The sequence below is a fragment of the Arachis ipaensis genome, chromosome B8 (assembly GCF_059453495.1).
Source record: "Arachis ipaensis isolate K30076 ecotype BB chromosome B8, ASM5945349v1, whole genome shotgun sequence".
NCBI lineage: Eukaryota > Viridiplantae > Streptophyta > Magnoliopsida > Fabales > Fabaceae > Arachis > Arachis ipaensis.
In genome coordinates this window covers 93,298,735-93,370,823 of record NC_142443.1, presented here as the reverse complement: position 1 = coordinate 93,370,823, position 72,089 = coordinate 93,298,735, and the positions used below count along the sequence as shown (strand labels likewise).

The following is a 72,089-nucleotide window of genomic DNA, read 5'->3' as shown; positions in this document are numbered from 1 at the left end:
CCTTGAGGTGAAAGCTGCAAGAATCTCACTAGAGATGGCAGACAATTCAAGGAAACAGGCTTATGGACTTGTAGAGGATGTCTTGGTAAAGGTTGAAGGCCTTTACATCCTGCTAACTTCATAATCCTAGACACTGGGAAGAGTATGGATGAATCCATCATCCTTGGCAGACCCTTCCTAGCCACAGCAAAATCTGTGATTGATGTTGACAGAGGAGAACTGGTCATTCAGGTGAATGAGGCCTGCCTTGTGTTTAAGGCTTAAGGATCTCCTTATGCACACATGGAGAAGAAGCATAAAAAGCTTCTCTCAATGCAGAGTCAAACAGAGCCCCCACATTCAAACTCTAAGTTTGGTGTTGGGAGGCCATCATCATGCTCTGAGTATCTGTGAGGCTCCATGAGAGCCCACTGTCAAGCTATTGACATTAAAGAAGCGCTTATTGGGAGGCAACCCAATTTTTATCTATCTATGTTAAATTTCTATTTTCTTTTGTTATTTTATGTTTTCTTTAGGATGATGATCATGTGAAGTCACAAAAACAACTGAAAAAGCAAAAACAGAATAAAAAATAGCATCAAAAATAGCACACCCTGGAGGACGATCTTACTGGCTTTTAAACGCCAGTAAGGGTAGCAGAATGGGCGTTAAACGCCCAGTCTGGCACCATTCTGGGCGTTTAACGCCAGAAAAGGGCAACAAGTTGGCGTTTAAACGCCAGAAAGGGAAGAAAAGCTGGCGTTAAACGCCAGAAATGGGCAGCAACCTGGCATTTAACGCCAGGATTGGCACTCAAAGGGGTGTTTACATGCCAAAATGGTGCAAGGATGAGAAATCCTTGACACCTCAGGATCTGTGGACCCCACAGGATCCCCGCCAACCTCAACTCTCTCTCTCTTCTTCACACCTTCCCGTAACACCCTTCCCCAAATACCCCTCACCAATCACCTCCATTTCTCTTCCCTATCATCTCTGCACCAATCACCTCCACCACTCCTCCCCAAAAACCCCACCCACCTCACAATTCAAAACTCAAATCCTTTCCCTCCCAAACCCAACCCCTAATACACGAACCCTAGCTCTCTTTCCACTCCTATATAAACCCCTCTTCACTCCTTCATTTTCACACATCAGAAACACTACTTCTCCCTCTTGGCCGAACTACTAAACCCCCTCCATCTCCTCTATTTCTTCTTCTTCTACTCTCTTTCTTCTTTTTTTGCTCGAGGACGAACAAACCTTCTAAGTTTGGTGTGGTAAAAGCGTTGCTTTTTATTTTTCCATATCCATTTATGGCACCTAAGACCAGAGAAATCTCTCGAAAGAGGAAAGGGAAGGCAAAAGCTTTCACCTCTGAGTCATGGGAGATGGAGAGATTCATCTCAAAGGTCCATTAAGACCACTTCTATGAAGTTGTGACCAAGAAGAAGATGATCCCTGAGGTCCCTTTTAAGCTCAAAAAGAGTAAATACCCGGAGATCCGACATAAGATTCGAAGAAGAGGTTGGGAAATTCTCACCAACCCCATTCAACAAGTCGGGATATTAATGGTTCAAGAGTTTTATGCCAATGCATGGATCACCAAAAACTATGATCAAAGTATGAACCCGGACCCAAAGAATTGGGTTACAATGGTTTGGGGGAATACTTAGATTTTAGTCCGGAAAATGTAAGGTTGGCATTCAACTTTCCCATGATGTAAGGAGATGCACGCCCCTACACTAGAAGGGTCAACTTTGATCAAAGGTTGGACCAAGTCCTTATGGACATTTGTGTGGAAGGCGCTCAATGGAAGAGAGACACAAGAGGCAAGCCGGTTCAACTAAGAAGGCTTGACCTCAAGCCCGTGGCTAGAGGATGGTTGGAGTTCATCCAACACTCAATCATTCCCACTAGCAACCGGTCTGAAGTTACTATAGACCGGGCTATCATGATCCATAGCATCATGAATGGAGAGGAAGTAGAAGTTCATGAGGTTATATCCCTAGAACTCTACAAGGTGGCGAACAAGTCCTCTACTTTGGCAAGGTTAGCCTTCCCTCATCTCATTTGTCACCTCTGCAATTCAGCTGGAATTGATATAGAGGAAGATATCCTCATTGATGAGGACAAGCCCATCACTAAGAAAAGGATGGAGCAAGCAAGAGAGTCCACTCATGGACCTCAACAAGAGCATGAGGAAATTCTTCATCATGAAATCCCTGAGATGCCTCAAGGGATGCACTTCCCTCCACAAAATTATTGGGAGCAAATTAACACCTCCCCAGGTGAATTAAGTTCCAACATGGGACAACTAAGGGTGGAACACCAAGAGCATTCCATCCTCCTTCATGAAATTAGAGAAGACCAAAAAGTCATGAGGGAGGAGCAACAAAGGCAAGGAAGAGACATAGAGGAGCTCAAGCATTCCATTGGATCTTCAAGAGGAAGAACTAGCCGCCATCACTAAGGTGGACCCGTTCTTTAATTTTCTTGTTTTTATTTTTCTATTTTTCGAAAATTATGCTTTATGTTCTATCTATGTTTGTGTCTTTACTACATGATCATTAGTGTCTTAGTGTCTATGCCTTAAAGCTATAAATGTCCTATGAATCCATCACCTTTCTTAAATGAAAAATATTTTTAATTGCAAAAGAACAAGAAGTACATGAATTTCGAATTTTAAAGTAGTTTAATTATTTTGATGTGGTGGCAATACTTTTTGTTTTCTGAATGAATGCTTGAACAGTGCATATTTTTGAATTTGTTGTTTACGAATGTTAAAATTGTTGGCTCTTGAAAGAATGATGAAAAAGGAGAAATGTTATTTGATAATCTGAAAAATCATATAATTGATTCTTGAAGCAAGAAAAAGCAGTGAAAAGCTTGTGGAAAAAAATGGCAAAAAAAATTAAAATAAAAAGAAAGAAAAAGAAAAAGCAAGCAGAAAAAGCCAGTAACCCTTTAAACCAAAAGGCAAGGGTAAAGAGGATCCAAGACTTTGAGCATTAATGGATAGGAAGGCCTAAAGGAATAAAATCCTGGCCTAAGCGGCTAAACCAAGCTGTCCCTAACCATGTGCTTATGGCGTGAAGGTGTCAAGTGAAAACTTGAGACTGAGCGGTTAAAGTCGTGGTCCAAAGCAAAAAGAGTGTGCTTAAGAGCTCTAGACACCTCTAACTGGGGACTCTAGCAAAGCTGAGTCACAATCTGAAAAGGTTCACCCAGTTATGTGTCTGTGGCATTTATGTATCCGGTGGTAATACTGGAAAATAAAATGCTTAGGGTCACGGCCAAGACTCATAAAGTAACTGTGTTCAAGAATCAACATACTGGACTAGGAGAATCAATAACACTATCTGAATTCTGAGTTCCTATAGATGCCAATCATTCTGAACTTCAAAGGATAAAGTGAGATGCCAAAACTGTTCAGAAGCAAAAAGCTAATAGCCCCGCTCATCTAATTAAGACTGATCTTCATAGATGTTTTCGAAATTTATTGTATATTCTCTTCTTTTTATCATACTTTGTTTTTAGTTGCTTGGGGACAAGCAACAATTTAAGTTTGGTGTTGTGATGAGCGGATAATTTATACGCTTTTTGGCACTGTTTTTAGGTAGTTTTTAGTATGATTTAGTTAATTTTTATTATATTTTTATTAGTTTTTAAATAAAAATCACATTTCTGGACTTTACTAAGAGTTTGTGTGTTTTTCTGTGATTTCAGGTATTTTCTGGCTGAAATTGAGGGACCTGAGCAAAAATCTGATTCAGAGGCTGAAAAAGGACTGCAGATGCTGTTGGATTCTGATCTCCCTGCACTCGAAGTGGATTTTCTGGAGCTACAGAAGTCCAATTGGCGCGCTCTCAATTGCTTTGGAAAGTAGACATCCTGGGCTTTCTAGAAATATATAAGAGTCCATACTTTGCCCGAGTTTTGATAACGCAAACTGGCGTTTGAACGTAAACATTTTACCCTATTCTGGCGTGGCACCAAAATTGGCGTTTAACTCCAAGAAAAGTCTCTACATGTGAAAGCTTCAATGCTCAGCCCAAGCACACACCAAGTGGGCCCGGAAGTGGATTTCTGCATCATTTACTTATTTTTGTAAACCCTAGGTTACTAGTTCATTATAAATAGGACCTTTTACTATTGTATTTTGACCTTGGTTATTCTGGTTCCCCCTCTGGGGCCGAAGCCAATAACCACCATTATCACTTATGTATTTTCAACGGGGGAGTTTCTACACCACATAGATTAAGGTGTGGAGCTCTGCTGTTCTTCATGAATCAATGCAAAGTACTACTATTTTTCTATTCAATCCATGCTTATTCTTATTCTAAGATATTCATTTGCACACAAGAACATGATGAATGTGATGATTATGTGACACTTATCACCATTCTCACTTATGAACACGTGCCTGACAACCACTCCTGTTCTACATGAAAACAAGCTTGAATGTGTATCTCTTAGGTTTCTGATCTAAGATTAAAACCTTCGTGGTATAGGCTAGAATTATTGGTGGCTATTCCTGAGATTCGGAAAGTCTAAACCTTGTGTGTGGTATTCTGAGTAGGATTTGGGAAGGGATAACTGTGACGAGCTTCAAACTCGCGAGTGTTGGGCATAGTGACAGACGCAAAAGGATCAATGGATCCTATTCCAACATAAGTGAGAACCGACAGATGATTAGCCGTGCGGTGACAGCGTATTTGGACCATTTTCACTGAGAGGACGGATGGTAGCCATTGACAACGGTGATCCCCCCAACATACAGCTTGCCATGGAAAGGAGTATGAATGATTGGATGAAGGTAATAGGAAAGCAGAGGTTCAGAAGGAACAAAGCATCTTCATACGCTTATCTGAAATCCCACCAATGAATTACATAAGTACTCCTATCCTATTTTATATTTTATTTTTATTTTAATTATCAAAACTTCATAACTATTTGAATCCGCCTGACTGAGATTTACAAGATGACCATAGCTTGCTTCAAGCTGACAATCTCTGTGGGATCGACCCTTACTCACGTAAGGTATTACTTGGACGACCCAACGCACTTGCTGGTAAGCTGCACGGAGTTGTGATGAAGTGTGTGATCACGATTTCGTGTACCAAAGACCCAGGTGTGGCACGCCAACACTAGAGAAGGCCAAGCAAAGCTGGGCGTGCCACTTGAGGTCGAAGGCGTGGGACGCCAACTCTCATTATTCACCTGGGCGTGCCACTTGAATGCTGGTTATGGCACACCAGCTACTGGAGCAAGGAAGAATGCTGGGTGTGGCACGCCAGTTCTATTTTCCAGAGGAGTGAAGAAGGTTCTCCATGGGCGTGGCACACCAGTAGTAAATTCCAGAGAAGAAAGTGAAGCAACTACAATGGGTGTGGCACGCCAGGTCTTGGGCGTGCCACGCTAGTCAATTGTCCAAGGAAGAAGAACAAGAAGGGAGAGCCTGGCCGTGCCACTTGAGTTCTAGGCGTGGCACGCCAACAAAGAAACCAAGCACATACAAGGGGCGTGGCATGCCAGACCCTGGGCGTGCCATGCTAGTTCAATTCTCCAGAGAAGTAACCAAGCACATACAAGGGGCGTGGCACTCCAGACCCTGGGCGTGCCACGCTAGTTCAACTTTTCAAAGAGGAGAAGAAGAAGGAAAAGGCATGGGCATGCCACTTGGGCTCGAAGGCATTGCACGCCAGGCTAACCAAGGCTTAAAAAGACCCTGGACGTGCCACTTGGGTTCGAAGGCGTGGCATGCCAGGGAGTTTAATGCATGGAGCATGCCACTTGGGAGCTGGGCGTGGCGCACCAAGCCAAAATCAGTGGCTAGGCGTGGCACGCTACTCAAGTGCCAATCACATGCCAAGCCTGGAGAGTCACATTTTTTTGGAGTTTCTCTTTCCCTCCACTTGTAATTTTCTTTTCTCTTTTGTATTTTTTTTATTCTAGTGCTAGGAGTAGTATAAATAACCCCTGAAAGTACTGAGAAGGGTTGTTGAGTAGTAGTTTTGTTGAAGTATTGTTAGATTTACTTTTCACATCATCTCTTCCATCTCTTGTACTTTTCTCTTAAGCTATGAGTAGCTAAATTCCCTCTCATTGAGAGAGGGAGCTCTGTTGTACTTGATGGATTAATGATAGTGAATTTCTTCTTCTCTTCATCTTCTCTTTGATTTACTAGAAGGAATTTCATTTTAATGCTAGTGTTTAATCATCTTGGAAAAGAGGTTGAATGCAAAATGGGTTTCATGGGAACCTTGGAAAAGGAAACATGAAACCATGCTTGAAATCCCTTTTCACACTAGAGTAGATCTGGGTTTTGGTGATTGGATACGGTGACATATAATTCACCCTCTATTTGGATCTTTGAGGATGTGTGGTATAATCAGGGACCAAGCATATCTCTCTTCATGAGAAATTAGACCAAGGAATTGGCTGATTATCAAGATTTGAGAGATTGAGTCACCAAGGGATTGGGGCTCAATCAATCATGATTGCCAAGAGGTCAATGAGTTGCATGATTGAAGATGAGTGATAAACCTATATTTCATGAGTTATTTTGTGCTTAGTTTGAATGATTTATTCAATTCTTCACCCACTTATTCATATTAATTGCATGGTTTTACTTTTCCTTCCTTATTATGTGATGTACGTGAAAAATATGTTTCCTAAGCTTTAAAATTAATTATTTTAATTACCTTTATTTCCATTCGATGCCGTGATTAGTGTGTTGAGTAGTTTCAGATTTTCTAAGACAGAATGACTTAAAGGATGGAAATGGAAACGTACAAAAATGGAAGGAAAGTGCGAAATGGAGTTTTGAAGAAACTGGCATCCACGCGATCGCATGGACGACGCGATCGCGTGCCAGGAGCGCAGAAGCAGCGATGCGGCCGCTTGACTGACGCGGCCGCGCAACTTGAGCATAGCGCATTCGATGCGGACGCGTGACCGACGTGACCGCGCCACAAGGAAAACTCCAGATGACGTGACCGCGTGACCCACGCGGACGCGTGACAGAGGCCACGTATCAGAATTTACAGAATACGCCCCCAGCGATTTCTGAAGCCCTTTTGGCCCAGATCCAGGTACAGAACACACAGACTAGAGGCTATAAAGTGGGGGAATACATCCATTCAAAGGAGAGCTCGCATTTTTATTACTTTCCATGATTTAGATTTAGTTTTGAGAGGGAGATTCTCTCCTCTCTCTTAGGATTAGGATTTAGGACTTCTCTTAGTTTTTAAGAGTGACTCTTGATCCAGGTTTAGTATTTACTTTAATTTATGTTTCTATGCTACTTTTACTTTAATGCTTTTATTCGTATCTATAAATGTTGCCCAATTGGCTTATAAATTATTCCATGTTACAGATTATTATTTGAATTAATGATTATTTGAGGTATTTCAGTTTACTATTGTTCTCTTTAATTTAAGTTATTATTGCTTCCTATTTAAGGACATTTTTATTCCAACAATTTTACTTTTTTCCTTTTTGGTCTTGGTTAAGAAATTAGTAAGTCAACATTATTAAACTCAGCATAATTGATAATCGTTATCTTGCTAATTGAACTGAACTTCAATAATCCCAACTTTTTCTTAGGAAATAAATAGGATTCGAAGGTCAAACTAATTAGTCCCTTGAATTTCCTTTACTTTAGTAAAGGTTAACTAAGTGGAATTAAGATTCAACTTTCACTATTGATGAGAGGAATAACTAAGTTGGACTTCCAATTTCTCTTACCTTGCCAAAAGTTTGCTTTACAGTATTTATTTATTTTAATTGCCTTTTAAATTATTTGTCATATATACTCTTCACTCTCAACCCCGATTTTACAACCTCCATAACCAATAATAAGAACATACTTCCCTGCAGTTCCTTGAGAAGACGACCCGAGGTTTAAAATACTCGGTTATCAATTTTAAAGGGGTTTGTTACTTGTGACAACCAAAACATTTGCACGAAGGGATTTTTGTTGGTTTAGAGACTATATCTACAACGCGACTGTTTTTATGAACTTCTTTACTGACAAAAATCTTAACGTCAAAATGGCGCCGTTGCCGGGGAACTGCTAACGTGTGCCTTATTATTGGTTATTGTAAATATTTTTCTTTTGCTTGTTTCTTTATTTTTGTTTTTCCTTTTTATCTTTATTTGCTACCATGAACTCTCACCCCTCTCGCTTTGAGTTTGGTTCTAACTTTGTTGAAGGAAATAGAAGTTACAGCAGGAATATGCATCAAGGTCAGACCAATCAAGGATGGATGGAGCCAAGAGGATCTAATCAACCCTTTAGGCAGCAACACCCTCCGAGATATCCTGGACAAAGACCATTCTACCGTGCATACCCAGCTGAAAGATATGGTGGACAACCTTGTAACTACCAACAAGCCCCACCCCGTGCATATAAACCATCCTTTCAACATAACCTCGAACCACCACACTCACAAGCTTCTCTTCACCATTCGCCACCATATGATCCTTTCTTACCCCAGTACCAATCCAATCACTCCCAATCACCGCCATTTTCCTATGTATCATGTCCAAATCTGGCAACCCGAGAAGTAGAGGTTCGCCTAAAGGAAACAGTAAATAAACTTCAAACAACCATTCGACAACTGGAGCAAGCAATAATTCAATGGGTTTCTAGGCGATCAAATACACAAGGATCGGCCACAGCCCCATGTGAACAGTCTAACGAAGAGCGTAGCATGAAGGAGATACCAGAAACTCCAGTGGACAAGACAGAGCATGAATTCGTACTAGAACAAGTAGAAGAAGCTGTCATTGTTCAAGAAGAAGAGTTGGTTGAAGATCTAGGAGACGCTGAACCTCCATGGGAATCCAGAACTGAGGAGAACTCCGTCAAGGACGCTACAGTTAATGCTAAGGAGGATATTGTACAATCTCCAAGGCAAGTTGTTTATGAAGAATCAGACGGAATAACCCAGGACACAAATTCCCTTGATGATGATAGTCACAAGTCAAATTCTCTTAGTAATGAACTGGCATCCGCAAGTGAATTCTCTGAGGTCGAAGAATCTTTCCCAAGTGAATATGAAGACGATGCGGAGGTAGATTTCTCTCAACCTCCAATCTATGACTCAAGTGATGAGGAAGACATAGAAGACTTTGACCAGGACACAGATACAATTGTAGAACCTTGCAAGGAAGTGGAGGAATTCACAGAAGAGCACAAGGGAGTAGAACTTACAGAACCACCGGAAACACCTATCCCAAGGCCATTACCACCTAATACAAGCTTTAAGTGGGTACAATCCTTAACCTATAACTTTACTTATTCACTTGAATATGGTTTGCTTGAAACAGATGGCCAGCTTAGAGCTCTTTGCGGCTTTAAGAGTAAGAGGGAAATGGCTTGTACTCAGAGTTGGTGCACAAGGTTCAATAAGGTTCCACGCTTCACCTCGAAGTACACGGATTGGTATCATGCTCAATTACATGGATCACAGAGAACGTTTGGTCACCATGGTGAGATTCTACTCTTTAAACCGCCTGGATAGAGACATGTAGATCAAGACGGAGGCGGATTTAAAAGCAAGGCTTGGGATCCTGGAGTTTATTCTGACGTTTGTCACCCCGGGAGCCTAACAATCTGTTTGAAGCTGTTCAGAAGCTTTGCATGCCTAGTTTGGGATCCCGGAGGCTATTGGCATTCCAAGCACTGGTGGAGATTTTTGGACGAATTTAAACATAAGCCGCCCTAGCAGGAAGCTCCTCCAATGTCCAACTTAAGGACTTTAACTAAAAGTTCTAGGTGGGAGACAACCCTCCATGGTACGGTCGCTTCTTTTTCAATTTAATTCTTGTTAATTGCTTTCATTTTTATTTTCTTTTCATTTTACTTTATTGAACCTGGAATCATGCTGATGCCAGGGCATCTTGGCCAGTTTCACTGACCTTTTCTTTACTGTTTTTAGGCTAGTTTCATGCATTTCTTTAGGAAATAAGCTAGTTTTGGGTAGATATTCACTTATGCCTTGATTCAAGCATACATTGTGCATTTTACATAATTTCATGAGGATTTTGCATATGTTTAGTGTCAAATATTATTTTGCATTACTCAAGACTTGGACTAGAGCTTTGATGCACTTTATTGCTTGATTTCAGGAACAAAAGGAAGCAAGAAAAGGAGAGGTAACTTGCAAGGTTAATGAGAAAAGTGATTGCCAATAACACTCTCAAAAAAGCCATCAATGCCCACGTTAGAGAGTCACGTTAAGTTAACGTGAACTCTAACGTGGAGAAGAGAAGTTGAGCCAACATTAATGACACTTAACATTGTCACTAACGTTGGCAATTACTCATAAGTGGCCACGTTAGAAGCCACGTTAACCTAGTTAACGTGGCCTCTAACGTTAAGGGGGGAAGAGAAGCCAACGTTAGTGACACTCAACATTGTCACTAACGTTGGCCTATGGTGCAAAGTACCATGTTAACTCCTATGTTAACTTGGTTAACGTGGGAACTAACGTAAGGGATGAAGAGTTGTCGACAACATTAGTGACACTCAACATTGTCACTAACGTTGAAGCAACCACACAACCCCCAAGAGTCACGTTAACTTCCACGTTAACTTGGTTAACGTGGAAGCTAACGATGAGGAATGAAGGATGAGCCAACGTTAGTGACACTCAACATTGTCACTAACGTTGAAGTAACCACACAACCCCCAAGAGTCACGTTAACTTCCACGTTAACTTGGTTAACATGGAAGCTAGCGATGAGGAATGAAGGATGAGCCAACGTTAGTGACACTCAACATTGTCACTAACGTTGGGATGGCTAAAGATGGCCACGTTAGAAGCCACGTTAACCTAGTTAATGTGGACTCTAACGTGAGACCTAGGCGCACATTGGAACGTTAGTGACAATGTTGAATGTCACTAACGTTCTCGAAGGATGGCAAGGGCCACGTTAGAAGCCACGTTAACCTAGTTAACGTGGGCTTTAACGTGAAGCAAGAAGGGGCACACTGGAACATTAGTGACAATGTTGAGTGTCACTAACGTTCTCGAAGGTTAACAAGGCAACGTTAAAAGCCACGTTAACCTAGTTAACATGGGTTTTAACGTGAGGCAAAGGGGTGCATTGGAACGTTAGTGACAATGTTAAGTGTCACTAACGTTCTCGAACTTATATTCTCACTAAATATTAACACCCCTAACGTCCTGAACTAAAGTTTCCGCCCACTTCGCACTTTCTCTCTGCAAGTAAAGCCAAGCCCAAATAAAGAAAGGAACTGCTTCAAACTCAAGATCCAAAGGCCCAAGACTTGAAGAATCACACTAGAAGCTGAGAAGAGTAGTATATATAGGAGTAGCGTTGAATTGAGAAGAAGTTTTGGAGGCTGGGAAAAAAGAGAACTACTCTCTGTATTTTACTTTCTTTGCAATTTCTAGTTTTATGATGTATTCTCCATCTTTGTTTTCATTTTCAAGAGCTATGAACAACTAAACCCCTTTCATTGGGTTAGGGAGCTCTGTTGTAATTTAATGGATCAATACTAATTTTCATTATTCTTCTTCTATCTTTCCTCTTGATTTTACTTGAAAGCTTTCGATCTTCATCCAATTGAGTAGTTATCTTGGAAGAGAAGCTATTCAAACTTGGATCTCTTTTGAACCTTGAAAGAGGAATGAAGAGATCAAGCTAGAAATGTTTTCTCATGTTGGACCAAATTAGGTTTGGATGGGTATGTGACTATAACCCTCTCAATACTTGATTTGGGAAATGCATGTGGTATAATCAGTGACCATACTTCATCTCTTCTCATGAGCAATTGACCAAGGAATTGGCTATTGATCAAGATTTGAGAGATTGAATTGCAAGAAATTGTAATTCAATCACTTAAGATTGCCAAGGAGATCAATGAGTGCATTGATTGAGGAAGAGATGAAAATGAACTTAATCTGGAGAATTGCAACATCTTCTAAGCCCAATGAACTCCCCATCTCTGATCTTACCCATTCTCTTTAATTTCTGCCATTTACTTTTATGAGCAAATCCCCTATTCCCATTTACAATTCTGCAATTTATTTTCAGTCATTTACTTCCAGTCCTTTAATTCTAGCATTTACTTTTCTGTTTTTTACATTCCCGCCATTTTATTCTCTGCAACTCTCAACCCAAATTCTGGATTCGCTCAACTAGAACATTCTTCTAATTAAAGTTGCTTGATCAATCAATCCCTGTGGGATTCGACCTCACTCTATTGTGAGTTTTTACTTGACGACAACTTCGGTACACTTGTCGAAGGGAGATTTGTTGAGAGACAAGTTTTCCGTGCATCAAGTTTATGGTGCCGTTGCCGGGGATTGATTGTGCATCAACAATGATTAAATTGGAAGATCACTAGATTGAGCATTTTTATTTTGTGAATTTCATTTTTCTGTTTGAGTGATTTACTTTTTGATTTAGTTAAACTTCTTCCCTTCCCCCTCTACTCTTTTATTTTTCTTTGTTATTTTCAATTCTGTTTGCTAACCCACTAACTGTTTGATATATTGCATCACCCACAACTAACAGCAATTCTGACACAAATACTGTCTGCACCTATTTTCTTTGCTTGTACTTGTTGGTTGTATGACAGGGAGAAGAAGCGGGGCTTCAACTTCCTTTGATTCTGAACCTGAGAGAACCTTCCTTAGACTAAGGAGGGAGGCAAAAGAAAAACATGTAGTTGGTGCTGAAGAAGAGGAGGAACACTTTGAGGAATACTTTGAACCTAACATGGAAGAAAACATGGAAAATCATCATGAAGAAGAGACTCACAACCATGCCAGAGGAGGTGGAGCAAATCATGCTGGGGAGGATAGAAGAGTTTTGGGCTCTTACATCAATCCAAACCCAGGCAATTGTGGAAGTAGCATCCAAAAGCCAACAATCCATGCCAACAACTTTGAACTTAAACCACAGCTCATCACCCTTGTTCAGAACAACTGTTCATTTGGAGGAGGTGGTCAAGAAGACCCCAATCAACATTTGACCACCTTCCTGAGAATATGTGACACAGTGAAATCTAATGGTGTTCATCCTGACGCCTATAGACTGCTCTTATTTCCCTTCTCACTCAGGGACAAGGCAGCCAAGTGGCTGGAATCCTTTCAAAGGGAGAGCTTGACAACTTGGGAGGATATGGTGAATAAATTCTTAGCAAGATTCTACCCTCCTCAACAAATCAATAGGCTGAGAGCTGAGGTTCAAACTTTTAGGCAACAAGATGGTGAGACTCTGTATGAAGCATGGGAGAGGTTCAAGGACTTAACAAGGAGGTGTCCACCTGACATGTTCAACGAATGGGTCCAGCTGCACATCTTCTATGAAGGGCTCTCTTATGAGTCAAAGAAGGCAGTAGACCATTCATCTGGAGGATCCTTGAACAAGAAGAAGACCATTGAGGAAGCCATAGATGTTATTGAAACAGTAGCAGAAAACGACTACTTCTATGCTTCCGAAAGAGGGAACACAAGAGGAGTGATGGAGCTAAACAATGTAGATGCTCTGTTGGCCCAAAACAAGCTCATTACCCAGCAGCTGGCTGACCTCACCAAGAAGATGGAGAGGAACCAAGTAGCAGCAATCTCATCTTCATCAACAATCCAAGAAGGAGTGAATGAAGAAGCAGAGGGGAGTCAGGAGCAAGCCAACTACATTGGGAATTCACCAAGGAAAAACTATGATTCATACTCCAAGACTTACAACCCTGGATGGAGAAACCACCGAAACTTTGGGTGGGGAAGTGAGCAAGATCAAAACCAAGACCAGAGACGTTACAACTCCAACAACAATGCAGCTCACCAGCAATTCACCCAGAGGACATCTCAACACCCCCACAACAACATGTCTCCACACACTTATCAAAACCAAAACAGCACATCTGCTCAGAATCACTCATCAATTGATGACAAGCTCTCTAAGATTGAAGCCTTACTTGAAGGAATATGCCAAGAGATTCAAGAAAACAAGGTGTTCAAAGAGGAGGTGCGAGCCAATATTAAGAACCAGGGAGAGACCATTAAGAAGCTGGAATTCCAGGTGGGATATTTAGCTGAGAAGATTCCCAAACCTACTGATAGCTTCCCAAGTGACACGGAGAAAAACCCCAAGGGAGAAGCAAAGAAAGTAAGATGGGAAGATTGCAAAATGGTCACTACAAGTGATCAAGAGATTGAAGACTAGCAAGGCAAAATGTGCAAACAACCTGAAGACAACTCAACAAAAGAGGAGGATAGAGATAACAAAGAACCAGAAATCTCACAACAAGAGCTGCTGAAGCTTTATGCACCATTCCCTCAACTGCTCAATGGTGCTGTGGGAAAAAGAATATACTCAAGGTTCCTAGACTTGTTTGCATCTCTGCATGTGAACATACCATTCATCAAGGCAATTCAACAAATGCCTGCATTCATCAAGTATATGAAGGAACTTCTTCCCAGGAAAAGCTCACTCAAGGGAGGGCAGACTATAGTGATGAACAAGGAATGTAGTGCCCTTATTCAACCTGAGTTGCCTACAAAAAGAAGAGACCCAGGAAGTTTTCATATCCCTTGTTCCATAGGTGAAAATATGTTCGACAGAGCACTATGTGATTTAGGGGCCAGCATCAACTTACTGCCCTTATCCCTGGTGAAGAGGCTGCAGATCAATGAGATAATGCCCACAGATGTCATTATCAGACTGGCAGACAAAACTCAAAAGCAAGCAATAGGAGTGGTGGAAAATGTGTTGCTAAAGGTTGGGAAATACTTTCTCCCAACAGACTTTGTCATCCTGGATATGGAAGAGAGTCACACTCATCCAATCATATTGGGAAGACCATTCCTAGCTACGGCCAGAGCACTTATCGATGTAGAGAAAGGGGAGCTAATATTGAGAATCCATGATGAACGACTCAGCTTCAATGTTTTCAAACTCTCACAAGAAACAGATCAAGAGGACAAAAAACTAAGCACAAATGATAATGAGACAATGAAGGAGGAAACAAGCACTGAAGCACAGCCAGTGCATTCTGAGATCCCCTTAATAGATAAACAAGGAAAACAGCAATTGCCACAGCTCAAGAAAAAGTTAGAAAAACCCAAACCTCTAGAGGCAGGTGAAGACAACATCACAACTCCTTGGAGAAAAGAGGTCACCAAGGGGAAGGCAACCTCAAAAGAAACAAAGAAGAAGGTACCAAGGAGATGGAGGAACAAGAAGATCGATAGGGAAGACTTCTCTCCAGGGGATAGAGTTGTCTCAGCTTACTTCCCAGATATTCCCCCTAATCTCCCTACTGTGCCATCTCAATTACCTAAGGTCTTCACTATCAACAGAGTTCTTTCCCTGGAACATGTGGAGATCATTGATCCAACCAATGGATACAAGTCCACAGCAAGAGGGGAGGACTTTAAGCATTACCAACCACCATGATGAAGGAAAAACGTCAAGCTAGTGACGCTAAAGAAGCGCTTCATGAGAGGCAACCCATGTTTTATATGCTTTCAGATGATAATGAATAAGTCAATCTTTATGAGCTTCAATCCAAACTTGACAAACAATTGGTGAAAATCTTCTTATGCAGAATATAGTGAGGATCAAGTTTGATGTTTAAAGCAAACCAAGACGCATGCTAGTCTTGGGAGCTTTAAACACAAAACCTTCATCACAGTGATCCAAACTAAGTTTGGTGTCACCTCATGGTGCCACCAAAATGCATATAATGACCCACCAATAGTTAGTTAGTTAGTTAGAATTCATAAATAAACAATCAAATCCTTTCTTTCATTTTATTCTAGCCATAGAGTTTAAATTTTTTTTATGATATTAATTTCCTTATTTCAAATCTTTATAAGAAAGGAAAAGAAGCATGAAAAGGGATTGATTGGACAATTAAATGGGGGAGATTTCGCCACTTAATGAAGAGCACTACACACATGTCTCAAGAGGGAATGCATGGGGAAATGCTGCCATGCAACATTGGAGAAAGAAGACCCTTGAAGACCGAACCAATCACTCTCATTAAGTGATGATCCTTGTCTTTCCTTCATAAACAACCCCATCCGTCCATCTAGTAAACATTCATGCAATCCACACCCTTCATTCACTCATGATTTTCTTAAATAAGTGAACCTTAGTGCATGCTCACTCCTCACATTCAAATCCCCACTCTCCACACTTCTATTGGCACACTAAACCCTTCATCACACATTGCTTTAACCAACCCACTCTTCATCTATCCGAAACCTCAAATCCCCTCAAACAACAACTCAAGTCATGGCATCATCAAGCTCAAAGAGGGAAAAGAAGAAGGAACCTATGGAGAGTGCTCCTTTTGATGACAAGAGATTCAAGACTGCCTTTCATGAGCATGAATTTGAGCGGATAAGGGCCAGAAAGATATTGCCAGAGTTAATCTTCCAAATCAATGCCAATGAATCACCACAGATTTGGAAAAAAATCGAACAGAGGGGGTGGCAATTGCTCACCAGTCCAGAGGGGAAGATCAATGAAAACCTCATCAAAGAATTCTATGCAAATGCAGTTAGAGAGGATAAGACCAAAGCCCCAACCTTCAAAAGCTATGTGAGAGGAAGGGAGGTGGACTTCAGCCCAAGTGCCATAACAAGAGATCTTCACTTGAAATCACCTCATTTTGATGAGGAGAGTTATCAGGCAAGGATAAGTAGAAGCCCCGATAAGGATGAGCTCTCAGAAATAGCATCAGATATCTGTGTCATAGCCGCTGACTGGGAGATGTACTCAGATGGGAGACCAAAATTCATAAAAAGGGGAGACCTTCACCCTGAAGCCAAAGGATGGTTTGAGCTTGTAAGGAGGTCCATCCTACCAGCTGTTAATAATTCAGAGGTCAACATCAATCGAGCCACTATGGTACAATACTTAGTACAAGGTGGGGAAATCAAAGTGCATGAGCTCATTGCCGAAGGGATTCAAGAGTCAGCTGAGAAAGCTGACTCAGGTGCCAGACTTTGGTACCCCAGCACCATTCTCCGCTTGTGCAACAAGGCCAAGGTAATATTTGAGGACAGCAGCCCAGACTGGGTGAACCCAGGGAGGCCAGTCACACTCGAGCGAATGGTCTATACCACACCGGCTCAGCAACTAAGAAGGCCACATATAGGAAGGCAAAGGGCCCAGGGAGAAGCTCATCAAGAGGAATATCATCAGGAAGAATATCAACAAGAAGAGCATCATGACCCAGCCAACTTGAATATGACTCACCTTCTAAGAGCCATTGAAGATTTGGGACAGAGACATATGGAAGGACAAGAGCAAATACTGAACCGGCTGAGCCAACAGGAAGCATGGCAAAAACAACAAATGGAGTAGCAGCAGGAACAATACTCCCAGCTCACTCAAGCCATCAACCAAGTAAATGAGAGACAAGAGATTCAAGAGAAGCACTTGCAAGAACTCAACCAGCGGTAGATAGCCCAAATGAAAACTTTCAATGAGTTCAGTGTACTCAATGAAGGAAGGCAACTACATAGGGAGGAGTTCTATGTAAACACTCAGGTCGAGTTGAACTACATGACCAGTAATATGCATCAGCTACACTATGCCATCCCTACATATGATGAGGTCCAAAAAGAATTTGTAGAACAAGAAGAGAGGAAAGTGAAACAGCAAAAGGAGACACTCAAGAAGAAGATGGAAGATAGTGGTTTCTGGAGGAAGCTGCTTGGAAAAGGCAAGGGAAGTGGAAGTACAAGCACTCAAGAGAGACACAATGAGGACAAACAAGGATGGGAGCATGGACATCCACATGAATGAAAGGTGGTGGAGTTCTTTTTAGTCCATTGTTTTCTATGCTTTAAATAAGGAAGATCTTGTATGAAATAGAACCTGCTTCCATGTTATGTTTAAACTTTTTAAAATTCTGTCTTTTAAGTTTTCCTTCTGAATAGGTCCATGATTTCTGGTTTAAATGTCACTGCATCATTCCCTTATTTACTTGTAAGCTTGTCCATTTTAAATCAAATTGAAGAAGAGAATGATTATATTTTTAAAAGACCAGAGTAGAGTTCATATTGTGGAAGTGCATTCATGAATCTTTGGGGTAGTCATAAGTTAGCTAAGTTGGTTCAACCACAAGGCTGGGATGACAATTATCTGGCCTGAATACTTTGCTTTGGATACACTCATGAGACTAAGTTAATAACAAGATCCTAAGAAGAGAAAAGGGAAAGAACAATGGAAGTGAAAAACAAAAGAAAAAGAGTAAGCAATAAGGCTAGGCATCAATGGTTTTAATCTTGAGGCAAGTGTCTGTGGTGCTCCTGTGTGAGGGATCTACTTGGATGAATAAGCTCTTAGGGGTGCCTTATCACTTGGTAACTTGGGTTAACTAACTCGGGATTATCAGCTGAAAGTCCACTATCAAGAGTAACCTTCACTACAGAACACTTAGTAACCCAAAGAGGTGCTGGACACCAAGGTCTCAAGAAAAGAAAATAAATAAACTAAATGCCTATAGTGTATATGTATGGGGGATAGGCTTGAGGGAGTAAGTCCTTAGGGGTGTCTCAACACCTAGCACCTTGAACCAACTGGTTCGGGAGTGTTGGCTGAAAGCTTATCTTAAAGAGTTGCCCCCTTACAGAGCACTTAGCCTAAATAACACAAACAACCCTTGAAATAACAATAAAAGGATCAATGAATAAAAGTCTCATGGGATATAAACAAAGTGGGTGTTTTAGGACATGATAAAGGTCTGAAAGCCAGTAATGGAATGAACCTAAATTGCTATGCATGAAACCACCATAAAATCAGTAACATAACTTCCACAAGAATGACTCATTTCTCTAGATATTCCATTCATCATTCTCTTGTTCCACTACTTTCTTAGGGACAAGCAAGCTTTAAGTTTGGTATTGTGATGCCAGGGCATCTTGGCCAGTTTCACTGACCTTTTCTTTACTGTTTTTAGGCTAGTTTCATGCATTTCTTTAGGAAATAAGCTAGTTTTGGGTAGATATTCACTTATGCCTTGATTCAAGCATACATTGTGCATTTTACATAATTTCATGAGGATTTTGCATAAGTTTAGTGACAAATATTATGTTGCATTACTCATGACTTGGACTAGAGCTTTGATGCACTTTATTGCTTGATTTCAGGACCAAAAGAAAGCAAGAAAAGGGGAGGTAACTTGCAAGGTTAATGAGAAAAGTGATTGCCAATAACACTCTCAAAAAAGCCATCAATGCCCACGTTAGAGAGTCACGTTAACTAAGTTAATGTGAACTCTAACGTGGAGAAGAGAAGTTGAGCCAACGTTAGTGACACTTAACATTGTCACTAACGTTGGCAATTACTCATAAGTGGCCACGTTAGAAGCCACGTTAACCTAGTTAACGTGGCCTCTAACGTTAAGAGGGGAAGAGAAGCCAACGTTAGTGACACTCAACATTGTCACTAACGTTGGCCTATGGTGCAAAGTACCACGTTAACTCCCACGTTAACTTGGTTAACGTGGGAACTAACGTAAGGGATGAAGAGTTGTCGACAACGTTAGTGACACTCAACATTGTCACTAACGTTGAAGCAACCACACAACCCCCAAGAATCACGTTAACTTCCACGTTAACTTGGTTAACGTGGAAGCTAACGATGAGGAATAAAGGGTGAGCCAATGTTAGTGACACTCAACATTGTCACTAACGTTGGGATGGCTAAAGATGGCCACGTTAGAAGCCACGTTAACCTAGTTAATGTGGACTCTAACATGAGACCTAGGGGCACATTGGAACGTTAGTGACAATGTTGAATGTCACTAACGTTCTCGAAGGATGGCAAGGGCCACGTTAGAAGCCACGTTAACCTAGTTAACGTGGGCTTTAACGTGAAGCAAGAAGGGGCACACTGGAACGTTAGTGACAATGTTGAGTGTCACTAACGTTCTCAAAGGTTAACAAGGCAACGTTAAAAGCCACGTTAACCTAGTTAACGTGGGTTTTAACGTGAGGCAAAGGGGTGCATTGGAACGTTAGTGAGAATGTTAAGTGTCACTAACATTCTCGAACTTATATTCTCACTAAATATTAACAACCCTAACGTCCTGAACTAAAGTCTCCGCCCACTTCGCACTTTCTCTCTGCAAGTAAAGCCAAGCCCAAAAAAAGAAAGGAATTGCTTCAAACTCAAGATCCAAAGGCCCAAGACTTGAAGAATCACACTAGAAGCTGAGAAGAGTAGTATATATAGGAGTAGCTTTGAATTGAGAAGAAGTTTTGGAGGCTGGGGAAAAAGAGAACTACTCTCTGTATTTTACTTTCTTTGCAATTTCTAGTTTTATGATGTATTCTCCATCTTTGTTTTCATTTTCAAGAGCTATGAACAACTAAACCCCTTTCATTGGGTTAGGGAGCTCTGTTGTAATTTGATGGATCAATACTAATTTTCATTATTCTTCTTCTATCTTTCCTCTTGATTTTACTTGAAAGCTTTCGATCTTCATCCAATTGAGTAGTTATCTTGGAAGAGAAGCTATTCAAACTTGGATCTCTTTTGAACTTTGAAAGAGGAATGAAGAGATCAAGCTAGAAATGCTTTCTCATGCTGGACCAAATTGGGTTTGGATGGGTATGTGACTATAACCCTCTCAATACTTGATTTGGGAAATGCATGTGGTATAATCAGTGACCATACTTCATCTCTTCTCATGAGCAATTGACCAAGAAATTGGCTATTGATCAAGATTTGAGAGATTGAATTGCAAGAAATTGTAATTCAATCACTTAAGATTGCCAAGGAGATCAATGAGTACATTGATTGAGGAAGAGATGAAAATGAACTTGATCCGGAGAATTACAACATCTCCTAAGCCCAATGAACTCCCTATCTCTGATCTTACCCATTCTCTTTAATTTCTGCCATTTACTTTTATGAGCAAATCCCCCATTCCCATTTACAATTCTGCAATTTATTTTCAGTCATTTACTTCCAGTCCTTTAATTCTAGCAATTACTTTTCTGTTATTTATATTCTCGCCATTTTATTCTCTGTAACTCTCAACCCAAATTCTGGATTCGCTCAACTAGAACATTCTTCTAATTAAAGTTGCTTGATCAATCAATCCCTGTGGGATTCGACCTCACTCTATTGTGAGTTTTTACTTGACGACAACTTCAGTACACTTGCCGAAGGGAGATTTGTTGAGAGACAAGTTTTCCGTGTATCACATGCATAGCATTCATATTAATCATTGCATTCTGCATCTATCTTACATATAAAAAAAAGGGGATGCACGACGCGACCGCATGCCCCATGCGATTGCGTCATATTGCGAAAACACTATCCACGCGACCGCGACACCCACGCGGCCGCGTGCCCTGGAGATCAGCGTCAAGATCCAATGTCCATGAAATTAGGCTGGAATCGTGCGGCCCTTGTGCATTTTGCACAAATTGGCCGACGCGATCGCATGCCCCATGCGATCGCGTCACTTGCACAAAAACAATACCACGCGACCGCGTGAGCGACGCGATCGCGTCACATGGATTGCACAACACACTAGAAGGAGGCAAAGAGTTGCACCGAAACGACGCTGGAGTCGTGCGTCTAGCATAAATTCCAGCAACGCGATCGCGCGACCCACGCGATCGCGTCATCCCCTCTCCTACCCCTCTCACGCGATCGCGCGACCTACGCGATCGCGTCACCCCCATTTTCACCCCCACCACGCGACCGCGTGCTTCACGCGGCCGCGTGGATTTCAAAATATAACCCCCCAGATCACGCGAACCCTATTATCGTGTCGCCCCCCTGAACCCTCTCTCTCTCTCTCTCTCTCTCCCCAACCCTCAACCACCACCACCTAGCCACCATTACTGCTGCCCCAACCACCGGCGGGAACCGCCGAACACCCACCGCCGCCGTTCGCCCCCAGCCGCAACCAACCCCCTCTTCTTTCTTCCTATTTCTTCTTCCTCCCTCCTCCCCCGCCACTGCCCCCCTCCGCACCACCACACGCCGCCGCCACCGTCCCACCACAACCCCCCTTCAACCAGCAACACCATCCCTTTTCCCCCTCCCTTTCCCTACCCCCATCACTTTCTCCTTCCCCCTGCCGCCACTGCCCCCCCTCCGTGCCCACCACCCCCAGCCACCGCGCCAACCACCGGACGCCACCATCACCACCACCCAACCACCTTCCTGCCTACTCTCCTTATTCTGCCTTCCAGGTTCCGCAACACGCAATCCCTTTTATCCGTTCGTAGTTCTTCTTATTTTTTTTCGTTTCTGTTCATAATTAGGATAGATAGTCTTGCATGTTGTAGTGGATTTTAGTTTGTTAGGTAGCCTAGGCTGTGGTTAGTGGCTCTAGGTCTGTTTATTTACACTGTTCTTGCTTCTGTTTTATCATATTTGTAAATCTGCTGTTGCTGTAATCTTGTTTGTATGCTGTATTTCTTGTATATTGCTGCTCTTTACATTGAATTTTCATGTTTATATTATATATATGTACCTGCAGCTTGACTTTTTAATTCATATGAACTGCTTTGATTGCTGTTTATTTTCCGGGATAATCCAATTTTAGCCGGAATGCTGCCCAAATTTCTATAAAAATGTTTTCATTCATATTTCGGTTTGGCAATTTGAACTCTGTTTTCCACTGCTTTAACCAAACCATTTCATAATTGCTAGGGCATGCTTTCTTATCCTTTTGATTTCCTAGTTTATAAACTGCAATTGTGATGTTTTGATTCCCAATTTTGCTTTCTTTATATCTATTTGAATCAGCATCTACTTGTTTTTCTTGTTTGGTTATGAGTCACTATAGTTCCTACCTGTGAATCCTTGTACATGGAATATTTTCTTTATGCCACTTACCTTAACCCACTTTTTACTGACTCACTAATTTTAATTTACTGACTTCTTTTTCAAATTCTCACCATACTAACCTTTTAAAATATCTTTTATGATTTTTCACTTTCCTCTAACTTTCTAACCATGGCATAATGACAATTTTTCCATTTAACTTGAATTCTGATACATTTTGGATTGTAACTTCTTCCTTTCAAACTTTTAAACTACTATACAATCCTTAATGCACATTTATTTAACTCGTTTACCTCATTCAAATTCTCCCATGCCACTTTGTGTTTTCTTTGCCTATATGCCTACTTGCTTTCCTATTTTTATATATCCTGGTTTTCCATTTTTCAGGATGTCTGCCTCACAGAGGAAAGGAAAGGGCAAAGCTACTGGCAAATGCAAAAGAGGAGATTCATCCCAGTCAATCATTGACCTAATACATGATTCCTCATGGCGGGAGAAGAACTTTACACAGCAGGAAAAAGCTGACCAGCTGCTCCCTGCAAATGATTCAATAAAATTTGCAAACCGATAATGCGAGTTGAAGTATCCGGCATTTGCAAACTCCAGGAATCTATACCTAGAGAGAACTCCGAAGATTCCAAAAGCACTCCAGCAGTACACCACTGAGCAAATCAAGCAAAGAGGTTGGTTCTTTCTGGAGAGAACACTGACAGAGGTCAATGCATCTTGGGTCAGGGAATTCTACTGCAACAACTACATCACCACCCTCGATGCAGTGAACTTGAGAGGAAAGCAGATTTTGGTTACTGAGGAGGCCATAGAGGACATTCTCCGGCTCCCAGCCAAGTCCGATCAGCCTGATAGTTATAAAAAGGCTGAGGAGGACATGCGCCTGATGAGGTTTGATTGGGATGCTGTGAAGGCACGGATAGCTCTCGACCCAACTGTTCCTTGGGAGATGGGTCAGGACACCACCATGCCTAGAGGGATCAAGAGGGCGTACTTAAATGATGAGGCTCGGTTATGGCACCAGTTCTTGAGCAACTATGTGATGCCGAGTACTCATGAGACGGAGATCCCAGCTGCTATGATCACCCTCCTATGGTGTGTGATGGAGGGTAAGGACCTTTATCTACTACGCTTTATCCGGCATTATATGGCCAGGGTCCACATCCGAGGCACCCTCCCTTTTCCGTATCTGGTTACACAGCTAGGCCATCGAGCTGACGTGCCATGGGAGGATGCCGATGAGAGACCACCAGCGGCGGACTGCAGGAAGATCATTCCTCACAGCAGGAACTTCCTAGCTTTGGGCTACAGACCACCACCCTTCACTGTTACTGATGAGACAGCCCCACCGTCTGCTGAACCCTCTTCATCCACGGCTGCCCCTGCTGCCCCTGCTGCCACCACTGCACCTCCACCTGCCTCTGAGCCCGTATACCGCCTCATGCACTGCCTATTCCGACAGCTTGATCAGATGGAGCGCCGTAACCGGTGCCGGTATGAGAGATTGGAGCGTCGCAGCCAGTGACGCTATTCGCATCTGAAGCTGATGATCCGACAGGGTGGTGACATCCCCTCCGAGCCCGACACACCATCAGAGCCATCAGAGGAGGAGGAGGATGAGCCCTAGGAGGAGACCCATCCGTAGGTAGGCACAGAGCAGGCTGCACCACATCAGGAGGTTATGCATCAGATCGAGGCTGCAGATCCGGAGATCCCGATCCAGTCAGCACCGCCTCTACAGCAGCCAGACCCTCAGCCCACCACCACCACAGAGCCTCCAGCTACCATCCCCTACCAGTGATGACACCCCTTCTCACCCGGCTTGACTGAGCATCAGGGACGATGCTTCATTTTAAGTGTGGGGAGGTCGCCATCTCTGGCGTTTTATTTTGGTGAACCACTACATCTCTTTTTTCTTTTATTTTGGATATTTTTCTGTATTTTTCTTTTTACTATTATTTTCTGAGTACTTATACATTGCTGCTTTTATGTATTTTTACTCTATTTCTGCATTTTGCATTTTTAGTTCATATTTTTAGTTATTTAGTTTAGTTTGCAATTCTGACTTATTAGTGGATTAATTAGTATAGTTTACCCTTTTTAGCATAAGATAGCATAGTTAAATTGAGAAATATAAAAAGGAAGCAAGCTAGGAAATTGAACATAACAGATTTAAATCCATAAACCTTGTATATATAGCATTACATCATATAGTTAAGTTGACAACATTTCATCAAGGAGGAACATTAAAACTTTAAAGGCTACCCTAAATAATATTTTTATGAGAATAACGGGAATTTTAAACTAAACCTGCATAACATATATGAATGATATATGATGCTTGAGTTAGAGAACACACAGCCTGTGAGTCTTGAGCTTAATTGTATGGTTGCATTCAAACCATAATTTCATTCCTGTGTGTTTCGCTTCTTTTTATTCTGATGTTCTTTACTTTGCTTTAATCTATATGTCCAATTATAGAATATAGAATATAGAATATAGATACATACCAAAAGAATGATTGAGGCCATCATTTGATTTTAGCTCACTTACCCCAAAATAACCTACCTTTCACATCACCCTTGTTAGCCCCCCTTGAGCCTTTAAAATCCCTTTTATTCTATTTAACCACACTACTAGCCTTAAGCAGAAAAACAAAATAAAATCCCAAGTTGAATCATTGGTTAGCTTAAGATAGAAAGTAATGAATAGATTAAAATGTGGGGAACCTATTGGGAACATGGGTGATAGAAACAAAAGGTAGAAAAGTTAAAAGAAATAAAATAAAATTTGGGAAGCATACTCATGAGAAATCAAAGTGATTCAATTACCATGTGCAATAAAAAAAAGAAGTTATTTTTCAGCATTTAATAAAAGGGGATACAAAAGAATTCCCCAATGCAAAATAAAAGCAATGCACATGGGATAAAAATAAAATTGAAACATGAGCATGTAACAACAAGTGGGATAATATGGGAAAATTGGTAAAGAAGCTTGTTCTACTAAATATGTATGTTAGGTGAGATCTTAGTCTAATTAGGGATTCACTTATCAGCTCACTTGGCCTTATACATATATCCTTACCTTTACCTTGGCCCCATTACAACCTTAATTAAAGACCTCATGACTTTTGGTATGACTGTACTCTATAATTGTTGATTGGTTAGATGAAGAACAAAGTTATAGAAAGTAAGAATAAAAAGAAAAGTAGAGTAAATAAACCCAATAAACACTGAGTGACTAGAGGGTAAACACAAAATCCAGTGAGGGTTTAATAACTCATCAACATATACCTGTGCTTAATTTACTAATTATTTTGCAAGTTTGTACAATATTTTTATTTCCTATCTCATTTGCTAAAATGCTTTATTATTTAAGGGTTGGCTCTATATATATATGACTCCTTGAGAATGCGGATTAATTTGACTACATGTAAGCTTTATATATGAGTGGATAAATTGGAATTGCATGACTCATTTAGGTAGACGCATTTAGAATAGGTTGCATTGCATAACATTCCACCACTTTAACCTTACCTTATTCTTTACCTTGGATTTAGCATGAGGACATGCTATTGTTTAAATGTGGGGAGGTTGATAAACCCATATTTCATGAGTTATTTTGTGCTTAGTTTGAATGATTTATTCAATCCTTCACCCACTTATTCATATTAATTGCATGGTTTTACTTTTCCTTCCTTATTATGTGATGTACGTGAAAAATATGTTTCCTAAGGTTTAAAATTAATTATTTTAATTACCTTTATTTCCATTCGATGCCGTGATTAGTGTGTTGAGTAGTTTCAAATTTTCTAAGACAGAATGACTTAAAGGATGGAAAAGGAAACGTACAAAAATGGAAGGAAAGTGCGAAACGGAGTTTTGAAGAAACTAGCATCCACGCGATCGCATAAACGACGCGATCGCGTGCCAGGAGCGAAGAAGCAGCGATGCGGCCGCATGACTGACGCAGCTGCTTGACTTGAGCATAGCGCATTCGATGCGGACGCGTGACCGACGCGACCGCGCCACAAGGAAAACTCCAGATGACGTGACCGCGTGACCCACGCGGACGCGTGACAGAGGCCACGTATCAGAATTTACAGAATATGCCCCTAGCGATTTCTGAAGCCCTTTTGGCCCAGATCTAGGTACAGAACACACAGACTAGAGGCTATAAAGTGGGGGAATGCATCCATTCAAAGGAGAGCTCGCATTTTTATTACTTTCCATGATTTAGATTTAGTTTTGAGAGGGAGATTCTCTCCTCTCTCTCTTAGGATTAGGATTTAGGACTTCTCTTAGTTTTTAAGAGTGACTCTCGATCCAGGTTTAGTATTTACTTTAATTTATGTTTCTATGCTACTTTTACTTTAATGCTTTTATTCGTATCTATAAATGTTGCCCAATTGGCTTATGAATTATTCCATGTTATAGATTATTATTTGAATTAATGATTATTTGAGGTATTTCAGTTTACTATTGTTCTCTTTAATTTAAGTTATTAATGCTTCCCATCTAAGGACATTTTTATTCCAACAATTTTACTTTTTCCCGTTTTGGTCTTGGTTAAGAAATCAGTAACTCAACATTATTAAACTCAGCATAATTGATAATCGTTATCTTGCTAATTGAACTGAACTTCAATAATCCCAACTTTTTCTTAGGAAATAAATAGGATTCGAAGGTCAAACTAATTAGTCCCTTGACTTTCCTTTACTTTAGTAAATGTTAACTAAGTGGAATTAAGATTCAACATTCACTATTGATGAGAGGAATAACTAAGTTGGACTTCCAATTTCTCTTACCTTGCCAAAAGTTTGCTTTACAGTATTTATTTATTTTAATTGCCATTTAAATTATTTGTCATATCTACTCTTCACTCACAACCCCGATTTTACAACCTCCATAACCAATAATAAGAACATACTTCCCTGCAGTTCCTTGAGAAGACGACCCAAGGTTTAAAATACTCGGTTATCAATTTTAAAAGGGGTTTGTTACTTGTGACAACCAAAACGTTTGCACGAAGGGATTTTTGTTGGTTTAGAGACTATATCTACAACGCGACTGTTATTATGAACTTCTTTACTGACAAAAATCTTAACGTCAATGAGATGAGCTGGATTTAATCCAAAGAGAACAACATCTCCTAATCTTAATGAATCCCCCCTATTCTTATCTCTCACATTCTTTATAGCTCTCTTTACATTCTGTTAATCCCCATTCCCATTTACAATTAATTCATTTATGTTTCTGCACTTTACATTCTTGCCATTTCCTTTTTTGCACTTTATTGCTTTTCTTTACTTTTGAGTCATTTACATTCCTACTTATTTACAATTCTGCAATCACACTCTATATTGCTCAGCTTGACTAATTCACCCATTGATTAAAATTTCTCAAATCTACTAATCTCTGTGGATACGATCCCACTCCTAGCGGGTTATTACTTGACGACAATTTTGGTGCGCTTGCCAAAAGAACAGATTCATCATTTTTATATGGGGAGTGAATTCCGGTCATCAAGTTTTATGGCGCCGTTGCCGGGGATTGGTTTGAATTTGACAATGACTAAATTGATGGGTAGCTAGATTAAACATTTTAATTACCTTGTTAATTCTTTTTCAGTTCTTTATTTTTTTCTCCTTTTCTATTTTATTTTATTTTTACTTTGACCATTTTAGCTATTCATTGTTCATATTTCTATTTTTCTTATTGCTCTATTAACTGTTTGATTAATTGCATCAACCAAACTAACTACTAATCTTAACAAGAGTGTTTCCTTCACTTGTCCTTTGCTTACTGTTGTTGAATGTATGACAGGTAGAAGGGGAGAGACTTCATCCTCTTTCGATAGTGAACCTAAGAGGACCCTCCTTAGATTAAGGAGGGAAGCAAGAGGCAAAGGCATAGTTGGAGAGGAAGTAGTGGAGGAAGATCTGAGAGCTACTATGGAGGAAGAGGTGCATAACCATGTTAGAGAGGATGCTGGCAATCATGTTGGGCAAGAGAGGAGAGTCTTAGGCTCCTATATCAACCCAAACCTAGAAAACTATGGCAGTAGCATTTTGAAGCCAACAATTCTTGCTAACAACTTTGAGTTGAAGCCTCAACTCATCACACTTGTCCAGAATACTTGTTCATATAGAGTGGGTGCCCAAGAGGACCCAAACCAACATCTCACTACATTCTTGAGGATTTGTGACACTGTAAAGTCTAATGGTGTACACCCTGACACCTACAAACTACTTTTGTTCCCTTTTTCTCTCAGAGATAAGGCAGCAAAGTGGTTGGAAGCATTTCCCAAGGAAAGCTTGACCACTTGGGATGATGTTGTGAACAAGTTTCTAGCAAGATTCTATCCTCCACAGAGAGTTAATAGATTGAGAGTAGAGGTACAAACCTTCAGACAGTAAGATGGTGAAACCCTTTATGAGGCCTCAGAGAGGTTCAAAGACTTGACAAGGAAATGCCCACCAGATATGTTTAATGAGTGGGTGCAATTGCACATCTTCTATGAGGGACTGCTATATGAGTCAAAGCAGGTAGTAGATCATTCTTCAGATGGCTCACTCAACAAGAAGAAGACCATTAAAGAAGCCATAGATGTCATAGAGATTGTGGCTGAGAATTAATTCTTCTATGCTTCAGATAGAACTCAAAAGAGAGGGGTGATGGAACTCAATTCTATGGATGCTTTGTTAGCCCAAAACAAAGTGATCACTGCACAACTAGCAGCCTTAACCAAGAAGGTGGAGAAGAATCAAGTCTTAGCTATTCAAGCCTAAGCCCCTCCACAAGAAGGAGATGCACCAGAAGTTAAATGTGAATGAGAGCAAGCTAACTATGTAAACAATCCATCTAGACCACCATATGATCTCAATGCCAAGACATACAACCCTGGTTGGAAGAACCACCCAAACTTTAGGGGGGAAAACCAACAAAGCCACAACCAAGATCACAGACCATAGCAATCCAACCAATACAACAACCATAACTCCAACCATCAATCAAGCAACAACAGACCCTTCCACAACTCACAAAATACATCATATCACCCCACCCAACAACCACACAACAACCACCTGCAAGATACATCATGCTGAACCATGCAACCATGTAAAACCAGCAGCAATTTTTCAAAATTGGAGGCTGCCATAGCACAATTGTCAGCACAACTGACAAGAACCATTTCCACTGTTCTTGAGAGACAAATATAGGCTGAAAGGAAGATAGATGCAAACCAAGAGGAGTTTAGATCCAACATAAGAAATCAAGAGGCAGCAATTTCAAAATTAGAAGCACAAGTGGAGAACTTGTCTAAAAAAATACCAATGCATACACATACATTTCCTAGTGACACCATGGCCAACCCAAGAGGGGAATGTAAGGCCATCACACTAAGAAGTGGAAAGGTTGTAGAGGGAGCATCCCCAAGTCAAAGCAATCAAGGAGAAGAATCTGCAAAGGAACCTAAAACCAATAAAGAAGAAGAGACCCCTGCACCATCCTCACCAAAGTAAGTCCTAAAACATTATGTGCCACAAGCACCCTATCCACAAAGGTTGAGGAAGGATGGGAAAGACAGCCAGTTCTCCAGATTCCTAGAAACCTTCAAGAAGCTCCAGATCAACATACCTTTTGCCGAGGCATTAGAGCAAATGCCACTCTATGCTAAGTTATTAAAGGAGCTCATGACAAGAAAGAGGAACTGGGGTGAAAAAGAAACCATAGTGCTAACTGAGGAATGTAGTGCTATCATACAAAAGAAGCTTCCTCAAAAGATGAAAGATCCTGGGAGCTTCCAAATTCCCTAGATCATAGGTGATTGATAAACCACTATTTTATGGTTTATCTTGTGCTAATTTGAGTGGTTTTTATCAATTCTCTGCTCACTTATTCATATGATTTGCATGAGTTTACATTTTTCTTCCTGATTTTGTGCTATGATTGAAAACATGCTTATTTGGCCTTAATTTTTCTATGTTTAATAATCTCTTATTATCATTCGATGCCTTAATATGTGTGTTAAGTTTTTTCAAGGTTTATAGGGTAGGAATGGCTTAAAAGATGGAAAGGAAGCATGCAAAAGTGGAAGGAATACAAGAAGTTGAAGGAATTGCTAAGCTGTCTAGCCTGACCTCTTTGTACTTAACTGACCATAACTTGAGCTACAGAGGTCCAAATGAGGCGGTTTTAGTTGCGTTGGAAAGCTAACATTCGGGGCTTTGAAGTGATATTTAATTTGCCTTAGTTTCCTTGAAGATAAGTGATGTGCACGCGTGAATCCATGCACACATGTCATTCTGCAGAAAATCCAGCGACCTATACCTATCAAAAATCGCCCCCAGCGATTTTTGGGCTATTTTTGGCCCAGTTCTTAGCCTAGAAAACACACATTAGAGGCTATAAAGTGGGGAAATCTATTCATTCATGCGAACAACTTTTATATTCATAATTTTAGGTTTTAGATGTAGTTTTCTAGAGAGAGACTCTCTCCTCTCTCTAGGTTTTAGGATTTAGGATTTCTCTTAGTTTTAGGTTTGATTCTTCTCAATTCCAGGTTCAATATTCCTTTAATTTAGTTTCTTCTTCTACTTTTATTTATTCTAGTACTGTGGTTTATCTATTTCTCTTTTTAATTACTTATGTTGCCAAATTGGTTTATGAACTTTCCATGTTAGATTTGATTTCTTTATTTAATGCAATTTGAGGTATTTTAGATTTATAATTTTAATTTAGCTTTTTACATTCTTAGCTTTGGTTGAGTAATTAGTGACACTTGAGTTATCAAACTCCTTTGTTGATTGAAAATTAGAATTTGCTGATTGATTTGGATCCTTCTAAAGCTAGTCTTTCCATAGGAGTTAACTAGGACTTGAGGAATCCCATTGATTAGTCCACTTGACTTTAAGTGGGGGGAGGTCAGTCAGTACCTGACTTCTGGAGGTAATTGCTTCTTCTTAACACCAACATTTTAGTTTTTTCTTTTGTTAGATAGAATAGATTGCATAATTGTTTGCATGTATGTTTGCTTGGTTTAAAGTACTAAAATTCTTTTCAAGACTCTATTTTATAATATTTCACTAATTTAAATTGAAAAAATTGTGTTAAACTTATTTGAAGACTGTAATTTGGAACATAAATTATAGCTAAGAACACACAACCCGTGAGAATTTGAGCTTAATTACATGGTTACATTATTTAGCCATAAATTTGTGTGTTTTCTTCCCTATGATTGCAATCTTTGCTTTGTTCCATTTTATATGTCCAATATTTAGTGTATTTACATGCTTGCATATGATTGAGGCCATCATTTGTTATTAGCTCACTTATCCTGAATAGCCTACCATTCTATTTACCTTTGTTAGCCACTTTGAGCCTTTTAATCCCCATTTGTTCTATATTTTACCACATTACTAGCCTTAAGTAGAAAAACAAATTAATTACCCAAATTGAATCTTTGGTTAGCTTAAAATAGAATGTTAACTAAGTGTGGGGAAACTGTGGGAACTTGGGTTAGTGAAAGTGTACAATGTTTAAATAATAAAATATTGAGAATTTGGGTACCTACTCATGTGAGACTAGAAAAATTAAAAATCCATGTGTATTGATAAATTATGTTTACTTTTATTTAAAAAAAAGAAAAAAAAGAGAAAGAAAAAAAAATATTCAATAAATAAATAAATAAGGGAACAAAATTACCCCAATGTTAAGTTAATAAAAAATCAATGCATATGTGATAAAATTAAAGAAAAGTTGATGCATGAGTATGAGATACAAAAATGGGAATTTTGGATAGCTAGGCATGATTTAAGAAGAATATAGAGTATGTATAGGTGAGAGCTTAGGTTAATCAAGGATTCAATTTATATCTCACTTAGCCATACATATATCCTCACCCTTACCTTAGCCCCATTACAACCCTGAAAAGACCTCATAATGTTTGCATTGGTATACTAAATATTTGTTGATTGGTTAGATGAAGAACAATGTTTAGAAAGCATGATTAGAGAAGAGTAGAGTGAATTAACCCTAGACTCTTGAGCGATTAGAGTGCATATACACTACCAGTGAGGGTTCAGTGCTTGATTTTATGTTCCCTGCTTTCATGAGCCACCTTCTTACAAGTTTACTTGTCTTTTATTGTATGATTTGAATTAGTGGAATATGATTTATGTTTGTCTTGAAGAACTTTTTTACTTTTAACCAAGTAGGTAGAAGTATTTTTACATTTAGTTGCATTCATATAGATAGGTTGCATTTCATAAGTTTCACAATTCCTCTTCACTCCTTTATAGCTTCTCTTGAGCTTAGCATGAGGACATGCTAGTGTTTAAGTGTGGGGAGATTGATAAACCACTATTTTATGGTTTATCTTGTGCTAATTTGAGTGGTTTTTATCAACGCTCTGCTCACTTATTCATATGATTTGTATGAGTTTACATTTTCCTTCATGATTTTGTGCTATGATTGAAAACATGCTTATTTGGCCTTAATTTTTCTATGTTTAATCCTCTCTTATTACCATTCAATGCCTTGATATATGTGTTAAGTGTTTTCAAGGTTTATAGGGTAGGAATGGCTTAAAACATGGAAAGGAAGCATGCAAAAGTGGAAGGAATACAAGAAGTTGAAGGAATTGCTAAGCTGTCCAGCCTGACCTCTTCGTACTTAAGTGACCATAACTTGAGCTACAGAAGTCCAAATGAGGCGGTTCTAGTTGCGTTGGAAAGCTAACATCCAGAACTTCGAAATGATATATAATTTATCCTAGTTTCCCTGAAGATAAGTGACACGCACGCATGAATCCATGAACACATGTATTATGCAGAAAATTCAGCGACCTGTACATATTTCTGGGCTGTTTTTGGCCCAGTTCTCAGCCCAGAAAACACAGATTAGAGGCTATAAAGTGGGGAAATCCATTAATTCATGGGAACAGCTTTCATGTTCATAATTTTAGGTTTTAGATGTAGTTTTCTAGAGAGAGAGACTCTCTCCTCTCTCTAGGTTTTAGGATTTAGGATTTCTCTTAGTTTTAGGATTGATTCTTCTCAATTCCAGGTTCAATGTTCCTTTAATTTAGTTTCTTCTTCTACTTTTATTTATTCTAGTACTATGGTTTATCTATTTCTTCTGTTAATTACTTATGTTGCCAAATTGGTTTATGAACTTTCCATGTTAAATTTGATTTCTTTATTTAATACAATTTGAGGTATTCCAGATTTATGATTTTAATTTAGCTTTTTACATTCTTAGCTTTGGTTGAGTAATTGGTGATACTTGAGTTATCAAACTCCTTTGTTGATTGAAAATTGGAATTTGCTGATTGATTTTGATCCTTCTAAAGCTAGTCTTTCCATAGGAGTTGACTAGGACTTGAGGAATCTCATTGATTAGTCTACTTGACTTTCCTTTATTCAGTAAGGGTTAACTAAGTGGGAGCAATAAACAATTCCCATCATAATTGATAAGGATAACTAGGACAGGATTTTCAATTCTCATACCTTGCAAGGGTTTTCATGATTATTAATTTACTTTCTTGCCAATTTATTTCCTTGTTCCCTATTTCACAAACCCAAAAATATATATTTCCATAACCAATAATAAATCATACTTTTCTGCAATTCCTTGAGAGATGACCCAAGGTTTAAATACTTCGGTTATCAATTTTATTGGGTTTGCTTTAGTGATAACCAAAATTTTTGTACGAAAGGATTCTCTGTTGGTTTAGAAACTATACTTTCAACGAGGCTTTATCTGTAAAATTCTTTACCAATAGAAAATCCATTCGTCAGTGATATCAACATTGAGAAAGCATTGTGCGATCTGAGGGCCAGCATCAACCTCATGTCCTTGGCAATGATGAAAAGGATGAGGATTGAGGAGGCCAAACCAACAAGAATGGCACTCCAATTGGCTGATAGAACATTCAAGTTTCCTCATGGGATAGTGGAAGATTTGTTGGTGAAAGTAGGAGAGTTTATCTTTTCAGCTGACTTTGTTGTGCTTGACATGTAGGAAGAAGCCAACACATCAATCATACTAGGAAGGCCATTCCTAGCTATTGCTGGAGCTATTATTGATGTTCAAAAAGGGGAGCTAGTCTTGAGATTACATGAGGAGAAGATGGTCTTCAATGTCTTCAAGGCCATGAGTTACCCTAAGAAACCCATTGGGGATTGTATGATGGTGGACACAATTGAAGATCTCGTTCAAGGAGTCCTAGAGGAAGAACAATGTGAAGTAACCAAAGAGCAAGAAACTTCATGTGGTGAACTACCACTAGATACAATGGAAGAACCAATCATGTTGGACAAGACAAGCAAAATAGAAGTGGAGGCACCAAAATTGGAACTAAAAGCTCTGCCTCCGAGATTGAAATATGCTTACTTGGGTGACAACGACACATATCCAGTGATCATCAATTCAAGTTTGAATGAACAACAAGAAGATAAGCTAATCCAAGTGCTAAAACAACACAAGGATGCTATAGGGTGGACACTTACAGACCTAAAGGGAATCAGCCCTTCAATATGCATGCACAAAATCTTACTTGAAGAAGGTGAAAAACCCTCAAGACAGCAATAGAGGAGGTTAAACCTAACAATGAATGAAGTAGTGTAAAAGGAGGTGTTGAAGTTGTGGCAAGCAGGGGTGATTTACCCAATCTCAGACAGCCCTTAGGTAAGCCCTATTCAAGTAGACCCCAAGAAAGGAGGGATCACTGTTGTACCAAATGAGAATAATGAGCTGATACCAACAAGAACAGTGACTGGCTGGCGCATGTGCATTGATTATAGGAAGCTTAATGAAGCTACCAGGAAGGATCACTTCCCCCTACCTTTCATGGACCAGATGCTAGAAAGACTTGCAGGACTTGAATATTATTGCTTCTTAGACGGTTATTCTGGTTATAACCAAATATTTGTAGACCCCAAGGAGCAGGAGAAAATCTCATTTACTTGTTCCTATAGTGTCTTTGCTTATAGGAGAATGCCTTTTGGATTGTACAATGCACCTGCAACATTCCAAAGGTGCATGCTCTCCATATTTTTAGACATGATTGAAAGATTCATTGAGGTATTTATGGATGACTTTTCTGTATTTGGTGATTCATATTCTAAATACTTACACTACTTGGCCTTGGTGCTAAAGAGATGCCAAGAAACCAACTTCATTTTGAATTGGGAGAAATGCCACTTTATGGTCACAGAGGGGGTGGTTCTTGGTCATAAGATCTCAAAAAGAGGTAAAGAGGTGGACAAGACTAAGGTGGAGGTGATTGAGAAGTTACCCCCACCTTGCAATGTTAAAGCAATTAGAAGTTTTCTAGGACATGCTGGCTTTTATAGAAGGTTCATTAGAGATTTTTCAAAAATTGCCAAACCTTTATGTAACTTGCTTGTCTCTAATGTACCTTTTATCTTTGATAGAGAATGCATGCTATCCTTTGATGAGCTCAAAAACAAACTTTCCTCAGTACCTATCATAGCACCACCCTGCTAGGATTTACCTTTTGAGTTGATGTGTGATGCATCAGATTTTGGCTGTTGGTGCTATTTTAGGACAGAGGAGAGATAAGTTGGTGCATGTTATTTACTATGCTAGCAAAATTCTCAATGAGAATCAAAAGAATTACACCACTACAGAGAAGGAACTTCTTGCCATAGTCTTTGCATTTGATAAATTTATCATGTAACGACCCAATTTTCAGTATGCCTAGGACATACCAGTAACTGAGTGCTACCAATTTGTCATCCTATATATTATCTATTATTTATTATATGAGCCTGATTCGTTGTTAAAAGTGTAGTTAGTTAGTGAGGTACTTTTTTTTTTGAAAACATTTGGATTAATAGACGGATTCATTCATAATCAACTCACAGCTGATAACAGATAAAACAGTTATAAGCAACCACACATAAATACATCACAAGTAGCTAGAAACATTCAGTTATCTAGCCTTTATTAGAGTATAGACCTTTAGTTAGAACACCCCTAGGTATAGCTAGATAATAACTATATACATATACATACATACAACATCCCAGGTCCTGACCTGTTCAAGAGGTCCCTAAGCTGGCACCTAGGATAGCCTAGACTCTATACTCACCTAGTCCCTCTAAACTACTAAAGCGAGGGAAAGTACGTTCTAAGTCTTCACAACTCAACTCAGGTGGAACGTCATCAAAAGATAAAACATCATCTGCTACTCCTCTGCACGATCAGACTTTTCCACAGGACGTCTCTCTGGTACCTCATGAAGTATCCACAAAATAGGAATCTCGTACACAGGATTTAGGTTAAAGTGTGCATACGAAGGGGTGCAGACGTTGGCTGGTCTCACAGTATTTACATATAATCAGAGAACGATATTCACCCTAGACTCAGAAGACTATCTAGAGCAGAATCCTCTTCTTGCGTCATCAGCGAACTATGGTAAGGTACTTTTACTTCCATCTGAAGGGGGAAGGCAGAGAGAAGGGGTAAGAACTGGGGAGTTCTTAGTAGGGTTGAGGTTATTAGTTACGTTCATTAATTCTATGTTGTTTAGCAGACTATTAGCAGAATACAAGGAAGCAATAATTAGAAAACACAGATAAGTAGAGAAGATAGAGAAAACAGATAGCAGAACACAAACAGAAGAATACAAGAAAATATCACAAGCGCAGAGAATGGAATATAAACAAGGAAAGCATACATTCATACCACAAACATAACAAAGGAAATGCGCAACCAAGTATGATGCATGTCTAGCCCTAGTGCAGGTAATGAGCTCATCTGTCGATTACTAACCCACTCCCGACGTTATCTAGCAACCTCTGTCTGGATAAGGCTTTCCTATTGGTTATACCCCTGTGTACAGGAAATAACCCCTCTGCCACCACAGAGTCCACTGCACGCAGGAAATAACACATCGCCACTGCAGGGATGTACGCCGACACACCTTCTGTATACAGGAAATAACCCTTCTGCCACTACAGAAATGGATCAGGTGGTCACGGTACTTCTGTAGCAGGAAATAACCCCTCTGCCTTACAGAAATAAAATATGGATCTGTACCGTAGGAAAGCGTTCTCAATGATCACACCATTATCTATCTGACTGCCTCACTGCAGCAGATGATCATACAAGTATATCTGGAGTTGCCTTAACGCAACAAATGAATAAACACATCTCTTGGGTTGCCTCAAGCAACAAATAAATATCTCTTGGGTTGCCTCAAGCAATAAATCATCACATAATCATTCTCATTATTCATCATCATTTTCACATTTTTATGCAGTACCTCTTTCTTTCTCTGTTCAATCACATTGTACAAACTTTACATCTTTCACTTTTACAACATCTTAATTCAAACCATTTCTCTTTATCACATTACTCTTTTCTCTTTGTCTTTTTACTTTGCTCTGATTACTCTTTTCTCTTTATCCCTTTATTCTGCTCTGGTTACTCTGTTCTCTGTGTTTCTTTACTCTGCTCTGATTTCTCTGTTTAACGTATGTATTTAAAGCTTATGTAAATTTCGGTATGAATAGTTAGTCTGTCCCAAGTATAGGTTCATTAAGTCTATACTGAAACAGTTTAACTTTTCATATAATACCTAACCCTAGTCGCAATTCCAGGACTAACTATGTTGCCCTAGTTCGTTCACTAGTCTCTGTCTATTTTTCTGTCATTAAAACTTTACAGACTTTTTCTTCGATTTTTATCTTTTCTTTAACTTTTTATCTTTTATTTATCTTTGCCTCACTAATATGTTTTTTACCACTCCCTAAGTGTTTTATCAAAGTAATTATGAGATTCTGTGCTTAAAGTTGTCTTTCTAAAGCTTTTACAGAAAACTGCCTTTTCTGTATTATTTTATTATTGTTTATTATTTTATCTTTAATTTTCGAAAATTAACTTACCTTTTACTTTTAACCTTTAAAATTCACTTTTTACCACCCGTAACTTTTAATATTTCTACTTTTACCACCCTAACTTTCAGAAATTACTAAATAACCCCCCAAACACCAAATTAATTACTTCCTTGCCCTTTTATGAATCAAAAAGGTGTTCTTCATTGTTCTTCACCACACTCAAAGTGTTCTTCATGTTCTTCATAAATTCTTCAGATTCCTTCTCTGTTTTTACCCATTTTTCAGTCTTTTCAGCAACCAATTTTTACTATAATTCATAATAAATTAGCAGCCACTAAAACCCCATCTTTTCTACATGATTTCAACACAAATTGAACCTCAATTTAAGCTTAGGGTTTCGTTTTTCCAGCTGCCCAAGAACATGAACTTTAAAGCTTGAATTTCATCAAATTTCATCAAAATTTCACCAAATTTTCACCAAGAGTCACTCATATAAATCATCAATTTCAAGCACAGCCAAACCATATCATAATCACACAACTCAAACACAATCAATCAAGATTAAATTCGTCAATCCCTACCTGGTTTTGCTACTCCTAATTCTGTTAAACTTTCAGGTGGTCTTTAAGCACTTTTTCCTCCTAAATCACATCAAGAACAACTTTAAATCCAAAAACTCTCAACTGACCAAATCTCACTCAGTATGTTAGGAAGAGATATCTCACCTTAGACTTGCTGAAAATTCACGTTTCTTGGCCCTCAAGTCAAGTTAAGCATGATTCCTAAGGAAGAACATCAAGAAAACACAAGTTTTGCATGGATTTCCTTGAAAACCGAATTGAAATGGGAGGGAGACAGCCATCTCACCTTATTTCCAGCCTTGATAAGTCACATGGTTATGTAGAGGAAGAAGAGAGGATTATTTTGGTGAAATCGGAGTTTTAATTTGAGGTTTGGTTCAGAAGAAATCAAGCTTTGAAGATTAAGTGTTCATGAAGTTTTCTCTCTTTTCTCTCTTGTTATTTTCGGCCAAAATGATGAAATGAGACAGCCTTGGAGGTCTTGGGGGTGTAAGGTGAGTTGTGATTGGTTTGCTTGGAGGTGGATTAAAATAATATTAAAATACCTCTGGTGTACAACTACTAAAACTAGGTGTATCGGAACACTCGTAAAAACATCTCTAAAAATTATTTTCTGAACTACTAGCATAAATGACACTAGTAACATATTTATTATGAGAATAGTACATGTATAATGAGGCCTTAGCATTGCTAAATTCATCAGAGAGTGTTGGTGCTAAGCTGCACCAGTAAACCGTAAACCCGGTTAAACCGATTTTCTGTTTTTAACTAAAACTGACCAGGTAACCTTATAATATTATTCAAGAAGCTTCTAATAATAATATAATGATAATATCATTATATTATCTCTCTTCTCTCATAAATCGAGTCCGGTTCGTTAAACTGAGACTATTTACAAAAAACCAAATCAAAACTTCTAACCGATACGGTTCAAAAACCAGGTTCTTCGTGACCGCGTTATCGAGCTTGTCTCGGAAAAGGTTCTAACTTAAAGATGACATAATGACAATGAGGATTGAGATTCTTGATGATATATCAAAGGTTTTCCCCTTAATGATCTTCCGGAGAAATCCGTACTTTCAGAAAAGATTTCGCGTTCTCGAAAACCGGGGTTGTTACATATCACATCTCATTGGATCTAAAGTTACTGTTTTCACTGATCATGCAACCCTTAAATATTTGCTGACCAAGCAAGAATCCAATCCTAGGTTGATAAAATGGGTCTTGCTACTTCAAGAGTTCAACATAGAGATAAAAGATAGAAGTGGAGTAGAGAACAAGGTGGCTGACCACCTATCAAGAATCCCACATGAAGAGGATGAAGCACATCAATTTGAAGTGAATGAAAGCTTCCCTGATGAGCAGTTGATGATGATTCAAGAAAGCCCTTGGTTTGCTGATATATCCAACTTCAAGGTTATTGGGGAGCTGCCCACCAACATCAACAAGTACATGAGGAGGAAGCTACTCAATGATGCTAAACACTACATCTGGGATGAGCCCTACTTGTTCAAAAAGGGTGTTGATGGAATCTTGAGGAGGTGTATTTCACAGGAGGAACGGCAAGAAGTGTTGTGGCAATGCCATGGATCCACATATGGAGGCCATTTTAGTGGAGAAAGAACTGCAGCCAAGGTGCTGCAATTTGGTTTCTTTTGGCCAACAATATTCAAAGATGCAAAGGAGTTGGTGTCAAGATGCAATGAATGCCAAAGGGCTGGCAATCTACCCAAGAAGAATGAGATGCCACAAAGGTTTATAATGGAATTGAAATTGTTTGACAAATGGGGAATTGATTTTATGGGACCATTCTCATCCTTCTACTCAAACAATTATATATTGGTGGCTGTAGATTATATGTCTAAGTGGGTAGAAGCCATAGCCACAGCAACAAATGATAACAAGGTTGTGATAAGCTTCTTGAGAAGAAACATCTTCAGCCGATTTGGAGTTCCTAGAGCCCTTATTAGTGATAGAGGGACACACTTCTGCAATAAACAATTTGAGACACTCCTACTCAAGTATGGAGTCAAGCACAAAGTGGCAACCCCATACCATCCACAGACCAATGGGCAAGCTGAGATCTCAAACAGAGAACTCAAAAGAATCCTTGAAAGGAATGTTAGTAATTCAAGAAAGGAATGGTCTAAAAAGCTAGATGATGCATTATGGGCCTATAGGACAGCTTTCAAGACACCTATTGGGATGTCTCCATACCAACTGTGTTTGGAAAGACTTGTCACTTACCAGTGGAGCTTGAACATAGAGCATTTTGGGCTCTAAAAATATTGAACTTTGATGATCAAGCTACTAGAGAAAGGAGGCTAATGCAACTCAATGGCCTGGAGGAATTCAAAAATCAAGCTTATGAGAATGCCAAGATTTACAAAGAAAACACAAATTAGTGGCATGATCATAAGATAGCAAGAAGAGAGTTTGTAGAAGGTCAAAAGGTGCTGCTGTACAACTCTAGGCTCAAGTTCTTCCCAGAGAAATTAAAGTCAAGGTGGTCTGGACCCTTCACCATCCTTAAGGTATCCCCCTATGGTCATGTAGAGCTCATGGAGGACAAAACACAAAGAACTTTCACTGTAAATGGCCATAGAATCAAGCATTACTTGGGAGACTCTTTGGAGGAGCAGAGAGTGAGCTACAACCTTCACTAAGAAGGAAGGAACGTCAAGCTAATGACGCTAAAGATGCGCTGGTTGGGAGGCACCCCAACACTCATATGCTTTTGATTTCTTGCTTTCTAGAAGTAGCTTAAGATTGTCGATTTAGGTAGTTTAAGTTCCATTTTAATCCTTTTTCTTTCCTTGCTTTCTAGAAGTAGTTGTAAGTGGTAGATTAGGTAGTTTAAATATCAGTTTTAAGTGTTTGATATTTAGTGAATCTTCAAGTTGTTTTTTTTCTCTGAAAGTGCAATTTGATGAATGCACTTACTGATGATGAGTGTTTGGGCTGAGAACTAGCTAAAAAGCTAAGTTTGGCGTGGCCATTAACCCACTTAATTTAGGCTTACAACAATTTGAATGAATTAATTTTGAAAGTAAGCCCAGAGATTAAGTTTGGTGTGGCCACCACCATATGAAAATCACATAGCAAGCCCGATATGATTCAAGTTTGAAAGCATTTAATAAATTGGTGGGTGCATAAAAGTTGGTTTTAATGTGTTCGGAAGGAATTAGACGGAAGGGATGTGAAAGGATTGAAATTATTTCACCCGTTTAAACACATCAAAATATAATGATGAACCCAATTTGTTAGATACAATGAGATTAAGTTTGGTGTCCCAAGGGACACTCATCAGTTGCAATTTAAATAACTCATAATATAGGGAATGTGAAAGATTTCTTTTGTCATTATTGATGGGGTTTTTGGATTTTATTTTCAGGAAAGAGGATGGGGCCCACATGATTGATAGCTCATCAAGCAAGGAGTCAAAGTGTACTTGCACTTTGGAATTCAATACATGCAGGAAGCCAAAACGGATAAGGATTGGCTCCTCTTCCCACGCTAGGCGCCACTCCCCAAGTGGAAAAACATTGAATTGCTTTCACTTCCCACCCTCCATACTACACTTCTCACCCCTATAAAAGCCACTAACTTTCCCACATTTCTTCACACTTCGAACCCCATCTTCATACATGAAAAGAACCTCCACACTCCCCCTCCTCTTTTCTTCTCGTTTTCTTTACCATTCTTTTCTTCTACTTGTTTAGGGACAATCAAGCCCAAAGTTTGGTGTTGTGGAGCAAACCCTTGCTTTTCTCTCTGTTCCTTACCTCTTCTTTAATTTTTTTCAACCTTTCAAACCTCTTTTATCACCCCAAAGGCACCACCAAGAGCCTCATCATCAAAGAAGAGAAAGACCAAGGAACCAACTTCAGGATCCTCAAGCCATAATGAATACAAGTTCCTCTTATCATTCAACCAAAACCAATTTTATGGTTGGGTGAGTGAGAGGGAAATTATTCCAGAGGTTGGCTTCCAACTTGGGGGGAATGAGCATCCGGTGATCAACAGGGAGATCAACAACAGAGGATGGGCACTCTTGTGCAACCCACCAAGAAAAGTGGTGGAAAGCTTGGTTAGAGAATTCTATGCCAATGCAGTGCCTCAACCTGGGCAACCTTATGGTTATCTTAGCTATGTGAGGGGGAAACCCATTGACTATAGCCCCTCCAACATAGATAGGATGTTGATAGTGAAGTAAACAAGCTCCACCCAGAGCTATGAAGAGAGGATAAAGCAACAAGACCCAGGATTTGATGAAATCCTCAATGAAATATGCGTGCTAAATGTGCAGTGGATTAATGACAAGGATGGAAGATCCAACCAGCTGAGGAGAAGAGATTTGAGCCCCCAAGCTAGAGGGTGGCTGGACTTTGTAAGAAGGTCTCTCAACCCAACATTTAACACCTCTGAGGTGACATTGGAGAGGGCTGTGCTCATATACAGCATCATGAAGGGAGAAAATGTGAATGTTGGGGAGATGATTGCCAGCAACATCATTAGGTTGCTGAAAAGTGTAACAAACCCGATTTTCGAGTACGCGAGATCTTTTCTGAAAGTACGAATTTCTCCGGAAGATCAGTAAGGGAAAAACCTTTGATATATCATCAAGAATCTCAATTCTCATTGTCATTATGTCATCTTTAAGTTAGAACCTTTTCCGAGACAAGCTAGATAACGCGGTCGCGAAGAACCTAGTTTTTGAACCGTTTCGGTTAGGAGTTTTGATTCGGTTTTTCGTAAATAGTCTCAGTTTGACAAACCGGACCCGATTTATGAGAGAAGAGAGATAATAGGATGATATTATCATTATATTAGTATTAGAAGCTTCTTGAATGATATTATAAGGTTACCTGATCAGTTTTAGTTAAAAATAGAAAAATCGGTTTAACTGGGTTCACAGTTCACAGTTCCGGGGAGGCTGATGATCTTTCAGCGGCTAACTTATGTGATACCAGCCCAACAACAAAGAAGACCTCACATAGGAAAGCCAAAACAAAAAGGAGTAGCTCATCAAGAGGAGCCTCATCAAGAAGAATATCAACAAGAAGAGCATCATGACCCAGCCAACTTGAATATGAATCACCTTCTAAGGGCCATTGAAGATTTGGGGATGAGACAGATGGAAGGACAAGAACAAATACTGCTGCTTCAATCCAAATGGATGAGCTAGCAAGAGGAGTGGCAGAAACAACAGATGGAGCAGTAACAGGAACAATATTCTCAACTCACTCAAGCCATCCACCAAGTTACTGCGAGGCAAGAACTTCAAGATAAGCATTTGCAAGAACTCAATCAGCGGCAACTAGCTCAGATGAGAGCATTCAATGAGTTCAGTGTGCTTAATGAAGGACGGCAACTACATAGGGAGGAGTTCAACGTAAACACTCAAGGCAAGTTGAACTACATGTCTAGTAATATGCATCATCTACACTATGCCATCCCCACATATGATGAGGTCCAAAAAGATTTTGTAGAACAAGAAGAGAGGAAGGTGAAACAGCAGAAGGAAACACTCAAGAAGAAGATGGAAGATGGTGGTTTCTGGAAGAAGCTGATTGGAAAAGGCAAAGGGAGTGGGAGTACAAGCAATCAAGAAGGACACAAGGAGGACAAGCAAGGAGGAGAGCATGGTCAACAACATGAGTAAAAGGTGGTGGAGTTCTTTCTTTGGTCCATTTTTCTTTATGCTTTAAATAAGGAAGATCTTGTATGAAATAGAACATGCTTCCATAGTAGTTTGAACCTTTTTCAATTCTGTCTTTTAAGTTTTTGTGTTAAAAAAGGGTCTATGTTTGTTAGTCCTCATGTCACTACATCCTTACTTTGATTATTTGTATGCTTATTCCTTTAAATCAAATGAAAAGAGAATGAGTGTTTTTAAAGACCAGAGAGGAGTTCATACTATGGAATAAGTTCATGAGTTTATGGTATAGTCATAAGTTAGCTAAGTTGGTTCAACCATAAGGTGGGAGGACAACTATCTGTCATGAATACTGTGCTTGAGACACACCCCATGAGACTAGCTAAATAAGAAGATCCTAATAAGAAAAAGGGAAAGAACAATACAGGTTAAAAAAAATATATAAAAGAAAAAGAGTAAGCAATAAGGCTAGGCACCAATGGTTTTAATCTTGAGGCATGTGTCTGTGGTGCTCCTGTATGAGGGATCTACTTGGATGAATAAGCTCTTAGGGGTGCCTTATCACTTGGTAACTTGGGTTAACTAACTCGGGATTATCAGCTGAAAGTCCACTATCAAGAGTAACCCTCACTACAGAGCAGTTAGTAACCCAAAGAGGCGCTGGACACCAAGGTCTCAAGAAAAGAAAATAAATAAACTATGTGCCTGTGGTGTGTATGTATGGGGGAGAGACTTGAGCAAGTAAGTCCTTAGGGGTGCTTCAACACCTAGCACCTTGAACCAACTGGTTCAGGACTGTTGGCTGAAAGCTTATTTTAAAGAGTTGCCCCCTTACAGAGCACTTAGCTTAAGAACAAAAATATGCCCTGAAATAACAACAAAATGATCAATGAATAAAAGTCTCATGGGATGCAATCACAGTAAGTATTCTAGGACATGATAAAGGTCTGAAAGCCAGGAATGAACCTAAGTTGCTATGCATGAAACCACCATAAAACCACCATAAAACCAGGGACATGACTTCCACAAGAATGACTCATTTCTCTTGGCATTCCATTCATCATTCTCTTGTTCCAGTACTTGCTTAGGGACAAGCCAGCTTTAAGTTTGGTGTTGTGATGCCAGGGCATTTTGGCCAGTTTCACTGACCTTTTCTTTACTGTTTTTAGGGTAGCTTCATGCATTTCCTTAGGAAATAAGTTAGTTTTGGGTAGATATTCACTTACATCTTGATTCAAGTATACATTATACACTTTATTGCTTTATTTCAGGACAAAGGAAGCAAAGAAGAACCACATCAGTGGCAACGTTAGTTGCACTAACGTTGACACTAACGTGGAATGGGAGTAACTTGCAAAGTTATTGAGAAAAGTAATTGCCAATAACGCTCTCGAAGCCATCGTTGCCCACGTTAAGAGTCACGTTAACTAAGTTAACGTGAACTCTAACGTGGAAGAAAGGAAAAGGAGCCAACGTTAGTGACACTTAACATTGTCACTAACGTTGGACCAAACTCATAAGTGGCCACGTTAGTTGCCACGTTAACTTAGTTAACGTGGCCTCTAACGTTAAGAAGAAAGGGGGGAGGCCAACGTTAGTGACATTCAACATTATCACTAACGTTGGCCAAGTCACATTAAGCCACGTTAATTCCCACGTTAACTAACTTGGGAGCTAACGTAAGGTGACAAAGTGATCGCCAACGTTAGTGACACCAAACATTGTCACTAACGTTGGAAGGAACCCACACAAGCCCAAATAAGCCACGTTAACTCCCACGTTAACTTAGTTAACGTGGAAGTTAACGTGAAGAAGGGAGGTGATCGTCAACGTTAGTGACACCCAACATTGTCACTAACGTTGGAAGTAGCCCACAAGCCACTTTGAGCCACGTTAACTCCTACGTTAACTTAGTTAACGTGGAAGCTAACGTGGATAAGGGAATGATAAGCCAACGTTAGTGACACTCAACTTTGTCACTAACGTTGGAGATGGATAGCATGGCCACGTTAGAGGCCACGTTAACCTAGTTAACGTGGACTCTAACGTGAGAAATAGGGGCACATTGGAACGTTAGTGACAATGGTAAGTGTCACTAATGTTCTCGAAGGTTGGCAAGCCTACGTTAAAAGAGCCACGTTAACTAAGTTAACGTGGACTCTAACGTAGGGAAGGGGGAGGCTTCTCAACGTTATTGGGAAAGTTGAGTCCCAATAACGTGCGCGAAGGACAAAGAGGCAGCGTTAGTGGCAACATTTGTGCCACTAACGTTGAGGTTAACGTGGCTCTTACTTGGGTGAGGAACGTTAGTGAAAAAGTTGAATGACACTAACATTCGCGAACTCATATTTTCACTGAACGTTAACGCCACTAACGTCCTGAGCTAAAGTCTCTACCCACTTCACACTTTCTCTCTGCAAGTAAAGCCAAGCCCAATGAAGAAGAGAACTGCTTCAAACTCAAGATCCAAAGGCCCATACCCAAGACTTGAAGAGCCAACTAAAAGAAGAGAAGAGTAGTATATATAAGAGTAGCTTTGAATTAAAAAGTGAGTTGGAAATTATAGGGAGCCTCTAGGCATAGAATTACTCTCTGTATTTACTTTCTCTGCACTTCTAGTTTCATTATGTATTCTCCATCTTTGTTTTCATTTTCCAGAGCTATGAACAACTAAACCCCTTTCATTGGGTTAGGGAGCTCTGTTGTAATTTGATGGATCAATACTAGTTTTCATTATTCTTCTTCTATCTTTTCTCTTGATTTTACTTGAAAGCTTTCGATCTTCATCCAATTGGGTAGTTATCCTGAAAAAGAAGCTATTCATACTTGGATCTCTTCTGAACCTTGAAAGAGGAATGAAGAGATCAAGCTAGAAATGCTTTCTCATGCTGGACCAAATTGGGTTTGGATGGATATGTGACTATAATCCTCTCAACACTTGATTTGGGAAATGCATGTGGTATAATCAGTGACCATACTTCATCTCTTCTCATGAACAATTGACCAAGGAATTGGCTATTGATCAAGATTTGAGAGATTGAATTACAAGAAATTGTAATTCAATCACTTAAGATTGTCAAGGAGATCAATGAGGGCATTGATTGAGGAACAGATGAAAATGAAATTGATCCGGAGAATGCAACATCTCCTAAGCCCAATGAACTCCCCATTTCTGATCTTACCCATTCTCTTTATTTTCTGCCATTTACATTTATGAGCAATACCCCATTCCCAATTACAATTCAGCAATTTACTTTCAGTCATTTAGTTTCAGTTCTTTAATTCTAGCATTTTAATTTTTTTGTCACTTCATTTTCGGCAATTCTCAACTCAAATTCTGGATTCGCTCAACTAAAATATTCCTCTAATTAAAGTTGCTTGATCAATCAATCCTTGTGGGATTTGACCTCACTCTATTGTGAGTTTTTACTTGACGACAAATTCGGTACACTTGCCGAAGGAAATTTGTTGCGAGACAATTTTTCCATGCATCAACCATCTCTCTTTTGATTCGGTTTCAAGGAAACTTGGTTAAATATGTGTTTTCTTGATGTGATTTAGGAGGAAAAAGTGCTTAAGGACCACCTGAAAGTTTAATTGAATTAGGAGCAGCAAAACCAGGTAGGGTGTCACGAAATTAATCTTGATTATTTGTGTTTGAGTTGTGTGAATGTTTTATAAATTGGCTGTGCTAAAAATTGGTTGCATATATGAATGATTCTTGGTGAAAATTTGGTGAAATTTTAATGAAATTTGATGAAATTCAAGCTTTAAAGTTCATGTTCTTGGGCAGCTGGAAAAACGAAACCGTAAGCTTAAATTGAGGTTCAATTTGTGTTAAAATCATCTAGAAAAGATGGGGTTTTAGTGGCTGCTAATTTATTATGAATTATAGTAAAAATCGGTTGCTGAAAAGACTGAAAAATGGGTAAAAACAGAGAAAGAATCTGAAGAATTTATGAAGAACCTGAAGAACACTTTGAGTGTGATGAAGAACAATGAAGAACAGGCCTTAGATCTTAAAAAGGGCAAGGAAGTAAAATTTTTGGTGTTTATGGGGTTGTTTGGTAATTTCTGAACGTTAGGGTGGTAAAAGTAGAAATATTAAAAGTTACGGGTGGTAAAAAGTGAATTTTAAAGGTTAAAAGTAAAAGTAAGTTAATTTTCGAAAATTTAATGATAAAATAATAAAAAAATAATTAAATATTAAATAATAATATTTAATTAAAAATAATATTTTAATAAAAATAATAAAATAATGCGAAAAAGGCAGTTTTCTGTAAAAGTTTTAGAAAGACAACTTTAAGCACAGAATCTCATAATTACTTTCATAAAACACTTAGGGAGTGGTAAAAACATATTAGTGAGGCAAAGATAAATAAAAGATAAAAAGTTAAAGAAAAGATAAAAATCGAAGAAAAAGTCTGTAAAGTTTTAATGACAGAAAAACAGACAGAGACTAGTGAACGAACTAAGGCAATATAGTTAGTCCTGGAATTGTGAATAGGATTAGGTATTATATGAAAAGTTAAACTGTTTCAGTATAGACTTAATGAACCTATACTTGGGATAGGCTAAGTATTCATACCAAAATTTACATAAGCTTAAAATACATATGTTAAGCAGAGCAATCAAAGCAGAGTAGAGAAACACAGAAAACAGAGTAACCAGAGTAAAGTAAAGAGATAGAGAGAAAAAGAGTAATATAGATACAGAATGGAAAGAGTAATCATAGAAGAGAAAAGAGATACAGAGAACAGAGTAATTAAAGTAGAGTAAAGAGATACATAGAAAAGAGAAACCAGAACAGGGTAAAGAGATATAAAGAGAAGAGTAGTATAATAAAGAATATATATATATATATATATATATATTAGTTTCTTGATGCAACCCAGAGCTATATTTATATATATATATATATATATATATATATTAGTTTCTTGATGCAACCCAGAGTTATATTTAATATATATTAGTTGCTTAATGCAACCCAGAGCTTCTGTAGGGAAACTAAGTTACCTACAGCTATTTTCTGCTTCCCCAGAGCAGAGCAGAGTATATATATATATTTTCCTGCAGTAAGCAGAGGCTGTCTCAAATGAGCGGCTATTATTATATGCGCATTTATTTAGGAACGGAAAATCATATCCGGGAAATCCGGATCACTCGTGACCGGATAAATGTCGGGATTGCGGGCAGCCAACCGACACATGAGTTCATGGCCTGTACTAGGGCTAGACATGCATCATTCTTGTTTACGCATCATTCTCTGTTGCATTCTTTCTTGTGTGTGATCTATTTCTTTATGTTTGTTTGTTCGAGTGCTATGTCTATGCATTATCTTCTTGTATTCTTCTGCTTGTGTTCTGTTCTTTGTTTTTCTATCTATTTTTAACCTCTGTTTACTACATTACTGTATTCTATTATCCATCTGCTAATCAAAAATGAATAAATGAACATAACTAACAATCCCGACCCTACAAAGAACTCCCCAGTTCTTACCCCTTCTCTCCCTTCCTCCCCTTCAGATGGAGACGGGCGTGATCTTCTATGAGTTCGTGGACCCTTACGTCTACGAGGATCCGGTACATCACAGTTACTTCATCATGGGATTGGAGCCTCATATTAGACGATATGCGTTACCTAATCGAGCTTTTCAACATCCTCTATCTATCCCGCATTTTGACCCTGATGCTCCTTACGACTTTCCCTTATCCTGGCTACATCCTGACGCACCTGGACATCCTATTTCTGATTATCCTGAGCACCCTATACCAGCTCAACCTTTGAATGAGGCGGTACCTGAGCCTATCATTCCTGATGAGCCTGAGTTAGCTAGTGACTACGTACCTGTGATACCACCAGAGTGGGATTTTCCCCCTGAGCCGATCCCCGACTTGCCACAGCTTGATGAGCCGGCACTACCAGACGGTGGAGTGGCTCCTATAAACGCGAACGGACCTGTGCTCGCGAATGGTTTTGTACATAGTGACAGCAGTATTTCTGGTGGATCTGAGGGTATAGCTGTAGCTGCGGATGATGATGAGGAGGAGGATCCTGAGATAGAGATAGAGCAGGATGAGGAGATGGACGAGCCTCACGGCGATTCTCCGAACGGCCACGTGTAGATATAGTTTGACTGCGGAAGGGACATTCTTTTGATGACACTCTAGTCTGACATTATCTGATATTTAGTCTCTCACTTGTGTTAGTACACCCAAGCGCTAGGAGCGATATAGTGGTTAGGCTAGCCTGGGCGCCAGCTTAGTGGCTTTTTGTATGGGCCAGGCCCTGCTGGAGTGTCGTGTAAATATTAGCTACGTAGGATGACGAGGATGTAAACAGACTTGATCTTGTGTAAACGCTACATGTTTTGTTATAGTGTACATGATGTATATTTTCAGCTGTATTTCTATGTTTCTTTATGCCGCTTTTCTATTACTCTCAATGTATGCTTGTTTATTTTACCTGAACATCCGCAACAACAAAAAAAGTTACTCGTAAAATTGGCATCGCTCTAACAAGGAACATGCTCATATATTAAATAATAAATAATAATTAGGAAGGATAAGTTAGTAACACTTAGCTTCTTGTATGACTATGGCATACTGGGAGTTGGGTCGTTACAAGTTGGTATCAGAGCAGTTCGTTCCCAATAGAGCCTGGGGAGTGGACTGACTATGCTTCATTGCATACTCTGTTGTGTGTCTCATGCTTATAGGATATCTATGTGATATGTGTTGCATGATTGTCTCTGTGTTTTCATTCTGGGAGTGTTCACACTTGACTTGAAGTGTTAAGACTGATCACCTTAATAATGATTGTTTGGTGTGAACAGGACCACGATGGGTTCACGGAGACGAGGCGTACGGGAAGGAATTCCTAATGTTAACTACGAGAGGGAACAAGAGACGTTTATGACTACCATGAACGCTGTGGCTGAGGCAGTGCGTGAGGCTGCAGTAGCAGCGGCTAGGGCTGTTGACCGTCTTGGAGTGAGAAACGGGAATGAGAATGAGCATGGGGAAGATAGTGGGAATGATGAAAATAACTTGGGGCATTTCGAAAGACCTATGACCCTTGCGACTTTTCTGAAGGTTAAACCGCCTAAGTTTAAAGGTACACTCATTGCGACTGATGCTGACAACTGGTTTCGAGCTATCGAACGATCACTGCGAGCGCAGCATGTTCCGGAAGGCCAACACGTGGAGTTTGCTACTTATATGTTGGAAGGAGAAGCTGAGCATTGGTGGCAGGGGATACAGCGACTGTTGCAACAAGATGAAGGCGATATTCCTTGGAATACTTTTAAGGATGAATTTTATAAGAAGTATTTTCTGAGGGTAGCTCGTGACGCTAAGGAGATGGAACTTATGCAGCTGAAACAGGGTAACACAACTGTTGCAGAATATGCTCGTAAGTTTGATGACTTGTGCCGTTTCTCCAAGATCTGCCAAGGGAATCCTGCTGACTTTGAAGAATGGAAGTGTTTGAAGTTCTAAGGGGGCCTTCGTGAGGATCTGATGAGTTCTGTAGTTCCATTGGAGATATGAAATTGTGCTGAGCTGGTTAATAAGTGTAAGTTAGTGGAAGAATGTGCTAAGAAGGTAAGTGCCTCTAAAGCAAATCGTCAAGGATTTCCACCAAGGAACTACAATAGTTATAATTGGCAACCACGAAGGACAAACTTCAAGACACCTGGTGTGCCACAGCGAAGAAACCCACAGGCTGGTAACATCCCTGCTCGCCCTATGGGTGGAAACGGAGGTAGACCGAGGCAGGATAATGGCAATCGACCTCAACAGGTGCAGGTGAATACTACATGCAAGCGATGTGGGAAGGATCATGGTATTAAGCCGTGTTTGTTTGGAACATTCAATTGTTATAGATGTGGAGGAACTGGACATATTGCTAAGGAATGCCCAAAGATATTCGCTCAGAATCCAGTACGAACCCAGCAACAAGGTCGAGTGTTTGCCATGACTGCTGATGATGCTATGCAATCAGACGCCCTGATCCAAGGTCAGTGTATTGTCAAAGATCGATTTCTAACTGTACTGTATGACTCGGGTGCATCGCATTCCTTTGTTTCTTTAACTGTTGCTCGTGAGTTGGGATTAGATTTTTCTGAGTTGAACTTTGATCTGATTGTCCATACACCTGCATCCCAAAATGCTTTGACTAGTTTAGTGTGCCTGCAAGTACCATTCACTATTAGGAACAGAACTTTTATACATGATCTAATATGTTTGCCTCTATGTGGTTTAGAAGTTATTCTAGGGTTAGATTGGTTATCTAAGTATCATGTTTTCCTTGATTGCTATGAAAGAACTGCTGTTATTCCGTCTGATAGTTTAGATTTTAAACCATTTTTGTCTCATACTTTATATCTGAATTCTGTAAGAGTTACATTAGACGGGAGTGATTGTGAGGGGTACGTTCTGTTAGCGGCTAGCTCGAGTGACAGTGAACTAAGCTTAGAACAAATTCGAGTGGTGAAGGAATTTCCTGATGTTTTTTCGGACGATATACCTGAGTTTCCTCCTTAGCGAGAGATAGAATTCAGCATTGAACTTGTACCTGGAACTGGACCAATTTCCATAGCACCGTACCGGATGTCACCACTGGAAATTGCAGAGTTGAAGAAGTAGTTGGATGAGCTACTTGGAAAAAAATTTATTCGTCCCAGTGCATCACCTTGGGGAGCTCCGGTATTGCTAGTAAAGAAGAAGGATGGTGGAATGAGACTTTGCGTAGATTACCGACAGTTAAATAAAGTCACTATCAAGAACAAGTATCCACTTCCACGAATAGATGATTTGATGGATCAGTTAAAAGGTGCAACTGTGTTTTCGAAGATTGACTTGCGATCGGGCTACCACCAGATTCGAGTGAAAGAGTTAGATATACCGAAGACTGCATTTAGAACTCGATATGGTCACTATGAGTATACGGTTATGTTGTTTGGACTAACTAATGCTCCTGCAATTTTCATGGATTACATGAATCGTATTTTCCGTCCATACCTTGATCAGTTCGTAGTAGTTTTCATAGACGATATTCTCATCTATTCGAAGACAGAAAGAGAGCATGAAGATCATCTAAGGACTATATTGCAGATACTAAGGACTCGGAAGTTATATGCTAAACTATCAAAGTGAAAGTTTTGGACAGAGAAGGTGGCATTTTTGGGACATGTTATATCACAGGGAGGAATTGCAGTGGATCCTTCAAAAATTGAAGCAGTAGTGCAATGGGAACCACCTACGACCGTTACAGAAGTTCGGAGTTTTCTCGGACTTGCTGGATATTACCGGAGGTTCATCAAAGGATTTTCACAGATAGCCTTACCTTTGACTTACCTTACACGAAAGGAAGTTCCGTTCGTTTAGACGGCTGAGTGTGATAGAAGTTTCAACATGCTTAAGGAGAAGTTAACAACTGCACCTGTATTAGTACTACCCGACCCGCAGAAACCTTTTGAAGTATACTGTGACGCCTCTCATAAAGGACTTGGATGTGTGCTGATGCAAGACAAAAATGTGGTGGCTTATGCTTCCCGGCAGCTGAGACCTCATGAACGAAATTATCCGACGCATGACTTGGAGTTGGCTGCAGTAGTATTTGCTCTGAAGATCTGGAGACACTATTTGTATGGCGCTCAACTAGAAGTTTTCTCTGACCACAAAAGTTTAAAGTATATCTTTGACTAGAAGGATCTTAATATGCGACAGCGAAGGTAGATGGAGTTCCTGAAGGACTATGATTTTAAGTTAAGTTATCACCCAGGAAAAGCGAACGTGGTGGTAGACGCTTTGAGCAGAAAGAATTTGAATATCTCTTGGATGATGATAAACGAAGAAAAATTAGTCGCGGAATTTAAGGACCTTAAGTTGGCTATGACTGAGACGTCAAGTGGAGTCCGTTTGGCCCAATTGCATATAACACCAGATTTTAAGATTAGGATTCAGCAAGCACAAGCACAGGATTCAGAAATGATGATGATGCTGAGACGGATGAAAGTAGAAGAACCAGAAGCTGTAAGACTAGATCGTAGCAGCTTCTGGAGATACAAGAACAGAATTTGTGTGCCTAGCTCTGGAGATTTGCGACAAAGGATCCTTGCAGAAGCTCATCAAAGTAGATTTTCTATGCATCCTGGAGTAACAAAGATGTATCAGGATTTGAAACAAATGTTCTGGTGGCCGGGCTTGAAGAAAGAGGTAGCTGATTATGTCTCAAAATGTTTAACCTGCTAGAAGGTGAAGGTGGAACACCAGAAACCGTCAAAAACCCTGCAACCCTTAGAAATACCACAATGGAAATGGGAGCAGATCACTATGGATTTTGTCACGGGATTGCCAAGGACCTCAACAGGACACGATGCCATTTGGGTAATTGTGGACAGGTTGACAAACTCAGCGCACTTCCTTCCGATTCGAGTTGACTATACATTAGAAAGGCTGGTACGGATATATATTCAAGAAATCGTACGATTGCACGGAATACCTTCGTCAATTGTCTCAGATCGAGATCCGAGGTTTACTTCCAGATTCTGGGGAGCTTTCCAGAAAGCATTGGGAATAGAATTGCATATGAGTATAGCATACCATCTTCAGACAGACGGACAATCAGAGCGGACAATCCAGACATTGGAAGACATGATAAGATCTTGTGTGATGGATAACCAAGGCAGTTGGGATAGGTATTTGCCATTGGTCGAGTTCGTCTACAACAGCAGTTACCAACAAAGTATCGGGATGGCACCATATGAAGCTCTCTATGGAAGGAGATGTCAGACACCATTTTGTTGGAATGACGACGGAGAAGCTAGTGTCTTAGGTCCAGACTTAGTGCAAGAAACTACTGAGAAGATAAAGGGGATCCGCCAGAAGATCCAGACAGCACAGAGCCGTCAAAAGAGCTATACCGATAACAGACGTAGACCCTTAGAGTTTAGTGAGGGAGACCATGTTTTTCTTAAAGTAACCCCGACTACTGGAATAGGTAGAGCCCTTAAGACTAAAAAGCTTAACCCTCGATACATAGGACCTTTCCAAATACTTAAAAGAGTCGGTCTAGTAGCTTATCAAGTACCCCTTCCTCCATATCTGTCAAACCTTCATGATGTTTTTCATGTCTCGCAACTTAAGAAATATATTCCCAACGAGAGTCACATTTTACAACCAGAGACAGTACAGTTATGAAACGATTTGACATATCAAGCATCACCAGTTCAGATCGTAGAAAGAAGTGGTAAGCAGCTGAGAGGCAAGACTGTTCGCTTAGTCAAAGTAGCTTGGGGACAAAGAGGAGAAGAAGAGCACACTTGGGAACTGGAAGATAAGATGAAGGCTGATTACCCGCATCTATTCTCAGGTAACTGAAATTTTGAGGGCAAAATTTTCTCTTAGGAGGGTAGAATGTAACAACCCCGATTTTCGAGTACGCGAGATCTTTTTTGAAAGTACGAATTTCTCCGGAAGATCAGTAAGGGGAAAACCTTTGATATATCATGAAGAATATCAATCCTCACGACGCGGACGCGTGACTGACGCGACCGCGTGGCAAGGAAAAGCTCCAGATGATGCAACCCCGTGACCCACGCGGACGCGTGACTGAGGCCACGTATCAGAATTTACAGAATACGCCTAAAGCAGATTCTGAAGCCTTTTTGGCCCAAATCCAAGTGCAGAACACATAGACTAGAGGCTATAAAGTGGGGGAATGCATCCATTCAAGGAGAGCTCGCCAATTTTTACTTTTCATGATTTAGATTTAGTTTGAGAGAGGTTCTCTCCTCTCTCCCTTAGGATTAGGATTAGGATTTAGGACTTCTCTTAGTTTGTAAGAGTGACTCTCGATCCAGGTTTAATATTTACTTTAATTTATGTTTCTATGCTACTTTTACTTTAATGCTTTTATTCGTATCTACAGATGTTGCCCAATTGGCTTATGAACCCTTTCCATGTTATGATTTGAATTAATGAGTATTTGAGGTATTTCAGTTATTGATTGCTTTCTCTTTAATTTAAGTTATTATTGCTTCCCATCTGAGGACATTTTTATTCCAACAATTTTACTTTTTCCCTTTTTGGTCTTGGTTAAGAAATAAGTAACTCAACATTATTAAACTTAGCATAATTGATAATCGTTATCTTGCTAATTGAACTGAACTTCAATAATCCCAACTTTTTCTTAGGAAATAAATAGGATTCGAAGGTCAAACTAATTAGTCCCTTGACTTTCCTTTACTTTAGTAAAGGTTAACTAAGTGGAATTTAGATTCAACTTTCATTATTGTTGAGGGAGATAACTAAGTTGGACTTCCAATTTCTCTTACCTTGCCAAAAGTTTGCTTTACAGTATTTATTTATTTTAATTGCCATTTAAATTACTTGTCATTTGAATCACTTGCTTTTCACCTTCTAAACCCCGATTACAACCTTTGTAGCCAATAATAAGAACATACTTCCTTGCAGTTCCTTGAGAAGACGACCCGAGGTTTGAATACTCAGTTAACAATTTTTAAAGGGGTTTGTTACTTGTGACACCCAAAACGTTTGTACGAAGGGATTTCTGTCGGTTTAGAGACTATATCTACAATGCGACTGTTTTTATGAACTTCTTTACTGGCAAAAATCACCAACGTCACGGGGCTTTTGGCTTTTTGCTTCTGAACAGTTTTGGCATCTCACTTTATCCCTTGAAGTTCAGAATGATTAGCATCTATAGGAACTCAGAATCCAGATAGTGTTATTGATTCTCCTAGTTAAGTATGTTTATTCTTGAACACAGCTACTTTATGAGTCTTGGCCGTGGCCCTAAGCACTTTGTTTTCCAGTATTACCACCGGATACATAAATGCCACAGACACATAACTGGGTGAACCTTTTCAGATTGTGACTCAGCTTTGCTAGAGTCCCCAATTAGAGGTGTCCAGAGCTCTTAAGCACACTCTTTTTGCTTTGGACCACGACTTTAACCGCTCAGTCTCAAGTTTTCACTTGACACCTTCACGCCACAAGCACATGGTTAGGGACAGCTTGGTTTAGCCGCTTAGGCCAGGATTTTATTCCTTTGGGCCTTCCTATCCACTGATGCTCAAAGCCTTGGATCCTTTTTATCACCCTTGCCTTTTGGTTTAAAGGGGTATTGGCTTTTTCTGCTTGCTTTTCTTTTTCTTTCTTCTTTTTTTTTGCATATATCCTTTTTCTGCAAGCTTTTCACTGCTTTTTCTTGCTTCAAGAATCAATTTTATTATTTCTCTGATTATCAAATAACATTTCTCCTTTTCCCATCATTCTTTCAAGAGCTAACAATTTTAACATTCAAAAACAATCAAATTCAAAAATATGCACTGTTCAAGCATTCATTCAGAAGAACAATAGTATTGCCACCACATCAAAATAATTAAACTGTTTTAAAATTTGAAATTCATGCACTTCTTTTTCTTTTTCAATTAAAAACATTTTTCATTTAAGAAAGGTGATGGATTCATTTTCATAGCTTTAAGGCATAGACACTTAGACACTAATGATCATGTAATAAAGACACAAACATAAATAACATAAGCATAAAAATTGAAAAAAATAGAAAATAAAGAACAAGGAAATTAAAGAACGGGTCCACCTTAGTGATGGCGGCTTGTTCTTCCTCTTGAAGATCTTATGGAGTGTTTGAGCTCCTCAATGTCTCTTCCTTGCCTTTGTTGTTCCTCTCTCATGGTTCTTTGGTCTTCTCTAATTTCATGGAGGAGGATGAAATGCTCTTGGTGCTCCACCCTTAGTTGCTCCCAATAGTTTTGTGGAGGAAAATGCATTCCTTGAGGCATCTCAGGGATTTCATGATGAGGAGTTTCCTCATGCTCTTGGTGAGGTTCTCTCACTTGCTCCATCCTTTTCTAAGTGATGGGCTTGTCCTCATCAATGAGGATGTCTTCCTCTATGTCAATTCCAGCTGAATTACAGAGGTGACAAATGAGATGAGGGAAGGCTAACCTTGCCACAGTGGAGGACTTGTCCGCCACCTTGTAGAGTTCTTGGGATATAACCTCATGAACTTCTACTTCCTCTCTAATCATGATGCTATGAATCATGATAGCCCGGTCTATAGTAACTTCAGATCGGTTGCTAGTAGGAATGATTGAGCGTTGGATGAACTCCAACCATCCCCTAGCCACGGGCTTGAGGTCATGCCTTCTTAGTTGAACCGGCTTTCCTCTTGAATCACTCTTCCATTGAGCACCCTCTTCACAGATGTCCATGAGGACTTAGTCCAACCTTTGATCAAAGTTGACCCTTCTAGTGTATGGGTGTGCATCTCCTTGCATCATAGGCAAATTGAATGCCAATCTTACATTTTCCGGACTAAAGTCTAAGTATTTCTCTCGGACCATTGTAAGCCAATTCTTGGGGTCCGGGTTCACACTTTGATCATGGTTCTTGGTGATCCATCCATTGGCATAGAACTCTTGAACCATTAAGATTCCAATTTGTTGAATGGGGTTGGTGAGAACTTCCCAACCTCTTCTTCGGATCTCATGTCGGATCTCCGGATATTCGCCCTTTTTGAGCTTAAAAGGGACCTCGGGGATCACATTCTTCTTGGCCACAACTTCATAGAAGTGGTCTTGATGCACCCTTGAGAGGAATCTCTCCATCTCCCATAACTCAGAGGTGGAAGCTTTTGCCTTCCCTTTCCTCTTTCTAGAGGTTTCTCCGGCCTTTGGTGCCATAAATGGTTATGGAAAAACAAAAAGCTTTAGCTTTTACCACACCAAACTTAGAAGGTTGCTCGTCCTCGAGCAAAAGAAGAAAGAAGAGAGTAGAAGAAGAAGAAATAGAGGAGATGGAGGGGGCTTTGTGTTTCGGCCAAGGGGGATGGGTAGTGTGTATGTTGTGTGAAAATGAAGGAGTGAAGATGGGTTTATATAGGAGTGGAGAGGGGGGGTATGGTTCGGCCATTATGGGTGGGTTTGGGTGGGAAAGTGGTTTGAATTTGAATGGTGAGGTAGGTGGGGTTTTATGAAGGATAGATGTGAGTGGTGAAGAGAATGGTGGGATTTGATAGGTGAGGGGTTTTTGGGGAAGAGGTATTGAGGTGATTGGTGAATGGGTGAAGAAGAGAGAGAGCGGTGGGGTAGGTGGGGATCCTGTGGGGTCCACAGATCCTGAGGTGTCAAGGATTTCTCATCCCTGCACCATGTGGCGTGCAAAAATGCCCTTTGCTGCCAATCCTGGCATTAAACGCCAGGCTGCTGCCCATTTCTGGCGTTTAACGCCAGCTTCTTGCCCATTCCTGGTGTAAAATGCCAGTCTGGTTCCCATTTCTGGCGTTAAACACCCAGAATGGTGCCAGACTGGGCGTTTGACGCCCATTCTGCTACCCTTACTAGCGTTTAAATGCCAGTAAGTTTCTCCTCCAGGGTGTTCTATTTTTAATTATATTTTTCATTCTGTTTTTGCTTTTTCAATTATTTTTGTGACTTCACATGATCATCAACCTACAGAAAACATAAAATAACAAAAGAAAAGAGAAATTTAACATAGAAAGTTAAAGATTGGGTTGGCTCCCAACAAGCGCTTCTTTAATGTCAATAGCTTGACATTGGCTCTTATGGAACCTCACAAATGTTCAGAGCAGTGTTGGAACCTCCCATCACCAAACTTAGAGTTTGAATGTGGGGGTTCAACACCAAACTTAAAGTTTAGTTGTGGCCTCCTGACACCAAACTTAGAGTTTGACTGTGGGGGCTCTGTTTGACTCTGTATTGAGAGAAGCTCTTCATGCTTCCTCTCCATGGTGACAGACGGATATCCTTGAGCTTTAAACACAAGGGAGTCTCTATTCACTTGAATGATCAATTCTCCTCTGTCAACATCAATCACAGCTTTGGCTGTGGCTAGGAAGGGTCTGCCAAGGATGATGGATTCATCCATACACTTCCCAGTTTCTAGGATTATGAAATCAGCAGGGATGTAATGATTTTCAACCTTTACCAAGACATCCTCTACAAGTCCATAAGCCTATTTCTTTGAATTGTCTGCCATCTCCAGTGAGATTCTTGTAGCTTGTACCTCAATGATCCCTAGCTTCTCCATTACAGAGAGAGGCATGAGGTTTATACTTGACCCTAGGTCACACAGAGCTTTCTCAAAGGTCATGGTGCCTATGGTACAAGGGATGGAGAATTTTCTAGGGTCTTGTCTCTTCAGAGGTAATTTCTGCCTAGTCAAGTCATCAAGTTCTTTGATGAGCAATGGAGGTTCATCCTCCCAAGTCTCATTACCAAACAACTTGGCATTTAGCTTCATGATTGCTCCAAGGTACTTAGCAACTTGCTCTTCAGTAACATCTTCATCCTCTTCAGAGGAAGAATACTCATCAGAGCTCATGAATGGTAAAAGTAAATTCAATGGAATCTCTATGGTCTCAGTGTGAGCCTCAGATTCCCATGGTTCCTCATTAGGGAACTCCTTGGAGGCCAGTGGGCGTCCATTGAGGTCTTCCTCAGTGGAGATTACTGCCTCTTCCTCCTCTCCAGGTTTGACCATGTGAGACGTGTTTATGGCCTTGCACTCTCTCTTTGGATTCTCTTCTGTATTGCTTGGGAGAGTACTGGGAGGGAGCTCAGTAATTTTCTTACTCAGCTGACCCACTTGTGCCTCCAAATTTCTAATGGAGGACCTTGTTTCAGTCATGAAACTTTGAGTGATTTTGATTAGATCAGAGACAATGGTTGCTAAGTCAGAGTGGCTTTGCTTAGAATTCTCTGTCTGTTGTTGAGAAGATGATGGAAAAGGCTTGCTATTGCTAAACCTGTTTCTTCCACCATTATTGTTGTTGAAACCTTGTTGAGGTCTCTGTTGATCCTTCCATGAGAGATTCGGATGATTTCTCCATGAAAGATTATAGGTGTTTCCATAGGATTCTCCCATGTAATTCACCTCTTCCATTGCTGGGTTCTCAGGATCATAAGCTTCTTTTTCAGAGGAAGCTTCCTTAGTACTGCCTGTTGCTGCTTGTATTCCAGACAGACTCTGAAAAATCATATTGACTTGCTGAGTCAATATTTTATTCTGAGCCAATATGGCATTCAGAGTATCAATCTCAAGAACTCCTTTCTTCTGAGCTATCCCATTATTCACAGGATTTCTTTTAGAAGTGTACATGAATTGGTTGTTTGCAACCATTTCAATGAGTTCCTGAGTTTTTGCAGGTGTCTTCTTCAGATGAAGAGATCCTCCAGCAGAGCTATCCAATGACATCTTGGATAGTTCAGACAGACCATCATAGAAAATACCTATGATGCTCCATTCTGAAAGCATGTCAGAAAGGCACCTTCTGATCAATTGTTTGTATCTTTCCCAAGCTTCATAGAGGGATTCTCCTTCCTTCTGTCTGAAGGTTTGGACTTCCACTCTAAGCTTGCTCAATTTTTGAGGTGGAAAAAACTTTGCCAAGAAGGCATTGACTAGCTTTTCCCAAGAGTTCAGGCTTTCTTTAGGTTGTGAATCCAACCATGTCCTAGCTCTGTCTCTTACAGCAAAAGGAAAAAGCATAAGTCTGTAGACTTCAGGATCAACCCCATTGGTCTTGACAGTATCACAGATTTTTAAGAATTCAGCTAAGAATTGATGAGGATCTTCCAATGGAAGTCCATGAAACTTGCAATTCTGTTGCATTAGAGAAACTAATTGAGGCTTAAGCTCAAAGTTGTTTTCTCCAATGGCAGGGATTGAGATGCTTCTCCCATAGAAGTCGGGAGTAGGTGCAGTAAAGTCACCAAGCACCTTCCTTGTATTGTTGGCATTGTTGTTTTCGGCTGCCATGGTTTCTTCTTCCTTGAAAAGCTCTGTTAGGCCCTCTAGAGAGAATTGCGCTTTAGCTTCTCTTAGCTTTCTCTTCAAGGTCCTTTCAGGTTCAGGATCAGCTTGAACAAGTATGCCTTTATCTTTGTTCCTGCTCATATGAAAGAGATGAGAACAAGAAAGTATGGAATCCTCTATGTCACAGTATAGAGATTCCTTGAGGTGTCAGAGGAAAAGAAGAATAGAAGGAGGAGGTAGATAGAAGAGAATTCGAACATATAAAGAAGGAGGGAGTTCGAATTGTACCTTGAGGAAGAGTGTTAGTCCTTTAAATAGAAGAATGTGAGAAGAGGGGAAGAATTTTCGAAAATAAATTAAAAATATTTTGAAATAATAAAAAGAAATTTGAAAATTTGATTGAGATTCTTGAAAATTAAGATTGGGAAAGAAATTAAGTGATTTTTTGAAAAGATTTTGAAATTAGAAATAAAAAAGATATGATTGAGAGTTAATTTTGAAAAAGATGTGATTGAAAAGATATGATTGAGAAGATATGATTGAAAATCAGACTAAAAAGAGAAAGTTTTAAAATTAAAGTTGATTACTTGACTAACAAGAAATTAGAAGATATGATTCTAGAATTAAAACTTTTGATCCTTTCTTAATAGGCAAGTAACAACTTGAAAATTTTGAATTAAATCACTAATTATAACAAGGATTTTCGAAAAAAAATAGAAAGAAATTGATTTTGAAGAGATATGATTTAAAAGATATGATTTGAAAAAGATTTGATTTTGAAAAATTATGAAGATTTGAAAAGAATTTGAATTAAAAACAAAATCTTCCTCTAGTGTCCTTCTGGCGTTTAACGCCCAAAATCCTACCTTTTTGGGCGTTAAATGCCCAACAAGGTACCCTGCCTGGCGTTTAAATGCCAGTTTTCCTTCTTCACTGGGCGTTTTGAACGCCCAGCTTTTTCTGTTTGATTCCTCTGCTGAATGTTCTGAATCTTCAATTCTCTGTATTATTGACTTGAAAAGACACAATTTTGAAAATATTTTTGAATTTTTAATGATGAGAAATAACAAAAAAATGCAACTAAGATCAAATGAACAATGCATGCAAGACACCAAACTTAGAAATTTTGTATTAGAGGCTTTAACAAATTGAGAATGCATAAGAAAAACAACAAAACACACAAAATAAGAGAATTTAAAGATCAGAGCACTGAAATCATCAAGAACAACTTGAAGATCAATGAAGAACATAATGCATATATTCGAAAAATGCAAGAAGAATAAAAACATGCAATTGACACCAAACTTAAAAATTGATACTAGACTCAAACAAGAAACATAAAATATTTTTGATTTTTATGGTTTTATAAATTTTTTGTGATTTTCGAAACTTATATGGAAAAGAAAATAAAGAGAATCAAAACTTTTAATAAGAATTCCAGGAATCATGCAATGTTAATCTAAAGCTTCAGTCTAAAAAGATTAGACATGTTTGGCCAAGCTTCAGTAGGACATTACATTCAACAGCTAAATTGATGAGAATCAATCAGCTTTTGTGATGATAAGAACATCACCTTGAAACTCTAGAATTCATTCTTAAAAATTCTGAAAAGTACCTAATCTAAGCAACAAGATGAACCGTCAGTTGTCCAAACTCGAACAATCCCCGGCAACGGCGCCAAAAACTTGGTGCACGAAATTGTGATCATCAACAATGACGCTAAAGACTTGGTGCTCTCAAACATGAATCACAATTTGTCACAATTCCACACAACTAACCAGCAAGTGCACTGGGTCGTCCAAGTAATACCTTATGTGAGTAAGGGTCGATCCCACGGAGACTGTCGGCTTGAAGCAAGCTATAGTCACCTTGTAAATCTCAGTCAGGCGAATTCAGATGGTGATGGAGAATTGATAATTAAAAGATAAATAAAACATAAAATAAAGATAGAGATACTTATGTAATTCTTTGGTTGGAATTTCAGATAAGCGTATGAAGATGCTTTGTTCCCCCTGAACCTCTGCTTTCCTATTGCCTTCTTCCAATCATTCATACTCCTTTCCATGGCAAGCGTTATGTTGGGCATCACCGTTGTCAATGGCTACTTCCCGTCCTCTCAGTAAAAATGTTCCAAATGCGTTGTCACCACACGAGTAATCATCTGTCGGTTCTCAATCATGTTGGAATAGGATCCATTAATCCTTTTGCGTCTGTCACACGCCCAACAATTGCGAGTTTAAAGCTCGTCACAGTCATCCCTTCCCAAATCCTACTCAGAATACCACAGACAAGGTTTAGACGTTTCGGATCTCAGGAATGGCCGCCAATAATTCTAGCCTATACCACGAAGGTTCCAATCTTAGATTAGAAACCCAAGAGATATGCATTCAAGCCATTGTTAGTAGAACAGAGGAGGTTGTCAGACACATGTTTATAGGTGAGAATGATGATGAGTGTCTGATAAACCACTATTTTATGGTTTATATTGTGTTTAATTATGTGGTTTTATCATGATCCTTACCCACTTATTCATTAAATTAGCATGCATATTAGATTTCTTTCCGGAATTTATTACATGTTTGAAAACTGCTTCCTAGAGAATTTAGTTATTAAATTTTAATTCTCCTTTATTCCATTCGATGCCGTGATCTGTGTGTTAAGTGTTTCAGATTTTATAGGGCATGAATGAGTTGGAGATTGGGAAGGAAGCTAGCAAAAATGGAAGAAACACAAGAATTTGAGGAGATAACCAGCGAGAAGTGACGCGGTCGCATGGCTCACGCAACCGCGCGAAGGAGAGCAAATCGCAGCGATGCGGCCGCATGGCTCACGCGGCCGCGCGGATTGGAAAGCCCAAGCGACGCGGTAGCGTGGACGACGCGAACGCGTGGCGAGGAAAAGCGCAAGTGACGCGTCCGCATGGATGACGCGATCGCGTGACATGTGCGATCTGTATAATCTGCAGAATTCACTGGGGGCGATTTTGGACCCTATTTCGACCCAGTTCTCGGCCCGGAACAGCAGACTAGAGTCAGAGAATATGCAGAAACAAACACACATTCATTGAGAGACATTTTTAGATCTAGTTTTACTCTCTTAGGTTTTTCTCTCTAGTTTTTAAAATTTTAATTTTCAATTGGTCTTAGCATTGGAACATTGAGAAGAGTTATTTCCTCATCAAGACTTCGGCATTCTAGTTCGTTTTCTCAACTTGGTTTTATTCTTCCATGTTCTTTGTTTTGTTCAATTTTGTCACTCAGATACTTTTATGATTATTTAATGCAAGGATTATTTCTTTTTAATTCAATTTCAATTCCAATAATCATGTCTTCTTTTAATTCCCTTTCATGTGTTATGGATTTATTATTTACGATGAGTGAGTAGTTTCTTTACTTGATGGGGAGTTGATTAAAAAGGAACTCTTGAGTTGGAAGGATTGAAAGAAAAATTATAATTGGGTTAATTATTGGATTGTTATCTTGTCACCAACGCCAATCCCTTTGAATTAAGTGGGTTGCAACTTGTGAACAGATCTAGCATTCTAACTTGTTTGACTTTCCCTTACCTAGTAAAGGATAACCAAACAAAGCAACCATTAATTATAATTCAATCTTAAAATCACTCCATCAATAATAGAGATTCCAACTAATCAACTCCCAGTCAAGGCTTTTATTCATATTATTTAAATTTCCTCAATTTACATTCCAATTTACTTAACTCAACTTCTTGGAACATCTGATTAATAAGATAGCACACTTTTCTGCAACTCGTTGGAAGACGACCTGGGACTTAAAACTCCCAGTAATTTTTAATTCAAACTCTTTGTGACATACTTCTAAATTGATAGGCAGATTTTCGGTGAGTTAAGAACTATACTTGCAACGTAACCATTTTAATGATTTTTAATTCACCAGCTTCTGCGTCTCATCAGTGTCACGGATCATCACATTCATCAAGTTGAAGAACGAATGAATATCTTGGAGAAGAAATAGACTTGAGTTGAATAGAAAAACAATAGTACTTTGTATTAATTCATGAAGAACAGCAGAGCTCCACTCCTTAATCTATGGTGTGTAGAAACTCCACTGTTGAAAATACATAAGAACGAGGTCTAGGCATGGCCGAATGGCCAGCCTTCAAACGTGTCTAAGATAGCATAAGACTTATCCCCCCTCTTTAAAATACAATAGTATAAGGTCCTATTTATAGAGAACTAGTAGCCTAGGGTTTACAGAAATCAGTAATTAATGCATAAATCTTCTTCCGGGCCCACTTGGTGTGCGCTTGGGCTGAGCATTGAAGCTTCCATGTGTAGAGACTTTTTTTGGAGTTAAACGCCAACTTTTGTGCCAGTTTGGGCGTTTAACTCCAGCTTTTGTGCCAGTTTTGGAGTTAAACGCCAGAATTCTTGAGCTGACTTAGAATGCCTGTTTGGGCCATCAAATCTCAGGCAAAGTATAGACTATTATATATTTCTGGAAAGCCCAGGATGTATACTTTTCAACGCAATTGAGAGCACACCAATCGGGCTTCTGTAGCTCCAGAAAATCCACTTTGAGTGCAAGGAGGTCAGAATCCAACAGCATCTGCAGTCCTTTTTCAGCCTCTAAATCAGATTTTTGCTCAGGTCCCTCAATTTCAGCCAGAAAATACCTGAAATCATAGAAAAACACACGAACTCATAGTAAAGTCCAGAAGAGTGATTTTTATTTAAAAACTAATAAAAATATAAAAAAAACTAATTAAAATATACTAAAAACATACTAAAAACAATGCCTAAAAGCGTATAAATTATCCGCTCATCAATGATCAGCTACTTGATTCTCTATCCCTTTTCTATCTCTTATTTCTACTTGTAAGTCTCTAAAAGTTGTTTTTATACTAAACTAGTAGCTAGGGTTACAGAAAATAAGTAACTAAGTGCAGATAGTGCCGAAATCCACTTCTGGGGCCCACTTGGTGTGTGCTTGGGCTGAGCATTGAGATTTACACATGTAGAGGCTTCTCTTGGAGTTAAAGGCTAGGTTGTAGCCTGTTTGTGGCGTTTAACTCTGGTTTGTAACCTGTTTCTGGCGTTTAACTTCAGAATAGGGCAGGAAGTTGGCGTTTGAACGCCAGTTTGCATCTTCAAAACTCAGGAAAAGTATGGACTATTAATATTACTGGAAAGTCCTGGATGTCTAATTTCCAACGCAATTGAGAGTGCGCCAATTGGAATTCTGTAGCTCCAGAAAATCCATTTCGAGTGCAGGGAGGTCAGAATCCAACAGCATCTGCAGTCCTTTTTCAGCCTCTGAATCAGATTTTTGCTCATGTTCTATCAATTTCAGCCAGAAAAAAACAAAAATCGCAGAAAAACACACAAACTCATAGTAAAGTCAAGAAATGTGAATTTTGCATAAAAACTAATAAAAACATAGTAAAAACTAACTAAATCTTACTAAAAACTACCTAAAAATAATGCCAAAAAGCGTATAAATTATCTGCTCATCAGTGAGCTTGAAATTTGAATCTTTGACGAGCTTAAACTTTCCCACCTAAACTATGATAACCTATATAATTAAGTTCTAACCTAACTACCCATTTTTCACTTTTTCACACACTCATGCATTTTTTTCCATTTTACAACACCTATGCATTGATTTTTATTGAGCTTTACCTTGGGGCATTTTGTCCCCTTTTTATTTCTTTCTTTTCTTCTTTTTTCTTTCTTTTTCTTTCTTTCTTTTTCTTTCTTTCTTTTTCTTTCTTTCTTTTTGTATATTTTTGTTTTCATTTTCTTTTCTTTTTCTTTTTGTTTTTCTCATTTTTTGTTTCTTTCAAACTATGTACAAGAACATCAATGCATAAGGTCTAACTTTTGATTGATACATGAGTATGCCCCAATTCCCAATATTTTCAACAAAAATACAAAACTACCCTTTTCTTCAACCAATGTCCCAAGTTTTCCCACACTTTGAATGATACACACTCACTAGCCTAAGCTAATCAAAGATCAAAATAAAGGACATTTATTGTCTTTCGCTTTAAGACTTGTAATGTGCTAAATTAAGAACAAGTGGGTTAGTCGTAGGCTCAAAGTTGGCTAACAAAGGTTGATAAAAGGTAAGGCTATTTGTGTAAGTGAGCTAAATGAAACAATGGCCTCAATCATTGATGGGAAGCAGAAGCTGGTGAATTAAAAATTTATTAAAATGGTTACATTGCAAGTATAGTTCTTAACTCACCGAAAATCTACCTATCAATTTAGAGATGTGTCACAGAAAGTTTAAATTAAAATTACTGGGAGTTTTAAGTCCCAGGTCGTCTCCCAACGAGTTGCAGAAAAGTGTGCTGTTTTATTAATCAGATGTTCCAAGAAGTTGAGCTAGGTAAATTGGAAATTAAATTGAGGAATTTTAAATAATATAAATAAAAGCCTTGACTAGGAATCGATTGGTTAGAATCTCTATCCTTGATGGTGTGATTGTAAGATTAATTTATAATTAATGGTTGTTCTGTTTGGTTATCCCTTACTAGGTAAGGGAAAGTCAAACAAGTGGGAATGCCAGATCTGTTCACAAGTTGCAACCCACTTAGTTCAAAGGGATTGGCGTCGGTGACAGGATAGCAATCCAACATTTAACCCAATTACAAATTTTCTTTCAATCCTTCCAACTCAAGAGTTCCTTTTAATCAACTCCCCATCAAGTAAAGAAACTACTCACGCATTGTAAATAAAGAATCCATAGCATATGAAAGGGAATTAAAAGAAGACATGATTATTGGAATAGAAATTGAATTAAAAAGAAATAATCCTTGCATTAATTAATCATAAAAGTATCTGAATGACAAAATTGAACATAACAAGGAACATGGAAGATTAAAACCAAGTTAAGAGAACAAACTAGAATGATGAAGTCTTGATGAGGAAATAACTCTTCTCAATGTTCCAATGCTAAGACCAATTGAAAATTAAAATCCTAAAAACTAGAGAGAAAAATCTAAGAGAGTGAAAAACTAGATCTAAAACTACTGAATGAATGTCTGTTGTTTCTGCATATTCTCTGACTCCAGTCTGCTGTTCCGGGCCAAAAACTGGGCCGAAATAAGGTCCAAAATTGCCCCCAGCGGATTCTGCAGATTATGCAGATCGCACATGTCACGCGATCGCGTCGTCCATGCAGACGCGTCGCTTGCGCTTTTTCCTCTCCACGCATTTGCGTCGTCCACGCTACCGCGTCGCTTGCGCTTTCCAGTCCGCGCGGCCGCTTAGGTCATGCAGCCGCGTCACTGCGATTTGTGCTCCTTCGCGCGGTCGCGTGAGCCATGCGACCGCGTCACTTCTCGCTGGTTATCTCCTCAAATTCTTGTGTTCCTTCCATTTTTGCTAGCTTCCTCTCCAATCTCCATCCCATTCATGCCCTATAAAGCCTGAAACACTTGACACACAGATTACGGCATCGAATGGAATAAAGGAGAATTAAAAATAAATAATTAAAGTCTCTAAGAGGCAATTTTCAAACATGTACTGAATTTAGGAAGGAAATCTAAATGCATGCTAAATTGATGAATAAGTGGGCAAGGATCATGACAAAACCACATAATTAAACACAATATAAACCATAAAATAGTGGTTTATCAATCATATAAATACATGAATACAAGGAATAATGGACATAAAGAATTAAACAAATCAAGGATCACAATCATAGAAAGAGAACAATTGCACACAAGAAAGAAAATAAGTGGTTATAAGATGTAACCACATCATTAGGCTCAAATCTCACTTGCTTGTGTTCTTAGCTCAAAATATGTTTCACAAAATATAGAATTCAAGCAAGTTCCACAAAAATTTTTCAATCAATTGGGGTGGTGCCCTATAGATAAGTTCTTTGGAAAATTTCATTGTTTGACTAAGCTTATTCTAAATGCAATGTTGTGATTTAGAAATTTTAGAAATTCCTTAGTTTATCCCTTTCTTCAATCAAATCAAATCTCTCATGGAAAAGGGTCAACTTAGGCTCTAATAATCCAAATATTTTCTAATCACAACCAAAACTAAAATAACTATATAAAGCAAATAACAACTAAAAGTATGAAATATCTACCAACCAAGGTGCAAAATGCAACAAACTAAAATAAAAGTATCTAAAATAACAAATATATACAATAGTCCCAAAAGTGCAGTAAAATAAAGTACAAAGTACTAAGAATAACACAAAATAAGTGATAAGCGTCCGAAATGTGTTCACTCAAAATAGCTATCCACCGACGGCAACGACGGTGACCTCCCCACACTTAAAACAAAGCATCATCCTCGATGCTACTGCTCAGGCTCGGAATGGGGGTCAACAGTCACATATGGCTGTTGGGTCTTAGGCTGTGGCTCCTCAGGAGGCTGTTGCGCCTCCGAGGTGGCCTGTGTCTGTGGTGGTGTCTCTGTTTGAGCCGGCTCTGCCTCATGCTCCTCCTCGTTAGATGCGAAAGAGTCAGGAAGAGGGGGCAACTCAACGCCCAGTGCCACAAACATCTGATCCACTCTGTCCAGACGTCGCATGATGCGGTGCTCACTACGCTCCATGAAGTGGAACAGATGCTGTACTAGCAGATAAGTCGGCTGGGGTGCTGGTAGTGGTGCTGTTGGTGCTGCTGGTGCTGATGGGCCTACTGTGGCTGTGGAAGAGGACGGGCCAGGTGTCGCTGCTGCTCTGGCTCTAGCTCTGGAGCGACGCCGGGAAGGAGGCTTCTCGTTCACCCAAGTCCCCCACGGAATGACGGACTCCTTTTCATCATCCAAGGATGGTGACACATCATCCGCCATCCAAGGGGCTCTGGCCAGTTGAACCATCTGAGTGACCAAAGTGGGAAAGGGAAGTATGCCATGGACATGTGCTCGCCACATGAATCGCCTGATCAATCGGGGGAAGTGAGACGGAGAAGAGAGGAGGGAGGAGAAGAGGGGCGGTGAGAGAAGGAAGTGAGAAGAAGGAAGAGAAGTAGAAAGAGAGGGATTGCGGTGGTTCGGCGGCGGTGGGCTTGCCGGATGGTGGGCGGTTGATGGTTGAGAAGAAGAAGAGGGAGAGGGAGCATTGGAAGAGAGAAGGGTGATCGAAAATGGCGCCGTTGCCGGGGAGTTGCAATTGTGTGCCTTGTTATTGGTTATTGTACATATGTGAATATTGTGAATATGTTTGTCTTTTACTTCCTTGTTAGTTTTTGAGAGCTTTAGGACTTTGTTGTTTTTGTTTCCACTATGAAGTCTCATCCTTCTGGCTATGAGTTTGGTTCTAATTGTGTTGTAGGAAATATGAACTTCAATGACCATATCTCTCAAGGATGGAACCAACAAAGATGGGAGGAGC

At 39.5% G+C, this 72,089-nt stretch overlaps 1 protein-coding gene and 2 non-coding genes across 3 annotated transcripts; 1 reads left to right on the top strand and 2 right to left on the bottom strand.

Moving 5' to 3' along the window:
• Nucleotides 1-13,191: 13,191 nt before the first annotated feature.
• Nucleotides 13,192-13,295, bottom strand: LOC148548848 (small nucleolar RNA R71). Its single transcript, XR_015897674.1, has one exon. It is a non-coding gene; the product is annotated as a small nucleolar RNA R71 (small nucleolar RNA).
• Nucleotides 13,296-29,185: 15,890 nt separating this feature from the next.
• Nucleotides 29,186-29,291, bottom strand: LOC148548847 (small nucleolar RNA R71). Its single transcript, XR_015898355.1, has one exon. It is a non-coding gene; the product is annotated as a small nucleolar RNA R71 (small nucleolar RNA).
• Nucleotides 29,292-51,831: 22,540 nt separating this feature from the next.
• LOC148548846 (uncharacterized) lies at nucleotides 51,832-54,306 on the top strand. Its single transcript, XM_088495662.1, has 5 exons — nucleotides 51,832-52,101; nucleotides 52,171-52,402; nucleotides 52,502-52,860; nucleotides 53,773-53,851; nucleotides 54,089-54,306. Exons 1-5 carry the CDS (start codon nucleotides 51,832-51,834, stop codon nucleotides 54,304-54,306), a joined length of 1,158 nt encoding a protein of 385 aa, XP_088351788.1.
• Nucleotides 54,307-72,089: the final 17,783 nt, after the last annotated feature.

Excerpts from the sequence above, each read along its gene's own strand:
- LOC148548846 (XM_088495662.1), top strand. The coding sequence starts at position 51,832 with ATGACTACCATGAACGCTGTGGCTGAGGCAGTGCGTGAGGCTGCAGTA. Across the intron at positions 52,102-52,170 it reads GATCACTGCGAGCGCAGCAT|GGGATACAGCGACTGTTGCA; the intron begins GTTCCGGAAGGC and ends CATTGGTGGCAG. Across the intron at positions 53,852-54,088 it reads TGCATTTAGAACTCGATATG|AGAAGGTGGCATTTTTGGGA; the intron begins GTCACTATGAGT and ends AGTTTTGGACAG.